The sequence below is a fragment of the Oncorhynchus mykiss genome, chromosome 13 (genome assembly GCF_057628025.1).
Source record: "Oncorhynchus mykiss isolate SJ-2025 chromosome 13, ASM5762802v1, whole genome shotgun sequence".
Lineage (NCBI taxonomy): Eukaryota > Metazoa > Chordata > Actinopteri > Salmoniformes > Salmonidae > Oncorhynchus > Oncorhynchus mykiss.
Window position 1 is genome coordinate 70,939,073 of NC_143034.1, and position 69,798 is coordinate 71,008,870.

General features: G+C 45.3%; 3 protein-coding genes across 3 annotated transcripts; 2 read left to right on the forward strand and 1 right to left on the reverse strand.

The window, feature by feature from the left end:
- Nucleotides 1–6,475: 6,475 nt before the first annotated feature.
- On the reverse strand, nt 6,476–36,300 carry fscn2a (fascin actin-bundling protein 2, retinal a). Its single transcript, XM_021559074.3, has 5 exons — nt 35,247–36,300; nt 17,220–17,376; nt 16,424–16,545; nt 7,372–7,539; nt 6,476–7,132 (listed from the first exon to the last, which is right to left on the reverse strand). The coding sequence occupies exons 1-5, from the start codon at nt 36,088–36,090 to the stop codon at nt 6,930–6,932; spliced, it is 1,494 nt and encodes a 497-aa protein (XP_021414749.3). The 5' UTR covers nt 36,091–36,300; the 3' UTR covers nt 6,476–6,929.
- Nucleotides 36,301–42,657: 6,357 nt separating this feature from the next.
- LOC110486095 (actin, non-muscle 6.2) lies at nt 42,658–47,008 on the forward strand. The gene is made up of 6 exons (XM_036939196.2): nt 42,658–42,812; nt 43,288–43,414; nt 44,720–44,959; nt 45,187–45,625; nt 46,123–46,304; nt 46,511–47,008. The coding sequence occupies exons 2-6, from the start codon at nt 43,289–43,291 to the stop codon at nt 46,652–46,654; spliced, it is 1,131 nt and encodes a 376-aa protein (XP_036795091.1). The 5' UTR covers nt 42,658–42,812; nt 43,288; the 3' UTR covers nt 46,655–47,008.
- A 7,263-nt stretch (nt 47,009–54,271) lies between these two features.
- LOC110486091 (actin, non-muscle 6.2) lies at nt 54,272–58,554 on the forward strand. The gene is made up of 6 exons (XM_090194480.1): nt 54,272–54,422; nt 54,901–55,027; nt 56,341–56,580; nt 56,837–57,275; nt 57,701–57,882; nt 58,086–58,554. Exons 2-6 carry the CDS (start codon nt 54,902–54,904, stop codon nt 58,227–58,229), a joined length of 1,131 nt encoding a protein of 376 aa, XP_090050606.1. The 5' UTR covers nt 54,272–54,422; nt 54,901; the 3' UTR covers nt 58,230–58,554.
- Nucleotides 58,555–69,798: the final 11,244 nt, after the last annotated feature.

Genomic DNA, 69,798 nt, shown 5'->3' on the forward strand with positions numbered 1-69,798 from the left:
CTGTTTCTGTAGGTTGTAAGCCTTCTCTGAGCCAGAATGGCCCTAGTGCAGCCTGTTACCTGTTTCTGTGGGTTGTAAGCCTTCTCTGAGCCAGAATGGCCCTAGTGCAGCCTGTTACCTGTTTCTGTAGGTTGTAAGCCTTCTCTGAGCCAGAATGGCCCTAGTGCAGCCTGTTACCTGTTTCTGTAGGTTGTAAGCCTTCTCTGAGCCAGAATGGCCCTAGTGCAGCAGCCTGTTACCTGTTTCTGTAGGTTGTAAGCCTTCTCTGAGCCAGAATGGCCCTAGTGCAGCAGCCTGTTACCTGTTTCTGTAGGTTGTAAGCCTTCTCTGAGCCAGAATGGCCCTAGTGCAGCAGCCTGTTACCTGTTTCTGTAGGTTGTAAGCCTTCTCTGAGCCAGAATGGCCCTAGTGCAGCAGCCTGTTACCTGTTTCTGTAGGTTGTAAGCCTTCTCTGAGCCAGAATGTCCCTAGTGCAGCAGCCTGATGCCTGTTTCTGTAGGTTGATGCAGCTTGATGTACAACCCCCAGGATGCTCGTCTGTCTCAGGGCCTTATCCGCAATTCATCACCTTAATGCTGAGTATCAAATCAAACCCCCAACCTTCCAATCTCAGGGCGGACAGTAACCACAAAGCCTCTGAGTTGTTAAATCTGTCTAAATATATTGGAAATCCACTCTCCTTAAAAACACAATCAACTGGACTCATTAGTGTGAGCTTCTAGAAAGTGCTGGACAGATGTGCCTCCGCTGACACTTTAAACCAAGCCTGCAGATCAGTGGTGTAAAGTACTTCAGTAAAAATACTTTAAAGTACTACTTAAGGAGTTTTTTTGGGTTATTTGTACTTTACTATTGACATTTTTGACAACTTTTACTTTTACTTCACTACATTCCTAAATAAAATAATGTACTTTTGACATTTTCCCTGACACCGAAAAGTACTCGTTACATTTTGAATGCTCAGCAGGACAGGAACATGGTCAAATTCACACTTATCAAGAGAACGTCCCTGGTCATCTCTACTGCCTCTGATCTGGAGGACTCACTAAACACATGCTTCGTTTGTAAATTATATTTGATTGTTGGTGGAAGGGGAACTGAAATAACTGTGTTTCCAACGGCGCAGTTTACTAACAAAACCCACCGGGAAACAGAATAATATAATAAATGGGTCCATAACCCAACACACACCAGGACAGACGAGCACAAACACTACAATAAACAATCACCCACAAGGACATGAGGGGGAACAGAGGGGTAAATACACACCAGGACAGATGAGCACAAACACTACAATAAACAATCACCCACAAGGACATGAGGGGGAACAGAGGGGTAAACACACACCAGGACAGATGAGCACAAACACTACAATAAACAATCACCCACAAGGACATGAGGGGGAACAGAGGGGTAAATACACACCAGGACAGACGAGCACAAACACTACAATAAACAATCACCAACCAGGACATGATGGGGAACAGAGGGGTAAATACACACCAGGACAGACGAGCACAAACACTACAATAAACAATCACCAACCAGGACATGAGGGGGAACAGAGGGGTAAATACACACCAGGACAGATGAGCACAAACACTACAATAAACAATCACCCACAAGGACATGAGGGGGAACAGAGGGGTAAATACACACCAGGACAGACGAGCACAAACACTACAATAAACAATCACCCACAAGGACATGAGGGGGAACCGAGGGGTAAATACACACCAGGACAGATGAGCACAAACACTACAATAAACAATCACCCACAAGGACATGAGGGGGAACAGAGGGGTAAATACACACCAGGACAGATGAGCACAAACACTACAATAAACAATCACCCACAAGGACATGAGGGGGAACAGAGGGGTAAATACACACCAGGACAGACGAGCACAAACACTACAATAAACAATCACCCACAAGGACATGAGGGGGAACAGAGGGGTAAATACACACCAGGACAGACGTACACAAACACTACAATAAACAATCACCTACAAGGACATGATGGGGAACAGAGGGGTAAATACACAACATGTAATGAATGGGATTGGAACCAGGTGTGATGGAAGACAAGACAAAACCAAAGGAAAATGAATAGAGGATCAGCGATGGCTAGAAGGTCGGTGACTTCGACCGCCGAACGCCGCCCGAACAAGGAGAGGGACCAACTTCGGCGGAAGTCGTGACAGTTGGACTGTGACCCTGGCTATTTCTTGAAAAACAAAACTGGAAAATTGTGCTGTCTGGTCTGGTTTGCTAAATAAAAGAATGTTAAATAATTGACTGTTACTTTTGACACTTAAGTATATTTCAGCAATGAAGTTTCATTTTGAGAACCTATTTCCTTTGATCTGGTGGACTCACTGAATACACATGACGTCTGAGTGTTGGAGTGGGCCCCTGGCTATCCATAAATACACATGACGTCTGAGTGTTGGAGTGGGCCCCTGGCTATCCATAAATACACATGACGTCTGAGTGTTGGAGTGGGCCCCTGGCTATCCATAAATACACATGACGTCTGAGTGTTGGATTGGTCCCCTGGCTATCCATAAATACACATGACGTCTGAGTGTTGGAGTGGGCCCCTGGCTATCCATAAATACACATGACGTCTGAGTGTTGGAGTGGGCCCCTGGCTATCCATAAATACACATGCTTAGTTTGTAAATGACGTCTGAGTGTTGGAGTGGGCCCCTGGCTATCCATAAATACACATGACGTCTGAGTGTTGGAGTGGGCCCCTGGCTATCCATAAATACAAGTCTGTTATTTAGGTTGCCTTCTTGATTGCTTAATATCAGGAATAGAAAATGATTCATACTTTTACTGTTGATACTTAAATATATTTTTGAAATTACATTTACATTTGATACTTAAGTATATTTAAAACCAAATACTTTTAGACTTTTACTCAAGTACGATTTTCCTGGTTGACTTTTACTTTTACTTGAGTGAATTTCTATGAAGGTATCTTTACTTTTATGACAATTGTCTACTTTTTCCACCACTGCTGCAGATCTAACGTTTTATAGCTTGTTATAAGCATGTTTTAGCCTTTATAATGTCTTATAATAAGGGTTAGATATCGCTCTTCAGGATACCTCCAGAGTGGGATAGAGATATGGAGAGACAAACACCTGTAGAAGAGTCCTAAGAGCCATTTCTACACCACAATATCAACACTAAATCAATGCATTGCCCTACTACCTACTGGATGGACTGTGCTGCTAGAGTGTGACACTACTATTACTACCTACTGGATGGACTGTGCTGCTAGAGTGTGACACTACTACTACTACCTACTGGATGGACTGTGCTGCTAGAGTGTGACACTACTATTACTACCTACTGGATGGACTGTGCTGCTAGAGTGTGACACTACTACTACCTACTGGATGGACTGTGCTGCTAGAGTGTGACACTACTACTACTACCTACTGGATGGACTGTGCTGCTAGAGTGTGACACTACTACTACTACCTACTGGATGGACTGTGCTGCTAGAGTGTGACACTACTACCTACTGGATGGACTGTGCTGCTAGAGTGTGACACTACTACTACTACTGCCTACTGGATGGACTGTGCTGCTAGAGTGTGACACTACTACCTACTGGATGGACTGTGCTGCTAGTGTGACACTACTACTACTACCTACTGGATGGACTGTGCTGCTAGAGTGTGAAACTACTACTACTACTACCTACTGGATGGACTGTGCTGCTAGAGTGTGACACTACTACTACTACTGCCTACTGGATGGACTGTGCTGCTAGAGTGTGACACTACTACTACTACCTACTGGATGGACTGTGCTGCTAGAGTGTGACACTACTACTACTACCTACTGGGTGGACTGTGTTACTAGAGTGTGACACTACTACTACTACTGGATGGACTGTGCTGCTAGAGTGTGACACTACTACTACTACCTACTGGATGGACTGTGCTGCTAGAGTGTGACACTACTACTACTACTGCCTACTGGATGGACTGTGCTGCTAGAGTGTGACACTACTACCTACTGGATGGACTGTGCTGCTAGAGTGTGACACTACTACCTACTGGATGGACTGTGCTGCTAGAGTGTGACACTACTACTACTACCTACTGGATGGACTGTGCTGCTAGTGTGTGACACTACTACCTACTGGATGGACTGTGCTGCTAGAGTGTGACACTACTACTACTACCTACTGGATGGACTGTGCTGCTAGAGTGTGACACTACTACTACTACCTACTGGATGGACTGTGTTACTAGAGTGTGAATTAGTTAGTCCTAGTTGTAAATCCTACCCTAATTACCTGCAGTCGTTGGCTTATAACAAGTGCTGCATCACTCTTCAGGTGATCCACACTAACTGATAGACTGGATTTGAGAGCATGAGTCATAGTTCAATAGACACTATGGTCCGACAACACTAAGAAGGTGACTGTTGGTTACGTTGACAACATCATGTGGTCTGTCAGTCACTAGACTGGAGTTGAACAGTTAGTTGACGTGAAGCAGCTAAACAAACAACATATATGGGCATTGTTTATTTTTATTATCGTCAACACTTTTATAGACAAAAATAAAAATCTATTTGACCGACATTACATCACTGTTGTAGTGTTTAAAGCTGGATCCGCGGCTCCTCTACCAGCTGATAGGGCTGTATGCTTTGGAGACAGTTGATCACAAACTCACACGTCACAGAACCTTTGGTCTTAATTGGTTCAGACTGTAAACTGTTGCAGATGTGGTACCTCCATGGTAGAATTGGAAGTCTTTCGGGCGAGTTGATTGCAGGACAGAGGCTAAAGGAGAGGGTATAGGATGGGAGAGGGCACACTAGAGGGCATCCATGCCAGAAATGTACCACTTTAAAATGGAGATAGCCCTCAATGGCGCTAGCCATGCTGTCCCAGTTGGTAAAACAGCAAATGGGGGTGGGCCCTCTTTGCAACTCAATGGGTGCACCGTGGAGGATTTTTTGAAAGCCCCAAGGCAGGAAATCAGAGCAGCACTTGATAATGTTGTGCATGTTTGAGTTTCACAACATTGCAGTCAGTCTGCCAGAATCACTGATCTAAATAGCATCCTAAATAATTCTGATTCTGTGCTTTGCCTTGGTCAAACGGATTCCCTGAAACACAGTTTTTCTCGCTGGTTTTATCGTCTTGTGACTGCAGACTTGTAGACTGACATGATAGAGTACAGCCCATACAGTCACCAATATAATTTGTTCTTAACTGACTTGCCTAGTAAAATAAAGGTAAAAAAAATAAATAAAAAAATAAAATAAAATACATAGAGTCAGAGGGTTAGAACAGGTGTAGTCAACTCTGACCCTACGAGGACCTGATGCTTTTCTGTTCCACCTGATAATTCATTGCACAAACCTGGTGTCCCAGGTCTAAATCAGTCCCTGATAAGAGGCGAACAATGAAGAAAATGCAGTGGAACTGGCTTCGAGGTCCAGAGTTGAATTTGACGGGATTGGAACATTTCAAATGGCCCGTGTAGTATGCTCCCCTCGCAAACAATGTTGATCTCTTGCTTTTCCCTCATGTTGATGTCTTACAACTATCTAGTACTGTGATACTACTGAATGATCCCACATAGTGGACAACTGATGTTTTCCTGTCTTTGTTATATTTAAATCAAATTAGCTATATCATCTGTAGCGGGACCAGACATTGGCCCTGCTAGACTACTCTTTAAATACATCCTCCAGGTAATCACTGATCTGACACGCATGGTTGCTTACATCAGTCATGTCAAATCAGGGATTACTTCAAGGAAGGGAAGAAGGATCGTATTGCATTGTAAGATGATTACAACAGGGCCATTTGGGCTACTCTGGGCTACTCAAACAGGGCCATTTGGGTTACTCTGGGCTACTCAAACAGGGCCATTTGGGCTACTCTGGGCTACTCAAACAGGGCCATTTGGGCTACTCTGGGCTACTCAAACAGGGCCATTTGGGCTACTCTGGGCTACTCAAACAGGGCCATTTGGGCTACTCTGGGCTACTCAAACAGGGCCATTTGGGCTACTCTGGGCTACTCAAACAGGGCCATTTGGGCTACTCTGGGCTACTCAAACAGGGCCATTTGGGCTACTCTGGGCTACTCAAACAGGGCCGTTTGGGCTACTCAAACAGGGCCATTTGGGCTACTCAAACAGGGCCATTTGGGCTACTCTTGGCTACTCAAACAGGGCCATTTGGGCTACTCAAACAGGGTCATTTGGGCTACTCTGGCTACTCAAACAGGGCCATTTGGGCAACTCAAACAGGGCCATTTGGGCTACTCTGGTCTGGTATTCTACACCATTCATTTGGGCATTTTGGAAGCTGATTCGTGTCCTCTTTGGAAGCAGTGAATATGTTTGGGAGCAGTGTTGGATAATCATTGTACTGATACACTGTTGTTAAAGACAACATTAAACATCACAACAAAGACATATTGATGTGAAAAGCTGCCTTTATTCAGGCATCCAGATAATAATTTAAGGACCGCTATACAGAATCTGATGTTTTTTTATAGGCTGTGTGAGTGACCAAAATTAGCAGATTTTATTAAGTATTCGCTGTTGTTGATGTTGGCAATGTCACTTGGAAAATAAACTATATTTAGGTAACCAATGTTTTTTTTGGAAAACAAATAAAATATAATAAAATAAACACAAAGAAACTTTCTACACATTTTCACTCTTTGCCAAAACAAAACAAAGAAGTGGGAACGGCCTCTCCTTTGCCGCTAAAGTAGAAAAGAGAGTAGTGAAAATGTTCCCCAGTCAGTCTGTGTAATGTATCGTTGTTGGTTGAGCTGTGAACCCAGGTGGGAACCAGGTCCTCCCTCTCTCCTTCTCCCTCCACCCCTCCACGGGCTTCAGGGGTCGTCAGGAGGTCGCGCCAGGTTAGTACTCCCAGAGACAGGAGGGGTCCACGGTAGCAGCGTCGCCCTTCAGCGTGCCGCTGTCCCCACGCAGGTACTTGCCGTTCTTGCCCTTGATGCCCACCCGCCCGTGCTCCAGGAACTCCAGGAAGAAGTCCTCAGGCTTGTCTCCGTCTGAGCACACCAGGCCGCTGCTGGAGACATACCAGAACTTTCCACCTACGCCTGAGTGGAGATGGACAACGTTATTGATAGTTAGAGATAAAGAGTGACATACTTGGTTTGGTGTACTTTGTAGTAATACTGATAGAACTATGCCACATTTTACTCTAAGACAGTAGAACACATGCAGATAGAATATTTACACATACATGGTACATAAAGACATGCACACAAATGCAAACATGCATCCATGCAAGCACACACACACACGCACACACACACACACACCCACAAACACTGACTTTTTATGTGGTAGGCGCCATCGCTGAAAAGCAGTAAGAAGATGTCATAGACGGATCGGTTGGCATCCAGCGTGTTGGAGCTCTTGTGATGACACACAAAACCGTTCTCCCCTCGCAGGATCAACATGGGCCGATTAATGAGCTTCATCAGGAAGAGCTCATCATCACCTGCAACACAACGACAGGAAGGTAGAATAACAATAATGACAATAATAATAATGACAACAACAATAATAATAATAACAATAATAAAATAATGACAATAATAAAAATGACAACAACAATAATAACAATTATAATAATAAAATAATAACAACAATAATAATGACAATAATAATAATAAAATAATGACAATAATAATCATGACAATAAAATAATAACAATAATAATAATGACAATAAAATAACAATAATAATAATAAAATAATTACAATAATAAAAACAACAATAATAACAATAATAATAATAAAATAATGACAATAATAATCATGACAATAAAATAATAACAATAATGATAATGACAATAAAATAATAACAATAATAATAATGACAATAAAATAATAACAATAATAATAATAAAATAATAACAATAATAAAAAACAACAATAATAACAATAATAATAATAATGACAACAAGAATAATAACAATAAATAATAATGACAAAATTAATAATAATTTGGTGGGTGCTTATATTTGTCCTATTTCTGACATCTAAGAGTGTGTTAATACGCATATGTGAATTGGAACCCACTGGGCACAGACGTCAGTTCAACATCTATTTTTGACTTACATTAGGTTGACTAACGTGAATTCAACTTGAAATCAACAAAACATGTCACCATGACATTGAATTTAGTTTAAAAGTTGAAATAAAATGACAAAATACATTTACGTTGACGACTTTTTGCAAATCCAATCAGTTTCCCATGCTGATTCCCATGCTGATTCCCATGCTGATTCCCATGCTGATTCCCATGCTGATTCCCATGCTGATTCCCATGCTGATTCCCATGCTGATCCCCATGCTGATTCCCATGCTGATTCCCATGCTGATTCCCATGCTGATTCCCATGCTGATCCCCATGCTGATTCCCATGCTGATTCCCATGCTGATTCCCATGCTGATTCCCATGCTGATTCCCATGCTGATCTCCATGCTGATTCCCATGCTGATCCCCATGCTGATTCCCATGCTGATTCCCATGCTGATTCCCATGCTGATTCCCATGCTGATCCCCATGCTGATTCCCATGCTGATTCCCATGCTGATTCCCATGCTGATTCAACGTCATCACCTTGATTTGTTGTTGTTGAAATGACGTGGAAACAACGTTGATTCAGCCGTGTTTTGCCCAGTGGGAAACTAGGTTTTTGCATATCCCAACTCCCCCTGACAGTGGGGTCATGGCCAGGTGAGGCTTTAATAGCACATGTCCTTTTGACAGAAACGGACTGTCCATAGTACGGTAGGGACATAGGGCGGTGGGGACATAGGGCAGTAGGGACATGGTAGGGACATAGGGCGGTAGGGACATGGTAGGGACATAGGGCGGGTGGAAAATAGGGCTATAGGGCGGACATAGGGGGGTAGTGACATAAAGGGGTAGGGCAGGTGGGACATAGGGGGTAGAGACGTAGGGCGGTAGAGACATGGGGCGGGTGGGACATGGGGCTGTAGAGACATGGAAGGGATGGGACATAGAGCCGGTGGGACATAAAGCGGGTGGGATATAGGGGGTAGAGACATGGGACAGTAGAGACATAGGGCGGTAGAGACATGGGGCGGTAGAGACATGGGGCGGTAGGGACATGGGGCGGTAGAGACATAGGGCGGTAGGGACATGGGGCGGTAGGGACATGGGGCGGTAGGGATATGGGGCGTGTCGTAGCTGAATCAGAATTAGTTAGGTAACATTGATAAATAAGATTTTATTTACTTTCATAATATGCTTATGTGAGATACTTGTCATTAGGATGTCTTCTTTTGGACTATACTGTTGGCAGTTGCATTTTCCTCTCTCTTCTCTAGGGAAAATCACTTGGGGCCCAGCGAGGGGAGAGGTCAGGCTTGTCTTTTACATGTCTGGTAATAGGCAGAATATCAGAAAGGGAGAAGTCAGGTTTGAACATTGTTTTCATAATGAATATATCTGTGAAACCATGTGAAGGGCTCCACTATGTCTGTACTCCAGTCACTCCCTCCTTTTCCCATTGAGTGTCTGGAACCATTTTATCTGATGTTGCCCTTCTCTTGACCTAGTATATGACCTAGAGGCTCACTCTCCTCTGTGAGCTTGTCCAGGAGGGATTGTATGTGAGATGGGAGTATCTATAATTGACAAGTGATATATGCCATTGGATGAGGTAATGTTTTGGTAATATGAAGTACCAAGAACAAGAAGTAGAACCTCGTCTAAGAGACCAAACTGAACAATAATTTATAGCTAATGCTATCTGGCTATGGAATACTCCTCTTTCAAGTAAATTACCCTTTGTGAAGTTCCTAAGATCGGTAGAGGCGGTAGAGACATAGGGCGGGTGGGACATAGGGCGGTAGAGACATAGGGCGGACATGGGGCGGTAGAGACATAGGGCGGGTGGGACATAGGGCGGTAGAGACATAGGGCGGTAGGGACATAGGGCGGTAGGGACATAGGACGGGTGGGACATAGGGCGGTAGAGACATAGGGCGGTAGGGACATAGGGCGGTAGGGACATAGGACGGGTGGGACATAGGACGGTAGAGACATGGGGTGGACATAGGGCGGTAGGGACATGGGGCGGTAGGGACATAGGACGGGTGGGACATAGGGCGGTAGGGACATGGGGTGGACATAGGGCGGCTGAGACATGGGGCGGGAGAGACATGGGGCGGGAGAGACATGGGGCGGTAATGCCAAATGCCCGATGGGACTCTGGATTTTAGCCCTGTGGACCTGTCAGAATTATATTTTTTGAGCTAGTATTTTCTATTTGTATTATCTATTTGTATTATGGATCCCCATTAGCTGTTGCCAAAGCAGCAGCTCCTCTTCCTGGGGTCCAGCAAAATGAAGGCAGTTTATACCATTTTAAAACATTATAATACATTCACAGATTTCACAACACACTGTGTGCCCTCAGGCCCCTACTCCACCACTACCACATATCTTGTTACGGTGAGTGAATGAGGACCCAAAAGCGAATTAACTTAAACAGAGCTTCTTTAATTACCAAACATAGGTAGGCTCAGACGGACCGGCAGATTCCGACAGGACAAGACAAGGTTACAGCAAACATGACGACAGTCTGGTTCAGGCATGAAACACAACAAACAAGAATCCGACAAGGACAGGAACAAAAACAGAGAGAGATATAGGGACCTAATCAGAGGGAAAAAGGGAACAGGTGGGAAACGGGGTGACGAGGTGGTTAGGAGGAGACAAGGCACAGCTGGGGGAAAGAGGGGGAGAAAAGGTAACCTAACAACGACCAGCAGAGGGAGACAGGGTGAAGGGAAAGGACAGAGACAAGACACAACATGACAGTACATGACAGTACCCCCCCACTCACCGAGTGCCTCCTGGCGCACTCGAGGAAGAAACCTGGCGGCAACGGAGGAAATCCTCGATCAGCGCACGGTCCAGCACGTCCCGAGAGGGAACCCAACTCCTCTCCTCAGGACCGTACCCCTCCCAATCTACGAGGTACTGGTGACCACGGCCCCGAGGACGCATGTCCAAAATTCTACGGACCCTGTAGATGGGTGCGCCCTCGTCAAGGATGGGGGGGGGGGGGGAAGACGAGCGGGGGCGCGAAGGACGGGCTTGATGCAGGAGACATGGAAGACCGGGTGGACGCGACGAAGGTATCGCGGAAGAAGAAGTCGAACTGCGACAGGATTAATGACCCGAGAAATACGGAACGGACCAATGAACCGCGGGGTCAACTTGCGAGAAGCCGTCTTAAGGGGAAGGTTCTGAGTGGAGAGCCAAACTCTCTGACCGCGACAATATCTAGGACTCTTAGTTCTACGCTTATTAGCAGCCCTCACAGTCTGCGTCCTATAACGGCAAAGTGCAGACCTGACCCTCTTCCAGGTGCGCTCGCAACGTTGGACAAAAGCCTGAGCGGAGGGGACGCTGGACTCGGCGAACTGAGATGAGAACAGCGGAGGCTGGTACCCGAGGCTACTCTGAAAAGGAGATAGCCCGGTCGCAGACGAAGGAAGCGAGTTGTGGGTGTATTCTGCCCAGGGGAGCTGTTCTGACCAAGACGCAGGGTTGCGAAAAGAAAGACTGCGTAAGATGCGACCAATAGTCTGATTGGCCCGTTCTGCTTGACCGTTAGACTGGGGGTGAAAGCCGGAAGAGAGACTGACGGAAGCCCCAATCAAACGGCAAAACTCCCTCCAAAATTGAGACGTGAACTGCGGACCTCTGTCCGAAACGACGTCTGACGGAAGGCCATGAATTCTGAAAACATTCTCGATGATGATTTGTGCCGTCTCTTTAGCAGAAGGAAGCTTAGCAAGGGGAATGAAATGAGCCGCCTTAGAGAACCTATCGACAACCGTAAGAATAACAGTCTTCCCCGCTGACGAAGGCAGTCCGGTGACAAAATCTAAGGCGATGTGAGACCACGGTCGAGAGGGAATAGGAAGCGGCCTGAGACGGCCGGCAGGAGGAGAGTTACCGGACTTAGTCTGCGCGCAGACCGAACAAGCAGCCACGAAACGACGCGTGTCATGCTCCCGGGTGGGCCACCAAAAACGCTGGCGAATGGAAGCAAGCGTACCCCGAACGCCAGGGTGGCCGGCTAACTTGGCAGAGTGAGCCCACTGAAGAACGGCCAGACGAGTAGGAACGGGAACGAAAAGAAGGTTCCTAGGACAAGCGCGCGGCGACGGAGTGTGAGTGAGCGCTTGTTTTACCTGCCTCTCAATTCCCCAGACAGTCAACCCGACAACACGCCCCTCAGGGAGAATCCCCTCGGGGTCAGTGGAGGCTACTGAAGAACTGAAGAGACGAGACAAAGCATCAGGCTTGGTGTTCTTAGAGCCCGGACGATAAGAAATCACGAACTCGAAACGAGCGAAAAACAGCGCCCAACGCGCCTGACGCGCATTAAGTCGTTTGGCAGAACGGATGTACTCAAGGTTCCTATGGTCAGTCCAAACGACAAAAGGAACGGTCGCCCCCTCCAACCACTGTCGCCATTCGCCTAGGGCTAACCGGATGGCGAGCAGTTCGCGGTTACCCACATCATAGTTACGTTCCGACGGCGACAGGCGATGAGAAAAATACGCGCATGGGTGGACCTTGTCGTCAGAGAGGGAGCGCTGAGAAAGAATGGCTCCCACGCCCACCTCTGACGCGTCAACCTCGACAACGAACTGTCTAGAGACGTCAGGTGTAACAAGGATAGGAGCGGATGTAAAACGATTCTTGAGGAGATCAAAAGCTCCCTGGGCGGAAACGGACCACTTAAAGCACGTCTTGACAGAAGTAAGGGCTGTGAGAGGAGCTGCCACCTGACCGAAATTACGGATGAAACGACGATAGAAGTTCGCGAAGCCGAGAAAGCGCTGCAGCTCGACGCGTGACTTAGGGACGGGCCAATCAATGACAGCTTGGACTTTAGCGGGATCCATCTTAATGCCTTCAGCGGAAATAACAGAACCGAGAAATGTGACGGAGGAGGCATGAAAAGTGCACTTCTCAGCCTTCACAAAAAGACAATTCTCTAAAAGGCGCTGGAGGACACGTCGAACGTGCTGAACATGAATCTGGAGTGACGGTGAAAAAATCAGGATATCGTCAAGGTAAACGAAAACAAAGATGTTCAGCATGTCTCTCAGGACATCATTGACTAATGCCTGAAAGACAGCTGGAGCGTTAGCGAGGCCGAAAGGAAGAACCCGGTATTCAAAGTGCCCTAACGGAGTGTTAAACGCCGTCTTCCACTCGTCCCCCTCCCTGATGCGCACGAGATGGTAAGCGTTACGAAGGTCCAACTTAGTGAAAAACCTGGCTCCCTGCAGGATCTCGAAGGCTGAAGACATAAGAGGAAGCGGATAACGATTCTTCACTGTTATGTCATTCAGCCCTCGATAATCTATGCAGGGACGCAGAGACCCGTCCTTCTTCTTGACAAAAAAAAAACCCCGCTCCGGCGGGAGAGGAGGAGGGGACTATGGTACCGGCGTCAAGAGCTACAGACAAATAATCTTCGAGAGCCTTACGTTCGGGAGCCGACAGAGAGTATAGTCTACCCCGGGGGGGGGTGGTTCCCGGAAGGAGATCAATACTACAATCATACGACCGGTGTGGAGGAAGAGAGGTGGCCCTGGACCGACTGAACACCGTGCGCAGATCGTGATATTCCTCCGGCACCCCTGTCAAATCACCAGGCTCCTCCTGTGAAGAAGAGACAGAGGAAACAGGAGGGATAGCAGACATTAAACATTTCACATGACAAGAGACGTTCCAGGAGAGGATAGAATTACTAGACCAATTAATGGAAGGATTATGACAAACTAGCCAGGGATGGCCCAAAACAACAGGTGTAAAAGGTGAACGAAAAATTAAAAAATAAATGGTTTCACTATGATTACCAGAAACAGTGAGGGTTAAAGGTAGCGTCTCACGCTGAATCCTGGGGAGAGGACTACCATCCAGGGCGAACAAGGCCGTGGGCTCCTTTAACTGTCTGAGAGGAATGTCATGTTCCCGAGCCCAGGTCTCGTCCATAAAACAGCCCTCCGCCCCAGAGTCTATTAAGGCACTGCAGGCAGCTGACGAACCGGTCCAGCGTAGATGGACCGACAAGGTAGTGCAGGATCTTGAAGGAGAGACAGGAGTAGTAGCGCTCACCAGTAGCCCTCCGCTTACTGACGAGCTCTGGCCTTTTACTGGACATGAAGTGACAAAATGACCAGCGGAACCGCAATAGAGACAGAGGCGGTTGGTGATTCTCCGTTCCCTCTCCTTAGTCGAGATGCGGATACCTCCCAGCTGCATGGGCTCAGCACCCGAGCCGGCAGAGGAAGATGGTAGTGATGCGGAGAGGGGGGCGACGGAGAGCGCGAGCTCCTTTCCACGAGCTCGGTGACGAAGATCAACCCGTCGCTCAATGCGAATAGCGAGTTCAATCAAGGAATCCACGCTGGAAGGAACCTCCCGGGAGAGAATCTCATCCTTTACCTCTGCGCGGAGACCCTCCAGAAGACGAGCGAGCAAGGCCGGCTCGTTCCAGCCACTGGAGACAGCAAGAGTGCGAAACTCAATAGAGTAGTCTGTTATGGATCGATTGCCTTGACATAGGGAAGACAGGGCCCTGGAAGCCTCCTCCCCAAAAACAGATCGATCAAAAACCCGTATCATCTCCTCCTTAAAGTCCTGATACTGGTTAGTACACTCAGCCCTTGCCTCCCAGATTGCCGTGCCCCACTCACGAGCCCGTCCAATAAGGAGAGATATGACGTAGGCGACACGAGCAGTGCTCCTGGAGTAAGTGTTGGGCTGGAGAGAAAACACAATATCACACTGGGTGAGGAACGAGCGGCATTCAGTGGGCTCCCCAGAGTAACACGGCGGGTTATTGATTCTGGGCTCCGGAGATTCGAAAGCCCTGGAAGTGGCCGGTGGATCGAGGCGGAGATGGTGAACCTGTTCTGTGAGGTTGGAGACTTGGGTGGCCAGGGTCTCAACGGCATGTCGAGCAGCAGACACTTCCTGCTCGTGTCTGCCTAGCATCGCTCCCTGGATCCCGACGGCTGAGTGGAGAGGATCCGAAGTCGCTGGGTCCATTCTTGGTCGGATTCTTCTGTTACGGTGAGTGAATGAGGACCCAAAAGCGAATTAACTTAAACAGAGCTTCTTTAATTACCAAACATAGGTAGGCTCAGACGGACCGGCAGATTCCGACAGGACAAGACAAGGTTACAGCAAACATGACGACAGTCTGGTTCAGGCATGAAACACAACAAACAAGAATCCGACAAGGACAGGAACAAAAACAGAGAGAGATATAGGGACCTAATCAGAGGGAAAAAGGGAACAGGTGGGAAACGGGGTGACGAGGTGGTTAGGAGGAGACAAGGCACAGCTGGGGGAAAGAGGGGGAGAAAAGGTAACCTAACAACGACCAGCAGAGGGAGACAGGGTGAAGGGAAAGGACAGAGACAAGACACAACATGACAGTACATGACATATCTACAGTACTAAATCCATGTGTATGTGTAGTGCGTATGTTATTGTGTGTGTGTGTGTAGTGTGTAGTGTGTGTGTGTGTGTGTAGTGTGTAGTGTGTGTGTGTGTGTGTGTGTGTGTCTGTGCCAATGTTTGTGTTGCTTCACGGTCCTCGCTGTTCCATAAGGTGTTTTTTCATCAGTTTTTTAAATCTAATTTTACTGCTTGTGTCAGTTACTTTATGTGGAATAGAGTTCCATGTAGTCATGGCTCTATGTAGTACTGTGGAATAGAGTTCCATGTAGTCATGGCTCTATGTAGTACTGTGTGCCTCCCATAGTCTGTTCTGGACTTGGGGACTGTGAAGAGACCTCTTGTGGCATGTCTTGTAGGGTATGCATGGGTGTCCGAGCTGTGTGCCAGTAGTTTAGACAGACAGCTCAGTGCATTCAACATGTCAATACCTCTCATAAATACATTTAGTGATGAAGTCAATCTCTCCTCCACTTTCAGCGAGGGGAGAGTTTGACATGCATATTATTAATATTAGCTCTCTGTGTACATCCAAGGGCCAGCCATGCCGCCCTGTTCTAAGCCAATTGCAATTTTCCTAAGTCCTTTTTTGTAATGGGGCCCTAAAGGAAATAAATGGGCCAGTGAGAGAAATTCCCAGGCTAATGTCTGGTCCTTCCCTGTCCTTTGATCACCATTGATCTTCTATTCTTCTTCTCTTTCGTCCTCTGATCACATGCCAATTCTCTTTACACATGACACGTGCTCATTCGTCCCTCAGTCGTGTTGAGCACATTCCATGTGACACATTCAACGTGATCTCTATGCTACCTGAATCACATCAGAGATGTGGATCTCGAAGCACTTACCTACGGAATCGCTGACGGCTGAAAGCTGCCCATTCTTTTTGGTGCACACGTACTTCCCATTGCTTGCCTTCAGTGCTACACTGCGACCGAGCCATTCAATGTCAAACATTGTGTTGGCCTCCCTGTGGTTGTCCGGATAAGGGGATAAAAGAGAAGAAGGAAAAGAGGGGGGGGGGGGGGGTTAAGTTGAAAATAATTTCATGGAAGGTTGTTTAAATCTAGTATAATTGTTTAAACCTAAGTGTTTTGATGTATGCCCTCAGAAGCGACATTACATAGAACTGTTCATATCCTCTGGTTGCAGATCTGTTTAGTAGAGGTGTTTCCCTGTCCATTCTTCATGCACCCTAAACTCTGGCACATATTTGTTCTATTCCAGAACAAGAACACTAAGATTAAATTCATTTGGTTTATTCGTTGACAAGTTCAATCAGGTGTGCTTGTTCTGACAAAACAACATCTGAATGTCCAACAGATAATGTTAGCATGTTAGCAAGAATGTCCAACAGATCATGTTAGCATGTTAGCAAGAATGTCCAACAGATAATGTTAGCATGTTAGCAAGAATGTTCAACAGATCATGTTAGCATGTTAGCAAGAATGTCCAACAGATAATGTTAGCATGTTAGCAAGAATGTCCAACAGATAATGTTAGCATGTTAGCAAGAATGTCCAACAGATGATGTTAGCATGTTAGCAAGAATGTCCAAAAGACTGAATTGGGAATCCGTCTGTAGCCAACTCTATGGTGTGCATTCTCATGACAAACTAGTGAGTGTAAAATAGATCTACTTACACCTCCGTGGCTGTGGACTGGATCCCTCCGTGGGAGACCAGTGTCCAGTAGTTACCGCCGTTGGTCCTAAACATGCACTTCTTGCTCTCCTTATCAATCTCCATCTGGAAGGTCTCCATGTCTGTCTCCACATCCTGGTTGGCTGAGATGCTCACACCTATAATGATACAACACAACAAACTTCATTGCTCCATTATACAGAGACAACAAAACTTTATTGATCCATTATACAGAGACAACAACAAAAGGGAAATAAAAGAGAAAAAGACAGTTGAGATAAGAATGCCATGGCTCGGAGTCGAAGGGCATTACAATGACGATGATTACAAGCTCTTCTCACAAGCCATTTACACTCAAAGGTGATTTGCAGGAGAACCATGGACACAGCAGTGATGTGACATCTCATTAAAGAACTGTATGTCTCTCGTCTCTTCTTCTCTAGTGTTACACAGCTCAGGGACTCACAGCACAAAACCTGGTCAGAAGACAGTGCTATTCTTATATCCCGGGCCTTGTCTAAATGGGCTGTGTGGTTAAGGTTAGGTACGCTAGATCATGTCTCGTAGGCCAAAGCTTTAGACATCCTATTCATTTAGGATGATGAGTTCTTCCTTATAGAGCTTCTCTGAAAGCTGACTATTCTGGAGTATATCTCTCTCTTTTTAAAGGAGTAGGGCACCGAGCTCCACCGACCTAGACTGGATATAAAGTATCAGAGAAAAACAGGGTAGGTTCACACACAAAGTCAACAGATTTATGATCCTTTTCATTTAGTGATTTTAATGTATTTGTTTTTTAAATCTCTTAATCTTCTGTATCATCCAACCCCAAATATGAGCTCCTTCCAATCATCCACATTTCTTCCCTTGATTCAAGCCCACCTCTTTTAATCACTTCCACTCACAAATGCACTCTGCTCCTTTATAGTGCAGGACTGTCAGGACAGAACATTGCCAACGTGTCATGTTAAACAGTATAATAGTCCTGGTCTTCTCGGTGTGTAACTCTGCAAGTATACCCTCATGTTGTGAGCAGGGGGGATATTACAGTATGCAACCACTGCTACTGCAGGACTGTGAGCTCATAAAACACACACAGTACCTAAATAAAAAATGATGAGGACATAAACACATTGCACCAACAATCTGAATGTGAATTACCGAGGCAACGCCGCTGCAACCTTGTCTCAGAGGAAAACGTGTTAAATTTGACCAAAATCCGTGCCTCTATTTAGAATGATAGGTTACTTTACATTGGCCTACAATGTAACAGCAGCCATACAATATAACATAATACGAATTGTAGGACGTATAGTATCCTACGTCTTGATCGCTTTAACCAGTTTAGCACAGTATGATATATTATCTTCAACTGCTGTACTGTAGTACGTTAGGGGTCAGGGTTAGGAGTTGGGTCATAGGGTTAAGGTCAGGGTTAGGAGTTGGGTCATAGGGTTAAGGTTAGGAGATGAGTTATAGGGTTAAGGTTAGGAGTTGGGTTATAGGGTTAAGGTTAGGAGTTGGGTCATAGGGTTAAGGTCAGGGTTAAGGAGTTGGGTTATAGGGTTAAGGTTAGGAGTTGGGTCATAGGGTTAAGGTTAGGAGTTGGGTTATATGGTTAAGGTCAGGGTTGGGAGTTGGGTTATAGGGTTAAGGTCAGGGTTAGAAGTTGGGTTATAGGGTTAAGGTCAGGGTTGGGAGTTGGGTTATAGGGTTAAGGTCAGGGTTAGGAGTTGGGTCATAGGGTTAAGGTCAGGGTTAGGAGTTGGGTCATAGGGTTAAGGTTAGGGTTAGGAGTTGGGTCATAGGGTTAAGGTTAAGGTTAGGAGTTGGGTCATAGGGTTAAGGTCAGGGTTAGGAGTTGGGTCATAGGGTTAAGGTTAGGAGTTGGGTTATAGGGTTAAGGTCAGGGTTAGGAGTTAGGTTATAGGGTTAGGAGTTGGGTTATAGGGTTAAGGTCAGGGTTGGGAGTTGGGTCATAGGGTTAAGGTTAGGAGTTGGGTTATAGGGTTAAGGTCAGGGTTAGGAGTTGGGTTATAGGGTTAGGAGTTGGGTTATAGGGTTAAGGTCAGGGTTGGGAGTTGGGTTATAGGGTTATGGTTAGGGTTAGGAGTTGGGTTATAGGGTTAAGGTCAGGGTTAGGAGTTGGGTCATAGGGTTAAGGTTAGGAGTTGGGTTATATGGTTAAGGTCAGGGTTAGGAGTTGGGTTATAGGGTTAGGAGTTGGGTTATAGGGTTAAGGTCAGGGTTGGGAGTTGGGTTATAGGGTTAAGGTCAGGGTTAGGAGTTGGTTCATAGGGTTAAGGTTAAGGTTAGGAGTTGGTTCATAGGGTTAAGGTCAGGGTTGGGAGTTGGGTCATAGGGTTAAGGTTAGGATTAGGAGTTGAGTTATAGGGTTAAGGTCAGGGTTAGGAGTTGAGTTATAGGGTTAAGGTCAGGGTTAGGAGTTGGGTCATAGGGTTAAGGTTAGGGTTAGGAGTTGGGTCATAGGGTTAAGGTTAGGAGTTGGGTCATAGGGTTAAGGTTAGGGTTAGGAGTTGGGTCATAGGGTTAAGGTTAGGGTTAGGAGTTGGGTCATAGGGTTAAGGTTAGGGTTAGGAGTTGGGTCATAGGGTTAAGGTCAGGGTTAGCTAACATGCGAAGTAGTTTCAAAGTAGCTAAAATGGTGTAAGTAGTTGCAAAGTTGCTAATTAGCTAAAATACTAAAGTTGTCTGTGATGAGATTCAAACACAACATTTGGGTTGCTACAGTGCCTTGCGAAAGTATTCGGCCCCCTTGAACTTTGCAACCTTTTGCCACATTTCAGGCTTTGGGAAGCCCCACTGGTTGTAATAAGGTTGTAACGTAATAAAATGTGGAAAAAGTAAAGGGTTATCAATACTTTCGAATGCACTGTATAATACGTTTTGCTCTGAGACCAGGCTGGATCACTATAGAGTTCAGCTGTATAATATTTTATAGGTTTTGGGTTCAGCTGTTTAATATTTTATAGGTTTTGGGTTCAGCTGTATAATATTCTATAGGTTTTGGGTTCAGCTGTATAGTGTGTTATTTGTTTTGGGTTCAGCTGTATAATTTGTTATTGGTCTGGTGCATGAAAGGGGCAGGAGTTTTTCCTGACTACGTGACCTGGTCAGGAAAAACTCTGGTTTCTATGTATAGCCTAAAACTCTGGGCCATAGATATAGCCTAAAACTATGGCCATAGATATAGCCTAAAACTCTGGGCCATAGATATAGCCTAAAACTCTGGCCATAAGATATAGCCTAAAACTCTGGGCCATAGATATAGCCTATAACTCTGGGCCATAGATATAGCCTAAAACTCTGGGCCATAAATATAGTCTAAAACTCTGGGCCATAGATAAAGCCTAAAACTCTGGGCCATAGATAAAGCCTAAAACTCTGGGCCATAGATATAGCCTAAAACTCTGGGCCATAGATAAAGCCTAAAACTCTGGGCCATAGATAAAGCCTAAAACCCTGGGCCATAGATAAAGTCTAAAACTAGGACCAGGAGTTATCTTCTAATTAGGTAATGTGGACAGGAAAAACTCCTGGCCTCTATACAAAGCATGCATTTCCTCCTGATTTGGGATCTCCCTGAGGTTTGAACGTCCAAAGAGGAAGTCCCTGGACGTGAGAGGACCAGGGTGGTGTTCATTAGGCACTAAATGGGATAAAACTGAATGAAACATTGCATTGCATGCCCTAATGAACACGACCATAGGAGAGGTGGTGTGAGAGTTGACCTTGGCACCGCCTTGCCCCGAGGTATCCCGCTGCTCGGATGAGCCTGTCATTTGCACGTCCTGTCTTATCCTGCCAGTTTATCTCACACAGCAGATTACACGTGTCCCGAGGTGACCGCAAGTTGTGACACTTACATTGTGATAAAAAAAAATTATTAAACTAACATGTCTGGTTGTGTTGTGACAGACGAAGCAGTGCACATGCGGGATTAGGTTCTGGGTGCCACGATGACATGTTGGGTAACACAGGTACTGTAGGCCTATGTACAGCACCTTCAGAAATGATCCCCACCCCTCAACATATTCCACAATTTGTTATGTTACAGCCTGAATTTGAAATGCATCAAACATTTTCTCACCCATCTACACACAATACACCATATTGACTAAGTGAAAACATGTTTTTGACATTTTTCAAATGTATTGAAAATGAAATACAGAATATCTAATTTACATAAGTATTCACATCCCTGAGTCAATTCTTTGTAGAAGCATGTTTGGCAGCGATTACAGCTGTGAGGCTTTCTGGTTAAGTCTCTAAGTGCTTTCCACACATGCATTGTGCACCATTTTGTATTTATTTATTTGATTTAACCAGGTAGGCCAGTTGAGAACAAGTTCTCATTTACAACTGTAACCTGGCCAAGATAAAGCATAGCAGTACGACGAAAACAACAGCACAGAGTTACACATAAACAAATGTACAGTCAATAACACAAAACAAAAGAAAATTGAAAGATCTATGTACAGTGTGTGCAAATGTAGAAGAGTAGGGAGGTAGGTAATAAATAGTGTTACGGTGCGTGAATGAGGACCCAAAAGCGAATTAACGTAAACAGAGCTTCTTTAATAACAAAACAAAACGTAGGCTCAGATGGACCGGCAGGTTCCGACAGGACAGGACAAGGTTGCAGCAAACATGACGATAGTCTGGTTCAGGCATGAACAACACAAACAAGAATCCGACAAAGACAGGAGCAGAAACAGAGAGAGATATAGAGGACTAATCAGAGGGAAAAAGGGAACAGGTGGGAAAAGGGGTGACGAGGTAGTTAGGAGGAGACAAGGCACAGCTGGGGAAAAGAGGGGAGAAAAGGTAACCTAACAACGACCAGCAGAGGGAGACAGGGTGAAGGGAAAGGACAGAAACAAGACACAACATGACAGTACATGACAGTACCCCCCCACTCACCGAGCGCCTCCTGGCGCACTCGAGGAGGAAACCTGGCGGCAACGGAGGAAATCATCGATCAGCGCACGGTCCAGCACGTCCCGAGAGGGAACCCAACTCCTCTCCTCAGGACCGTACCCCTCCCAATCTACTAGGTACTGATGACCACGGCCCCGAGGACGCATGTCCAAAATCCTACGGACCCTGTAGATGGGTGCGCCCTCGACAAGGATGGGGGGGGGGGGGGGGAGACGAGCGGGGGCGCGAAGAACGGGCTTGATACAGGAGACATGGAAGACCGGGTGGACGCGACGAAGGTATCGCGGAAGAAGAAGTCGAACTGCGACAGGATTAATGACCTGAGAAATACGGAACGGACCAATGAACCGCGGGGTCAACTTGCGAGAAGTGGTCTTAAGGGGAAGGTTCTGAGTGGAGAGCCAAACTCTCTGACCGCGACAATATCTAGGACTCTTAGTTCTACGCTTATTAGCAGCCCTCACAGTCTGCGCCCTATAACGGCAAAGTGCAGACCTGACCCTCTTCCAGGTGCGCTCGCAACGTTGGACAAAAGCCTGAGCGGAGGGGACGCTGGACTCGGCGAACTGAGATGAGAACAGCGGAGGCTGGTACCCGAGGCTACTCTGAAAAGGAGATAGCCCGGTCGCAGACGAAGGAAGCGAGTTGTGGGCGTATTCTGCCCAGGGGAGCTGTTCTGACCAAGACGCAGGGTTGCGAAAAGAAAGACTGCGTAAGATGCGACCAATAGTCTGATTGGCCCGTTCTGCTTGACCGTTAGACTGGGGGTGAAAGCCGGAAGAGAGACTGACGGAAGCCCCAATCAAACGGCAAAACTCCCTCCAAAATTGAGACGTGAATTGCGGACCTCTGTCCGAAACGACGTCTGACGGAAGGCCATGAATTCTGAAAACATTCTCGATGATGATTTGTGCCGTCTCTTTAGCAGAAGGAAGCTTAGCAAGGGGAATAAAATGAGCCGCCTTAGAGAACCTGTCGACAACCGTAAGAATAACAGTCTTCCCCGCTGACGAAGGCAGTCCGGTGACAAAATCTAAGGCGATGTGAGACCACGGTCGAGAGGGAATGGGAAGCGGCCTGAGACGGCCGGCAGGAGGAGAGTTACCGGACTTAGTCTGCGCGCAGACCGAACAAGCAGCCACGAAGCGACGCGTGTCATGCTCCCGGGTGGGCCACCAAAAGCGCTGGCGAATGGAAGCAAGCGTACCCCGAACGCCAGGGTGGCCGGCTAACTTGGCAGAGTGAGCCCACTGAAGAACGGCCAGACGAGTAGGAACGGGAACGAAAAGAAGGTTCCTGGGACAAGCGCGCGGCGACGGAGTTTGAGTGAGTGCTTGCTTTACCTGCCTCTCAATTCCCCAGACAGTCAACCCGACAACACGCCCCTCAGGGAGAATCCCCTCGGGGTCAGTGGAGGCTACTGAAGAACTGAAGAGACGAGATAAAGCATCAGGCTTGGTGTTCTTAGAGCCCGGACGATAAGAAATCACGAACTCGAAACGAGCGAAAAACAGCGCCCAGCGCGCCTGACGCGCATTAAGTCGTTTGGCAGAACGGATGTACTCAAGGTTCCTATGGTCAGTCCAAACGACAAAAGGAACGGTCGCCCCCTCCAACCACTGTCGCCATTCGCCTAGGGCTAAGCGGATGGCGAGCAGTTCGCGGTTTCCCACATCATAGTTACGTTCCGACGGCGACAGGCGATGAGAAAAATACGCGCAAGGGTGGACCTTGTCGTCAGAGAAGGAGCGCTGAGAAAGAATGGCTCCCACGCCCACCTCTGACGCGTCAACCTCGACAATGAACTGTCTAGAGACGTCAGGTGTAACAAGGATAGGTGCGGATGTAAAACGATTCTTGAGGAGATCAAAAGCTCCCTGGGCGGAAACGGACCACTTAAAGCACGTCTTGACAGAAGTAAGGGCTGTGAGAGGGGCTGCCACCTGACCGAAATTACGGATGAAACGACGATAGAAGTTCGCGAAGCCGAGAAAGCGCTGCAACTCGACGCGTGACTTAGGGACGGGCCAATCAATGACAGCTTGGACCTTAGCGGGATCCATCTTAATGCCTTCAGCGGAAATAACAGAACCGAGAAACGTGACGGAGGAGGCATGAAAAGAGCACTTCTCAGCCTTCACAAAAAGACAATTCTCTAAAAGGCGCTGGAGGACACGTCGAACGTGCTGAACATGAATCTGGAGTGACGGTGAAAAAATCAGGATATCGTCAAGGTAAACGAAAACAAAGATGTTCAGCATGTCTCTCAGGACATCATTGACTAATGCCTGAAAGACAGCTGGAGCGTTGGCGAGGCCGAAAGGAAGAACCCGGTATTCAAAGTGCCCTAACGGAGTGTTAAACGCCGTCTTCCACTCGTCCCCCTCCCTGATGCGCACGAGATGGTAAGCGTTACGAAGGTCCAACTTAGTGAAAAACCTGGCTCCCTGCAGGATCTCGAAGGCTGAAGACATAAGAGGAAGCGGATAACGATTCTTCACTGTTATGTCATTCAGCCCTCGATAATCTATGCAGGGGCGCAGGGACCCGTCCTTCTTCTTAACAAAAAAAAACCCCGCTCCGGCGGGAGAGGAGGAGGGGACTATGGTACCGGCGTCAAGAGCTACAGACAAATAATCTTCGAGAGCCTTACGTTCGGGAGCCGACAGAGAGTATAGTCTACCCCGGGGGGGAGTGGTTCCCGGAAGGAGATCAATACTACAATCATACGACCGGTGTGGAGGAAGAGAGGTGGCCCTGGACCGACTGAACACCGTGCGCAGATCGTGATATTCCTCCGGCACCCCTGTCAAATCACCAGGCTCCTCCTGTGAAGAAGAGACAGAGGAAACAGGAGGGATAGCAGACATTAAACATTTCACATTACAAGAGACGTTCCAGGAGAGGATAGAATTACTAGACCAATTAATGGAAGGATTATGACAAACTAGCCAGGGATGGCCCAAAACAACAGGTGTAAAAGGTGAACGAAAAATTAAAAAAGAAATGGTTTCGCTATGATTACCAGAAACAGTGAGGGTTAAAGGTAGCGTCTCACGCTGAATCCTGGGGAGAGGACTACCATCCAGGGCGAACAAGGCCGTGGACTCCCTTAACTGTCTGAGAGGAATGTCATGTTCCCGAGCCCAGGTCTCGTCCATAAAACAGCCCTCCGCCCCAGAGTCTATTAAGGCACTGCAGGAAGCTGACGAACCGGTCCAGCGTAGATGGACCGACAAGGTAGTGCAGGATCTTGAAGGAGAGACAGGAGTAGTAGCGCTCACCAGTAGCCCTCCGCTTACTGATGAGCTCTGGCTTTTACTGGACATGAAGTGACAAAATGACCAGCAGAACCGCAATAGAGACAGAGGCGGTTGGTGATTCTCCGTTCCCTCTCCTTAGTCGAGATGCGGATACCTCCCAGCTGCATAGGCTCAGCACCCGAGCCGGCAGAGGAAGATGGTAGTGATGCGGAGAGGGGGGCAACGGAGAACGCGAGCTCCTTTCCACGAGCTCGGTGACGAAGATCAACCCGTCGCTCAATGCGAATAGCGAGTTCAATCAAGGAATCCACGCTGGAAGGAACCTCCCGGGAGAGAATCTCATCCTTTACCTCTGCGCGGAGACCCTCCAGAAAACGAGCGAGCAAAGCCGGCTCGTTCCAGCCACTGGAGGCAGCAAGAGTGCGAAACTCAATAGAGTAGTCTGTTATGGATCGATTACCCTGACATAGGGAAGACAGGGCCCTGGAAGCCTCCTCCCCAAAAACAGATCGATCAAAAACCCGTATCATCTCCTCCTTAAAGTCCTGATACTGGTTAGTACACTCAGCCCTTGCCTCCCAGATTGCCGTGCCCCACTCACGAGCCCGTCCAGTAAGGAGAGATATGACGTAGGCGACACGAGCAGTGCTCCTGGAGTAAGTGTTGGGCTGGAGAGAAAACACAATATCACACTGGGTGAGGAACGAGCGGCATTCAGTGGGCTCCCCAGAGTAACACGGCGGGTTATTGATTCTGGGCTCCGGAGATTCGAAAGCCCTGGAAGTGGCCGGTGGATCGAGGCGGAGATGGTGAACCTGTTCTGTGAGGTTGGAGACTTGGGTGGCCAGGGTCTCAACGGCATGCCGAGCAGCAGACAATTCCTGCTTGTGTCTGCCTAGCATCGCTCCCTGGATCTCGACGGCTGAGTGGAGAGGATCCGAAGTCGCTGGGTCCATTCTTGGTCGGATTCTTCTGTTACGGTGCGTGAATGAGGACCCAAAAGCGAATTAACGTAAACAGAGCTTCTTTAATAACAAAACAAAACGTAGGCTCAGATGGACCGGCAGGTTCCGACAGGACAGGACAAGGTTGCAGCAAACATGACGATAGTCTGGTTCAGGCATGAACAACACAAACAAGAATCCGACAAAGACAGGAGCAGAAACAGAGAGAGATATAGAGGACTAATCAGAGGGAAAAAGGGAACAGGTGGGAAAAGGGGTGACGAGGTAGTTAGGAGGAGACAAGGCACAGCTGGGGAAAAGAGGGGGAGAAAAGGTAACCTAACAACGACCAGCAGAGGGAGACAGGGTGAAGGGAAAGGACAGAAACAAGACACAACATGACAGTACATGACAAATAGGCCATAGAGGCGAAAATATTACAATTTAATATTAATACTGGAATGATTTACTGTATGTGCAGATGATGATGTGCAAGTAGAGATACTGAGGTGCAAAAGAGGGTAAGTAATAATATGGGGATGAGGTAGTCGGTTGTGCTACTTACAGACTGGCTGTGTACAGGTATAGTGATCGGTAAGCTGATCTGACAGCTGATGCTTAAAGTTAGAGAGGGAGATGTAAGACTCCAGCTTCAGAGATTCTTGCAATTCGCTCCAGTCATTGGCAGCAGAGAACTGGAAGGAGAGGCGGCCAAAGGAAGTGTTGGCTTTGGGGATGACCAGTGCAATATACCTGCTGGGGCGCGTGCTACAGGTGGGTGTTGCTATGGTGACCAGTGAGCTGAGATAAGGCAGGGCTTTACCTAGCAAAGACTTATAGATGACCTGGAGCCAGTGGGTTTGGCAGTGGATATGTAGTGAGGGCCAGCCAACGAGAGCATAGAGGTCGCAGTGGTGGGTAGTGTATAGGGCTTTGGTGATAAAAATGGATGGCACTGTGATAGACTACATCCAGTTTGCTGAGTAGAGTGTTGGGATTGGTAGGATAGTCAGTTTTACGAGGGTATGTTTGGCGGAATGAGTGAAGGAGGCTTTGTTTGCGAAATAGGAAGCCGATTCTAGATTTAATTTGGGATTGGAGATGCGAGTCTGGAAGGACAGTTTACAATCTAACCAGACACCTAGGTATTTGTAGTTGTCCACATATTCTAAGTCAGAACCGTCCAGAGTAGTGATGCTAGTCAGCGGGAGGGTGCGGGCAGCGATTGGTTGAAGAGTGTGCACTTAGTTTTACTAGCATTTAAAAGCAGTTGGAGGCCACGGAAGGAGTGTTGTATGACGTTGAAGCTTGTTTGAAGATTTGTTCACCAGTAGCATTCATCTTTTCAAAATTCTTCAAGCTCTATCAAATTGGTTGTTGGTCATTGCTAGACAGGTCTTGTCATAGATTTTTTTGTAGATTTATGTCAAAACTGTAACTCGGCCACTCAGGAACATTCACTGTCTTCTTGATAAGCATCTCCAGTGTAGATTTGGCCTTGTGTTTTGTGGTATTGTCCTGCTGAAAGGTAAATTAATCTTCTAGTGTCTGGTAGAAAGCACTCTAAGGCAAGTTTTCCTCTAGGATTTTGCCTGTGCTTACCTCCATTCCGTTTCGTTTTATCATGAAAAACTCCCCAGTTCTTAACGATTACAAGCATACCCATAACATGATGCAGCCACCACTATGCTTCAAAATATGGAGAGTGATACTCCGTAATGTGTTGTATTGGATTTGCCCCAAATAAAACACTTTTGTACTCAGGCAAAAAATGTATTGCCATATTTTCTTGGAAGTATAACTTTAATGCTTTAGTGCCTTGTTGCTTTAGTGCCTTGTTGCTTTAGTGCCTTGTTGCTTTAGTGCCTTGTTGCTTTAGTGCCTTGCCAGGATGTCAAAAAGGTTAGTATTGTGGAGAAACAATGTTGTTGATCCATCTGCACTTTTCTCTAATCACAGCCATTAAACTCTGTGACTGTTTTAACGTCACCACCTCATGGTGAAATTCCTGAGCGGTTTCCTTCCTCTCTGGCAACTGAGTTAGGAAGGACGCCTGTATCTTTGTAGTGACTGGGTGTATTGATACACCATCCAAAGTGTAATTAATAATGTCACTTTGCTCAAAGGGATATTCAATGTCTACTTTTTATATTTTTACTAATCTACCAATAGGTGCCCTTCTTTGTGAGGCATTGGAAAACCTCCCTGGTCTTTGTGGTTTAATCTATGTTTGAAATGCAATGCTCGACTGAGGGACCTGACAGATGTATGTATGGGGTACAGAAATGACATAGTCATTCAAAAATCATGTTAAACATTATTATTGCACACAGAGTGATTCCATGCTCATGTGACTTGTTTAGCACATTTTTACTCCTGAACTTATTTAGGCATGCATAACAAAGGGGTTGAATAGTTATTGACTCAACACATTTCAGCGTTTAATTTTAAATGAATTTGTAAACATTTCAAAAAACATAATTCCACTTTGACATTATGGGGTGTTGTGTGTAGGCCACTGACAAAATAATCTCAATATAATCCATCTTAAATTCCGCCGGTAACACAACAACATGTGGAAAAAGTCAAGGGGAGTGAATACTTTCTGAAGGCTCTGTGTGTGTGTGTTTGTGTCCCCGCAGTTCCTTCAGATGTTTCCAGGTGTTTGCCAGTGTCCCCGCAGTTCCTTCAGATGTTTCCAGGTGTTTGCCAGTGTCCCCGCAGTTCCTTCAGATGTTTCCAGGTGTTTGCCAGTGTCTCCGCAGTTCCTTCAGATGTTTCCAGGTGTTTGCCAGTGTCCCTGCAGTTCCTTCAGATGTTTCCAGGTGTTTGCCAGTGTCCCCGCAGTTCCTTCAGATGTTTCCAGGTGTTTGCCAGTGTCCCCGCAGTTCCTTCAGATGTTTCCAGGTGTTTGCCAGTGTCCCCGCAGTTCCTTCAGATGTTTCCAGGTGTTTGCCAGTGTCCCCGCAGTTCCTTCAGATGTTTCCAGGTGTTTGCCAGTGTCCTCGCAGTTCCTTCAGATGTTTCCAGGTGTTTGCCAGTGTCCCCGCAGTTCCTTCAGATGTTTCCAGGTGTTTGCCAGTGTCTCCGCAGTTCCTTCAGATGTTTCCAGGTGTTTGCCAGTGTCTCCGCAGTTCCTTCAGATGTTTCCAGGTGTTTGCCAGTGTCCCCGCAGTTCCTTCAGATGTTTCCAGGTGTTTGCCAGTGTCCCCGCAGTTCCTTCAGATGTTTCCAGACCTGGGTTCTAATCATTTCTGTTTGAAAGCTTTTAAATGCTTTGAGTGTTTGATTGAGTCTGCCTTGAGTACCAGATGGGCAGGGTTTGTACTTTTGCTTAAGCTTAATCAAGCGCAGCCCAAAGTATTTGATAGAAAATAAATACTGAATCCAGCTCTTGCTTTTCACCACTGACCCCTCACTCCACCCATAGTGGTGCAATATCACTGTGTAATAGAAATATCTCCCGATGTGGTACTGTAGGGAAGCACAGCTACTGCAACAGTTCTAGAAATATTCAAATGAAGGACTGGAAATGTATTTGGAGAAACCTGATGCGACCAAATAACTGTTGGGAATGGCCCATCATCCAAAAGGCATAGATATTGACTGAGGATACAAATATGTTTGAAAAGCACAGCATTCACAATAGATAACAAGTAAGCACCAATGACATCATTAAAGATGCACTCCAGGATCGTAAGCACAATAAAATCGTAACATACGATTTTCACAATGTATATATATATAAATTGTTTGCAGGATGTAACATATTATACGAAATGGATGACGTAGTACACAATTTGATGACGTAGTACACAAAATCGGGGCCCACTTTTGGCTCGTGAGCACCACTTAAAACTACTGGCTGAAATGATACAGAAGTTTGAGAGTGCATCTTTAATGAAGGCTATATATAGCTGAGCTTTCAAAGTCTAAAATATAGTCATTTTCTAAATGTTGCAACATTACAAACTGAACCCTTCACTTTAGAGCATTATTCAATCAAGTCTACTGTTAAATTACATCATCAAATCTAGGAGTGGGGGAGACTATTTGCCGTAAAATGAGATGCATGAGATACCCTACACACTGACATTAAGGGTTGTCCTACACACATCCCGTAGGGACTGACATTAAAGATTGTCCTACACACATCCCGTAGGGACTGACATTAAAGATTGTCCTACACACATCCCGTAGGGACTGACAATAAGGGTTGTCCTACAGACATCCCGTAGGGACTGACATTAAAGATTGTCCTACACACATCCCATAAGGACTGACATTAAGGGTTGTCCTACACACATCCCGTAGGGACTGACATTAAAGATTGTCCTAGGGACTGACATTAGGGGTTGTCCTAGGGACTGACATTAAGGGTTGTCCTAGGGACTGACATTAAGTTTAAAAATATATATTTTTACAAATTAAACTTTAAGGGTTGTCCTATGCACATCCCATAGGGACTGACATTAAGGGTTGTCCTAGGGACTGACATTAAGTTTAAATATATATATTTTTACTAATTAAACTTTAAGGGTTGTCCTATGCACATCCCGTAGGGACTGACATTAAGGGTTGTCCTAGGGACTGACATTAAGGGTTGTCCTAGGGACTGACATTAAGGGTTGTCCTAGGGACTGACATTAAGGGTTGTCCTATGCAAATCCCATAGGGACTGACATTAAGGGTTGTCCTAGGGACTGACATTAAGTTTAAAAATATATATTTTTACAAATTAAACATTAAGGGTTGTCCTATGCACATCCCGTAGGGACTGACATTAAGGGTTGTCCTAGGGACTGACATTAAGGGTTGTCCTAGGGACTGACATTAAGGGTTGTCCTAGGGACTGACATTAAGGGTTGTCCTAGGGACTGACATTAAGGGTTGTCCTAGGGACTGACATTAAGGGTTGTCCTAGGGACTGACATTAAGTTTAAAAATATATATTTTTACTAATTAAACATTAAGGGTTGTCCTATGCACATCCCGTAGGGACTGACATTAAGGGTTGTCCTAGGGACTGACATTAAGGGTTGTCCTAGGGACTGACATTAAGGGTTGTCCTAGGGACTGACATTAAGGGTTGTCCTAGGGACTGACATTAAGGGTTGTCCTAGGGACTGACATTAAGGGTTGTCCTAGGGACTGACATTAAGGGTTGTCCTAGGGACTGACATTAAGGGTTGTCCTAGGGACTGACATTAAGTTTAAAAATATATATTTTTACTAATTAAACATTAAGGGTTGTCCTATGCACATCCCGTAGGGACTGACATTAAGGGTTGTCCTAGGGACTGACATTAAGTTTAAATATATACATTTTTACTAATTAAACTTTAAGGGTTGTCCTATGCACATCCCGTAGGGACTGACATTAAGGGTTGTCCTAGGGACTGACATTAAGGGTTGTCCTATGCACATCCCATAGGGACTGACATTAAGGGTTTTCCCATACACATCCCATAGGGAATGTCCTTGAATGGCCCAGCCTGAGCCGGGACTTGAACCCGATCGAACATCTCTGAAGAGACCTGAAAATAGCTGTGCAGCGACGATCCCCATCCAACGTGACTGAGCTTAAGAGGATCTGGAGAGAAGAATGGGACAAACTCGCCAAATACAGTGTGCCAAGCTTGTACCCAAGAAGAATTGAGGCTGTAATCGCTGCTAAAGGTGCTACAACAAAGTACTGAGTAAAGGGTCTGAAGACTTATGTAAATGTATTTTTATTTTTATAAATGTATTTTTATAAATTTGCTAACATTTCAACAAATCTGTTTTTGCTTTGTCTTGATGGGGTATTGTGTGTAGATTGATGAGTAAAAAAAAATATTTTAGAATAAGGTTGTAACGTAACAAAATGTGGAAAAAGTCAAGGGGGCTGAATACTTTCCGAATGCACTGTAAATAGCAGATTGTGTCTGCTGGAGTTCAAATTAGATACCACAGAAATATCCCTCAACCTTTCTCTTAAGCCTGTTACCACCCTAATCCCATACACACACCCCTCCACCCATCCTGCTCATTCGCCTGCAGTAATTCCCTCGGTGCAAATCTGCACCACAGGGCCCACTAAGCAGCTTGCTGGTGCCTGCCTCGTTCCTAAAACAAATGTCGGGGGAGAGGAGACACCAGTGGTGTATTCATTAGTGCACATTGTAGCAAAACGAAAATGAGAGTTTCTTAGTGGATAAATTCAGATTAGTCTCTCCCAGTTTCGTCCCGTTTGCTTCAGTCTGTTTCCTAGTGAATACACCCCATGCAAAAACACTCCTCTTCAGAGAGACCAAGCACAAGATTATGGGCTGAGTTGCCATATTGGACATTTTGAAAAGCCACTTGTTGAACATTTTAACCAAAGGAAGAGTAGAATGAACTGGGGATAATATTGAGTGCTATTTTTTTGGTGATCAAATATACTATTTCATGCCTGATCAATATTTGAGCCAGTAGTCTACATACATTATTTTATAAATCTATTTTTATTTTTTAATTTAACCTTAATTTAACTAGACAAGTCAGTTAAGAACAAATGATTATTTACAATGACGGCCTACCACAGCCAAACCTGGATGACGCTGGGCCAATGCCTTAGACTACTGTACTATTTCATATTTATTTTGTTGATCTGTAAAATCATCCTGAACTCGTACAATTTAAAATCACATTTACCTCTATATTTTTACCAAATCGTAAGAAATAGCATACCAGGGGAGGCCTGTGCAGGGTAGGGAGGGAGAATGCATCTCCCTAGTAAATTTGGGAGAAATTGTAATGAATAAAACCTATATAAAAATCATTTTGGTACTTGTAGGTTATGTCATTGTGAATGTAGCTGTGGCAGGGTGACACCCTCACTGAATGACACCCTACAAGTCTTTGTTTGGAACTTCATCCAAACCTGTGACCAGAAACAGCCAAAGTCCCTTCAGTCTCTTTCTATCCTGTCCTCCTTGCCTGCTGGCCTGTCTCTAGGTATGTCACTGTCAGCAGAGGAGATCTCTCCACCTTCATTCCTCTCTCAGCGAAAGCCTCTGCAGAGAACTAATGATGGGTGTAGGTAACTGATCAGTCTGACTAGTTCTCCTATTTTAACTGCTCTCTCACTGCCTGTCCAGACTAATAGATGACTTCCTCGACCTGCCACAATCAAACAACCTCAGCCCACATTACAATTACAACCACTCACTCTCCTCACTCTCACTCCACAGATAAAGCATCAGGTAGTTTCAGTTTGATAATAGAATGGTTGTGGTCCTGAAATGCCCATTGATAGGAATTAGTTGATAGCACCAGCAGGACCCCTCTGCCTCCCTGGAGTCATCAGCCTGCGCTCTGCCTAATCTCTTCTATGGAACACACAGTGGAAATGACAAAGCCCATTACCATGACGACCCGGATGACACGCGTAATGGCGTCCAATGGCTGACTGACCATATGCACCGTGCAGAGCGAGGAGACAAGCATGGCTGCCCTTCAGTTGTACCGTACTTGACACTTGTCACATGCTTTCACAATGTTCTTTCTGAACATTTCCAGGAGAGGGTCTCTGACAATCTTTTTGGATCCCCTAATTGATTACTTTATTTCTGATTCTCGTTGAGTAGAGAACCTTCCCCTATGTGGGCTAACATTCCTAGTGGGCTGCTACACTGCATGCTTAATGTATTTTGAGATATGTCTCAATGCTCACTTGAGTGAATGGTTTCTGAAATTGACAAATATGACTGAACTGACAGAGACAGACCCACGGGCTTCACTAAGGGTGTAGAGCAGAGGAGGCTGATGAGGGGAGGACAGCTCATAATAATGTCTGGAATGGTATCAAACACATGGTTTCTATATGGTTGACACCATTCCATTGACTCAATTCCAGCCATTACTATGAGCCGTCCTCTCCTCAGCCGTCTCACTGGAGCAGAGCAGCACCCAAGACCATGCCATCATCCTGTCGCGCCGAGACACATTTTCTGATTCTAATTGTTGAGATGTAAGGAGTCTTTCAACAGCATGAACTTTTCATCTAATTGCTAAGGAGTGTAACTAAAGACAAAGTGAGCTTCAGCACTGAGCTAACTAATGGTGATTCTATTGGACTGCCATTTGCTTGTGATAGAACCAACCAACCTCTACAGGGAAATTATGCAAACGTGAACATTTTCCTACTTTGAATTTCTTGACGTCAACCATAACGCATGAAGTGTGGATTTGCAGGTCAATTACACTGGAGGTTGATCGTGCCGAGCACAGTACAATAAGACTTATTATTTTCTGAACCAAATGGATTTGTACTCTACTCTTCTCTGTGTGTTTAATGTCATGTCAGGTTTGTAGCAATTAAAAGCGTTGAACAAAAAATATTAAATACTTTCAAAAGTTCAGCAATTCTAAAGCTCCCTGAGAATGTCACTTGTTTTTTTCCCCAATGGGTTCACAGCTGGCCTACCTACTCTATTTTCTCCATCCCGTTCCTTTCTCAAAATAGAGCAGGCAGAACCTCCCCGGTTAGTCCGTTTGCCGTCCAAATGGAAAATAGAAAGCCGTTTAGAACATTAGTTTCCTCCGTTCTGGGTGGATTCCAAGGAAAGTATAGCAGGTCAATTTGATAGCAATCTCCTGGGAACCCTACTGTGAGCCTAATGGGGTTCTGCTGACATTATTCTTTTCAATTCTTCTGCAGCTAGATGTGCACCTTCAGAGAGGATATTGAATGTATCACCCAAGACATTTCCAACCCCAAATATTGTCCAAACATCAAATTAGTTCAAAGTTTTCATCTCAGTAGAGACTATACAAAAACACTTAAATAATGTGCATTACAGCAATAAATATATACATTGGCTGGATAATTACCTTGTTTGACAGAGACAAATCTTTTGTTGGCTGCCTGGAAAATGACTTGTGGGTGGCTCTCCTCTAGATCAAACAGCTCATCCTTGCCAGGCTTGGAGCACCTGCCTGAGCGCAGCGTGCCGGTCGGGCCCATGGGTGTCAGGTACTTCCCATCGCAGTCCTTGAAGGCCAGCTTGCCTGACTTGAGCTCCAGGGTGAAGCTGGTGGTGGAGGTGTTCTCTTTGACCAGCTTCCCGTCGTTGCTGAGGAAGCGGCTGTCACACGTCTTCAGGAAGTACTTTCCTTCCAGGTATACCAGGGTGACCAGGGAGTCCGAGCCCCAGGGGATGTTGCTGTCCACCGAGATCTCTCCTTCCCGGGCAAACAGGTGGGCGTAGCGTTTGCGCGCCACGCTGAGCAGGCTAGATTGCGGATGTAGGGCCAGGTGGACGGCCCACAGCTCGGGCTCCCCGATGGCCTGGGCGAAGCAGGACAGGTAGTCAGCCGAGCCTCCGAAGAAGCGCAGGTATGTCTCCGACTGCAGCGCCCAGCGGCCGTCCGACTGGGCCACGATCAGGAAGCGGCAGCCGGGCGAGTCGGGCTGCTCTGCCCCGCAGCTCACCTTACCATCCTTGTCGGAGGCCAGGTAGCGGCCCAGATGGCTGCGAAGGAACACTACCTGGGTGTCCTGGTCCTCTTGCTCCAGAGTCCAGATCTGCTTCTTCTTCATGCTGGAGGCCGAGGCGTTCACCTTGAAGCCGAAGGCCTCTGCCGTTAGGTAACGGCTCTCGTGGTTGATGAGGCCAAACTGCAGCTTCAAGGCTTTGTTAATTCCGTTCGTGGGCATCGTCGATCCGTTGTCCATAGACACACACACACACACGCAGAGGTCTGGAGTGGAAAGCTAGGATGAACGAGGGGGAGGGTAGAGGGGGAAGTGTTCCCCTTTCTCTTCTCTCCAGGCGCAAAATTTCCCTGCTTTAACAACCTCCTTCTGTCTAAATGCTTGACTTCCTCTCTCTCTTCCCCCAGAGGGTTTGCACAGGCGCTTGCTCTCTGTTACCTAATCAGCCAGGATTAAAATCAGCAGGACACAGGACCTCAATCCAACGAGCCGCTGACGTCACATACCAGTGTACTAAACCCACCTCTCCCTCTCCACTTGCCTTCATTCTCTTCCTACAAATACACTTTATCTCACGCCTTTTTTTATTTCACACTCTCTCTATCACTCACAATGACACTCTCATTTCTCAGCCTTAAGTCTCTTCAGGCTGGCTCTCCATCACATAGTTAGGCCTGTGTATACTGGAAACACATCCAGCATGGGGATTACCCCAGCACTGATCTCCTGGTGAGCCACAGCCTAATTGGAAAACGTCCAGTCGAGTAAAGGTGCTCTTCGTCTCCCTCTCGCTCTCTCCAGATTCTCATCTCTTTCCTTTCCCCTGCTCAAACAGGTTTTTATCTGATAGATTGGGTTTTACAGGGACAATGTATTGTACAATAGTCACCATTTGAATCGCCAGATTTCCCTAATTCAAATAAGCTTTCTCTTGTGTACACACAATGTTAACAGGAGGGGATTTGAATATGTCCACAAAGCCCTCTTTCACTTCTTTCCTTTCTTCCTTTTGTTTAGATTAACTGGGAGAGTGTGCCTTGAGTCATACTATGCCTTGAGTTGACTTGATTGATTAACTTGAATGTACAGTACAGTTCGGGAATTTATCAGGTTCAAGAGTGTGAGTCATTTATTGACCAAAACAGAACAGTGTTTGTTCTAACACCCATCAACTACTGCTAACCCCAGACCACTCTCCCCTGACAGTCTACTGCTAACCCCAGACCACTCTCCCCTGACAGTCTACTACTAACCCCAGACCACTCTCCCCTGACAGTCTACTGCTAACCCCAGACCACTCTCCCCTGACAGTCTACTGCTAAACCCAGACCACTCTCCCCTGACAGTCTACTGCTAAACCCAGACCACTCTCCCCTGACAGTCTACTGCTAACCTCAGACCACTCTGCCCTGACAGTCTACTGCTAACCCCAGACCACTCTCCCCTACAGTCTACTGCTAATCCCAGACCACTCTCCCCTGACAGTCTACTACTAACCCCAGACCACTCTCCCCTGACAGTCTACTGCTAAACCCAGACCACTCTCCCCTGACAGTCTACTACTAACCCCAGACCATTCTCCCCTGACAGTCTACTACTAACCCAATACCACTCTGCCCTGACAGTCTACTGCTAACCCCAGACCACTCTCCCCTGACAGTCTACTGCTAACCCCAAACCACTCTCCCCTGACAGTCTACTACTAACCCCAGACCACTCTCCCCTGACAGCCCCAAAACATCACTGCTCTAGAGGAGATCTGCATGGAGGAATGGGCCAAAATACCAGCAAAAGTGTGTGAAAACCTTGTGAAGACTTACAGAAAACGTTTGACCTCTGTCATTGCCAACAAAGGGTATATAACAAAGTATTGAGATAAACTTTTGTTATTGACCAAATACTTATTTTCCACCATAATTTGCAAATAAATTCATTAAAAATCCTACAATGTGATTTTCTGGATTTCTTTTTTTTCTCTTTTTGTCTGTCATAGTTGAAGTGTACCTATGATGAAAATTACAGGCCTCTCATCTTTTTAAGTGGGAGAACTTGCACAATTGGTGGCTGACTAAATACTTTTCACTGTACCTTGCGAATCTGTTTGGACAATTTGCACATTTGGATCAAAGTGACTGTTAATTATCATCCCTTTTGAATTTCTTTGCCCATGGGAGAAATATATTTTGCCCCCCCCAGTCCATTTTCCACAAACCAAAACTTCATCTAAAATTGTTGAATATGTTTCCTGTAAACAATAGATATTATATTCCTTCTCTTTCAGCCAGGTAAATACTGGTTGTCTTTTCTTATTATCTGCTTATTATTATTTTTACAATTAAAACTGGCTGTACTTATTTCACCAATTACCATAATGAGACACAAGTTTCAATTATATTTATCATAATATATGTTTGTAAAGGTACCATTAAAAAGTAACCCCTGAATGTCTCATAATGATTAGTGACCCATGTAGGACTGAATGTCTCATAATGATGAGAGACCCATGTAGGACTGAATGTCTCATAATGATGAGAGACCCCTGGAGGACTGAATGTCTCATAATGATGAGAGACCCCTGTAGGACTGAATGTCTCATAATGATGAGAGACCCCTGTAGGACTGAATGTCTCATAATGATTAGTGACCCATGTAGGACTGAATGTCTCATAATGATGAGAGACCCCTGTAGGACTGAATGTCTCATAATGATGAGAGACCCCTGGAGGACTGAATGTCTCATAATGATGAGAGACCCCTGTAGGACTGAATGTCTCATAATGATGAGAGACCCCTGTAGGACTGAATGTCTCATAATGATGAGAGACTCCTGGAGGACTGAATGTCTCATAATGATGAGAGACCCCTGGAGGACTGAATGTCTCATAATGATGAGAGACCCCTGGAGGACTGAATGTCTCATAATGATGAGAGACCCCTGTAGGACAATGTCTCATAATGATGAGAGACCCCTGTAGGACTGAATGTCTCATAATGATGAGAGACCCCTGGAGGACTGAATGTCTCATAATGATGAGAGACCCCTGGAGGACTGAATGTCTCATAATGATGAGAGACCCCTGGAGGACTGAATGTCTCATAATGATGAGAGACCCCTGTAGGACTGAATGTCTCATAATGATGAGAGACCCCTGTAGGACTGAATGTCTCATAATGATTAGTGACCCCTGGAGGACTGAATGTCTCAAAATGATTAGTGACTGAATGTCTCATAATGATGAGAGACACCTGTAGGACTGAATGTCTCATAATGATGAGAGACCCCTGGAGGACTGAATGTCTCATAATGATGAGAGACCCCTGTAGGACTGAATGTCTCATAATGATGAGAGACCCATGTAGGACTGAATGTCTCATAATGATGAGAGACCCCTGGAGGACTGAATGTCTCATAATGATGAGAGACCCCTGGAGGACTGAATGTCTCATAATGATGAGAGACCCCTGTAGGACTGAATGTCTCATAATGATGAGAGACCCCTGTAGGACTGAATGTCTCATAATGATGAGAGACCCCTGTAGGACTGAATGTCTCATAATGAGAGACATTGCAGATATTGAGGTCGAAGGAATTGTCCGTAGAGCTCCGAGACAGGATTGTGTCAAGGCACAGATCTGGAGAAGGGTACCAAAAAATGTCTGCAGCATTGAAGGTCCCCAAGAACACAGTGACCTCTATCATTCTTAAATGGAAGAAGTTAAGAACCACCAAGACTCTTCCTAGAGCTGGCCGCCTGGCCAAACTGACCAATCGGGGGAGAAGGGCCTTGGTCAGGGAGGTGACCAAGAACTCGATGGTCACTCTGAGAGAGCTCCAGAGTTCCTCTGTGGAGATGGGACAATCAGGCCATAATGATAGTCGCCAGACAGAAGGCACTCCTCAGTAAAAGGTACATGACAGCCCTCTTGGAGTTTGTCAAAAGGCACCTAAAGGACTCTCAGACCATGAGAAAGAACATTCTCTGGTCTGATGAAACCAAGATTGAACTCTTTGGCCTGAATGCCAAACGTCACGTCTGGAGCAAACCTGGCACCATCCGTACGGTGAAGCATGGTGCTTGCAGCATCATGCTGTGGGGATGTTTTTCAGTGGCAGGGACTGGGAGACTAGGCAGGATCGAGGGAAAGATTAATGGAGCTAAATACAGAGAGATCCTTGATGAAAACCTACTCCAGAGCGCTCAGGACCTCAGACTTAGTAGGAGATATGTTAGTAGGAGGAGATATGCTAGTAGGAGATATGTTAGGAGGAGATATTTTAGTAGGAGATATGTTAGTAGGATATATGTTAGTAGGAGGAGATATGTTAGTAGGAGATATGTTAGGAGGAGATATGTTAGTAGGAGATATGTTAGTAGGAGGAGATATGTTAGTAGGAGATATGTTAGGAGGAGATATTTTAGTAGGAGATATGTTAGTAGGAGATATGTATCTTTAAAATGACTTATTTAAAGCGCCCAGCACGTCATCCTCGTTAACAGTTTAAAAAATGTCAGAGAGTGAGATTGGGAAGCGACAGCAGAGAAGTCCTGTAAGGCAATACAAACCAGACTAGATGCCAAAACCGTGACGGCCGGGATGGAGAAATTGTACAATGATTGTTCTGCAAGTAGGCCTACAAAGCACCAGCTCTCAAACACCATACGTGGAGCAACAGATTGTTGGATGTCTATGAACAAGCTGTAATACATCACTGCAGAAACACATTTCATTGATGAGCTCTTGGGAAATGAAGTCCCATGTAGAGACTGACCACAGAACATGGAGGAGAGGCACACAGCAGAAAACCTAAAACGGCATTAACTACCATTGTTGCTGAGTGGGTGGGGGACAGCGGTAAGATGAGCGCTGTGTGGTAGGGGTTTCCACTAGATAGCACAGCCACAAAGTCAAAATTGTCTAATTGTCTGTAAAAAATGATAGAAATAGACAGGGTTTATGACTTTGTGGCTATGGTAACTACAGTGACGACCATCTGGTAGGTAGCCAGGTCTGTGGTAGATTGAACTGCATTGCCCCTTAGTGGTCATACACAGGAAAATATATATCAGCATTTTAGAAAAGGAAGTTAAAATGGGTAACCTCAATTATTGCATGGATATGACACAGATATATAGATCCATTTTTTTCTGAAGACAGACTGACTATAACTGTGAAAGTGTCTCCAGCAAGACCAGTAGAGTACGTACACAGACATTAATCCTCTTTACTACTAAACAGATTCTTCTGTCACAAAAACTTCCCATTTATGTGACAAATAACCCCTTGGATAAAGAGTTTCCCATTCTTCCCCTTAGGTTAAAGGTTATATGTTAATGGTACCAGAATAAATATCTCCTGTTTCTACTACACAGCTCCTGTGGGCTATGTAGACCTATGTTTTATATGTTCTAATTAAGCAATAAGGCCTGAGGAGGTGTGTTATATGGCCAGTATACTGTACAACGGCTAACTATGCAGAGTGCCTGGACACAGCCCTTAGCCGCGGTATATTGGCCATACAGTATATCACTAACCTCTGAGGTGCCTTACTGCTATTATAACTATACCAACATTATTAGAGGAGTAAAAATACATGTGTTGTCATACCCGTGGTATACGGTCTGATATACCATGGCTGTCAGCCAATCAGCATTCAGGGCTCGAACCACCCAGTAAATAATTAATATAAGGAAATGGTTTCAGATATCAGTGATCCATCCGTTTGCTCATTAGTAATGAACCATAAAGCATTCTTTCGTCAGAATATAGCATGAAATGTGCTTTGTGGACTCCACCAGACAGAGGTTGCTCTCCGGTTTTGTGATGAAACAAAGGTGTTGTTGAATTTATTCAGCCACTGTGTCTTCTTATTGTCTCGACCTTAGGCCCATATATCACGGTCGCAAGGCATATGAGCTAACATGTTATAGAGCAAACAACGCAATTATCACAACACATAGGTTTGGCTAACGCCAGTGATTTTACCTACACACCACTACTGCCTGTTAGCCAATTATAGCCCCACAGACAAGTACAGGCCTCTCACACATTGCGTTTTTATTTTACAAGAATTGCCTTCTGCGAGCCTGTATTTCGGGAGCAATTATACCTGCCCAATTCTGATATTTTGCCCAATTATTGGTATTTTGACCAATCAGATCAGAATTAGGCTGCCTGTGTATACTAGGTGCTTTGAGGTTGCATTGTAAAGTACTGAATAACTAAACACAGGTCACGTATTTGACATGGTCTAATATGTATTTGATTAATGTCTACAGACCAACGAAGGGCAGCATAGCCCACCTATGCCTGTCTCTCGTCAAACTTTCGATGCAAAACTCTGGTCCAGGGTGCGCAGATCTGATGCATGACACGCAGCTGATCTTTCAAAATAATAGTTTGGGAAATATTTATTTAACAAAACAAAACAATCAAGCCATGATCATAAATTACGAAGGGATCGAGCACATAGAGGTATTACATTTGATCGCGCACTATCGGCTACTTTTGTCTCACTACAATATGAGCGCCCCAGACCTCTTTTCCCCAGACCTCTTCTTTGTTGTCTTTTCCACAATGTGGGTTGACTTGGTATTGGGTTAGCCTGCTAACACATTCAACGACGTTGCTTACATTTCCAAATTATACAGAATTTAAATGACCCAAAACCTTTCGGCTAACCCAACATGCACCTGTTACCTTCCAATCTCTTTAATGTCTTCTACCATGTGAATGACAACGGTCGGTCACTTCCACCGTAAAACACCTCCCAATCCAATCCAGTGTCTTTTTTTGAAAACAATGCCCATATTTGGTGTGAGCAGGTGAACCCGAAGGCGGAGGATGAGGCACGGTTGGGGAGAAAAGGAGGTATATAGTCTCCTGCTGAAATGTGGATGCTACACTTCATTGAAGACATAATCATTCCCGGATTCTTGAAGAGAAAGCATCCTAACTGACAGGTAAGTAAACGCCACTATCCCGACGTTTGAGAAAGCCAATCTGAAATGTCGAGTTGTATCGCTAAATGTGTTCTAGCAATGGTTAAAATCACTTGATTTGAAATACAGCTTTGCTTGGATTTGTCTGTGAATACGTGTTTGAGCTGTTGGGATCGGAGCCATATATTGAGAAATTAATGACTGATTGGAATTCTTTGCTTTGTTCCAAATGATTGTATTTGGTTCAATTCCACTGTTTTTACAAGGTCTGCTAGTAGACTAGTGCTCTTTAGGTCACTGGTTAAACATTTTAACTAATTGTTACGAATTACAGCTGACTATGTCTACACTTACTAATGAGGACCTCTAATTTGTGTCATTTATACTGTAGTAATTGGTGGTCTGTATTGACGATATACCCTGCACCAGAAAATGGTATGGCTTTGTTCTTGGTTTTTAGGCCTTGCTTCATTAATCCTCCTTTGTTTTTTTCCAGAATGGCTGAAGATGATATTGCTGCACTGGTGGTTGACAATGGTTCAGGCATGTGCAAGGCTGGCTTTGCAGGAGATGATGCTCCTCGTGCTGTCTTCCCCTCCATTGTTGGAAGACCCAGACATCAGGTTGGAACCATACTGGCCTCTTGGATATCGGATTCACTTAATATAGGCTATACTTTTATACACAAACTATATGTGGACACTCCTTCAAATGAGTGGATTTGGCTGTTTCATCCACATGTTGTCAGTAGAAGGGCCTTACTGAAAAGCTCTGACTTTCAATGTGGCACTGTCCTAGAATGCCACATTTCCAACAAGTCAGTTTGTCAAATTCCTGCCCTGCTAGAGCTGTCCTGGTCAACTGTAAGTGCTGTTATTGAAGTGGGAACATCTAGGAGCAACAATAGCTCAGCTGTGAAGTGGTAGGCCACACAAGCTCACAGAATGGGACTGCTGAAGCATATCAAATGTTCTGACCTTGGTGTCAACACTCCCTACCGAGTTTCAAACTGCCCCTGGAAGCAGTTTGACGGAGGCCAGGAGAACGATACCTGCCCGACTGTAGTGTCAACTAAAGTTTGGTGGAGGAATAATGGTCTGGGGCTGTATTTCATGTTTCAGGCTAGGCCACTTAATTCCATTAATGGGAAATCTTAACGCTACAGCATACAATGACATTCTGGATGATTCTGTGCTCTTGTCTTTGTGGCAACAGTTTGGGTGAAGACCATTTCCTGTTTCAGCATGACAATACTCCTGTGCACAAAGCGAGGTCCATACAGAAATGGTCTGTGGATCGTATGGAAGAACTTGACTGGCCTGCACAGAGCCCGGACCTCAACCCCATCGAACACTTTTGTGATGAAGTGAAACACTGACTGCGAGTCAGGCCTATTTGCTCCACATCAGTGCCTGACTTCACTAATGCTCTTGTGGCTGAATGGAAGCAATTCCCCACAGCGTTGTTCAAACATCTAGTGGAACGCCTTCTCAGATGAGTGGAGGCTATTATAGCAGCAAAGGAGGGGACGAACTCTATATTAATACCCCTGATTTTGGAATTTAGATGTTTGAGAGAACATTACTGTAAGTAGACACATGCTATCTCTATATTTGACTTTGGGATAGTTTGAAGAGGCTATACAGAACTCTTCCTTCTGGGGGTGCTCTTGAGCCAAGAGGTCCACTAAATGGACAAATATTGGCCAGAAATGGCCTCATTAAAAAGGGACACCCCTCCCCAAACCCACTAACAAAAGAATAATGTATTGGTAGCCTAAAACTAAAGATTGGGATTTCATGAGTTAAGAAATTGATTGCGCTGTGTATGTGAAACATTCAGGCAACATTTGAAAACAACTTCTGTAGTGTAACTTGAGTTTATGCATAGTGCAGGGATAAAGTGTAACGTAATGTCTCTTTCCCCAGGGTGTGATGGTGGGCATGGGACAGAAGGACAGCTACGTGGGAGATGAGGCCCAGAGCAAGAGGGGCATCCTGACTCTGAAGTACCCCATCGAGCACGGCATTGTTACCAACTGGGACGACATGGAGAAGATCTGGCATCACACCTTCTACAATGAGCTGCGTGTGGCCCCCGAAGAGCATCCCGTCCTGCTCACAGAGGCCCCACTCAACCCCAAAGCCAACAGGGAGAAGATGACCCAGGTAAGTGGGGGCATTAGTGTGTTTTACAAATAAACACTGTGGCAGTAGTAAATAAACCCAGAAATTGGTTGTACATAGACTCCTCATCCACTAGCAGAATGTAGAGCAGTTTCACATCAGGGTTACACTGTTCACCTTGCCTGAGGGTAGTGGTGGGCCTCACATTCTTAGCAGTATTATAAAGAGTCTCACACAGTCCTAATTCCCACCTTCTATTCTTCCACCAGATCATGTTTGAGACCTTCAACAGCCCAGCCATGTATGTAGGTATCCAGGCCGTGCTTTCTTTGTATGCATCTGGTCGCACCACAGGAATCGTGATGGATTCCGGGGATGGCGTTAGCCACACGGTGCCCATCTACGAGGGCTACGCTCTTCCCCACGCCATCCTGCGTCTGGACCTGGCCGGACGCGACCTCACGGACTACCTGATGAAGATCCTGACTGAGCGTGGCTACAGCTTCACCACCACGGCCGAGAGGGAGATTGTGCGCGACATCAAGGAGAAGCTGGCCTACGTGGCGCTGGACTTTGAGCAGGAGATGAAGACCTCTGCCTCCAGTTCCTCTCTGGAGAAGAGCTACGAGCTGCCTGATGGACAGGTCATCACTATCGGCAACGAGCGCTTCCGGTGCCCTGAGACCATGTTCCAGCCGTCCTTCATTGGTGAGATGGTTTTTCAGTATCTTTTTTAAAGAGGAACTTCAGCTAAAAATGTCTTTTGTTAAAAGCCATTTGTCTATGGTTGGCGACTATAGTAATTCTAGTCCTGAAATCGTCATTTCTATCCACTACTAAAATGGAGGCTCTGAAAATGATGTTTCCTCTTGGGAGAGGTCACACAAGATGCACCCTCAGTTATGTATTGATATGATTATTCATAAGCACTAAACACCCAACTTTCTGGCTTTTTTAAAATGTATTTATAATAAATCAGTGGACAAAGATTCCATTTGGCCACTGGAGTCGCTCTTTAATACATGTACAAATGTTTTTGTCTAGACGATGTTCCTCAGCTTAGTGACAGTCATTCGCCACTATACAATGCTCTGAGGTTCTTGCCAGTTGTGTGTTCACTGACCTCATTAAAAGAGCTGTACTTGTAGGCCTGTTAATTTCTGTTCCTAGGGCTGCCATTGAGATGTACATGCTTGCTTTTGTAGGCATGGAAAGCACTGGAGTGCACGAGACCACCTACAACTCTATCATGAAGTGTGATGTGGACATCAGGAAAGACCTGTATGCCAACACTGTTCTCTCAGGTGGCACCACTATGTTCCCTGGCATCGCTGATAGAATGCAGAAGGAGATCAGTGGCTTGGCACCTCCTACTATGAAGATTAAGGTGGGCATTCACGTGTGATTCTGACATTTAGCCCATGGGCATTCAGTGTGGCATCTCTCGACTAGCCCTATTTTATTTTCTCATGTTACCTTTTTGGCTTCCTGAATACTTTCATCAGAAATCTAATTTATGACTGTATTCTGCACTAAGACAACTTTAGATCTCCCTGTTTTACTAATGAATATGTTCAAATCTCTTGTTGCCAGATCATCGCCCCTCCCGAGCGTAAATACTCTGTGTGGATTGGTGGTTCCATCCTGGCCTCTCTCTCCACCTTCCAACAGATGTGGATTTCCAAGCAGGAATACGAGGAATCCGGCCCGTCTATCGTCCACCGCAAATGTTTCTAAAGCCTTGACTCTTAACCTCCGTGTTACTCCTTTCAGGGAGTCTGTTATTTCAGATGGCTCTCCTGTCCAGCAGCCAACACTTGCCCCTGTCCCCTAAGCATTTGTGTGGCTCTAAAATGATCAGATGAGTAGAAGTGACTTCCACCTATCCTAACTGGTAGAGAAAGCCATATCGTTTCAGTTCTACATGGTGTCCTGGGGGGGAGTGACAGGGTGGTTTCTGGGTAGGCTCAGTGTTAGGGTTGTGACATTCTGCCTTGTGTTGTTTGTTACTATTAGTCTTGCTGTACCATGTAACATCTGCTACTGGGCCATTGAATAAACGTTCACTGTAATGTGATACTCTGTAGTCTATTTGCAACATTAAGTCTTGTCATATGTTCAGAATGCGTTTGTCACTTTTAATTTACTGATCATTTCAGGGAATGATGTGATTTGTAAACACACTTAATGTATAATGGCTGGAACCCACTGCAGTTTAAATCATTAAATCAGATGGGTGACAAATGGTTCTCATTGTTAAATTCTCTTGGTGAACCTCATGTTTATGGCTTCATCTCTCAGATCTTTGGGATGTGCTGGCCAGATGACATCCTTTCGTCTCAGTATAGCTGAAGGCAAGGTGAAGAAGCCACTTCTATAATGTACACTGAAAGCCCACTGTCTTTGACAGGAGTACATGCTAAAGAACGGAAGTAGCTGTTCTCATCACATCAGTGAACATAAGAGGACAACTCATTTTATATCAGGGGGGTCTTGTCATGAAAAGCTTTGCAGGTGTATGTTCTACACCAGTGCTAAAACACCTGATGACAGAATTTAAATCCCAGACTGAAGCAGGTGAGTTTACCAAAGAGCTCACTAGACCCGACGCTGGTTTTGGCATTGGTAACGCTGGTCAACTGGGTGGGACTTCATATGGCAGGCACATTTCAATCAAACTCAGGTCCACTTTCAGTATTTATCTAGACCTGGGGCACCAGATGGGTGTAATTTAATGATCCTATCAAGCAGCGCTAGGGTTAGTCCTGGAAGTAACACCTGCAGACTCCAGGCCTGCAGCTGGAGATCCCTGATTTACATGCTATGTCCACTAGATGGCAGTGCCGTCTTCACATTGTCACATGACCTACACTGGTAGTGAAGATGGTGCTGACTGAGCATGGGACAACCTCAGTGGTTTAATCTAAACCCTTAGGGATCTTAGTTTTTTTGGTGGCTGCATGTACCTAGAACTGATACTGTATAGCCCTCATATTCATATCTGGACTGGAAGCCAGTTCCACTGCTTTATTTTTCATTGTTCCCCTCTAATTAGGTAATGATTCAGACCTGGGATACCAGGTGGGTGCCATTAATGATTAGGTAGAACAGAAAACCAGCAGTAGTCCAGACCTCCAGTGTATGAGCAGTTCTCCAGTGTATGAGCTGTACTCCAGACCTCCAGAGTATGAGCTGTACTCCAGATCTCCAGTGTATGAGCAGTACTCCAGACCTCCAGTGTATGAGCAGTACTCCAGACCTCCAGTGTATGAGCAGTACTCCAGATCTCCAGTGTATGAGCAGTACTCCAGATCTCCAGTGTATTTCTCCTTCTCCCAAATCCAGTCAGCTGATGTTCTGAAAGAGCTGCAAAATCTGGACCTACAAATCAGCCGGGCTAGACAATCTGGACCCTTTCTTTCTAAAAGTATCTGCCGAAATTGTTGCCACCCCTATTACTAGCCTGTTCAACCTCTTTCGTGTCGTCTGCGAATCCCAAAGATTGGAAAGCAGCTGCGGTCATCTCCCTCTTCAAAGGGGGGACACTCTTGACCCAAACTGCTACAGACATATCTATCTATCCTACACTGCCTTTCTAAGATCTTCAAAAGCCAAGTCAACAAACAGATTACCGACCATTTCGAATCTCACCATACCCTCTCTGCTATGCAATCTGGTTTCAGAGCTGGTCATGGGTGCACCTCAGCCACGCTCAAGGTCCTAAACGATATCTTAACCGCCATCGATAAGAAACATTACTGTGCAGCCATGTTCAATGATCTGGCCAAGGCTTTCGACTCTGTCAATCACCACATCCTCATCGGCAGACTCGACAGCCTTGGTTTCTCAAATGATTGCCTCGCCTGGTTCACCAACTACTTCTCTGATAGAGTTCAGTGTGTCAAATCGGAGAGTCTGCTGTCCGGACCTCTGGCAGTCTCCATAGGGGTGCCACAGGGTTCAATTCTTGGACCGACTCTCTTCTCTGTATACATCAATTATGTCGCTCTTGCTGCTGGTGAGTCTATGATCCACCTCTACGCAGATGACACCATTCTGTATACTTCTGGCCCTTCTTTGGACACTGTGTTAACAACCCTCCAGGGTAGCTTCAATGACATACACTCTCCTTCTGTGGCCTCCAATTGCTCTTAAATACAAGTAAAACTAAATGCATGCTCTTCAACCGATCACTGCCTGCACCTGCCCGCCTGTCCAACATCACTACTCTGGACGGCTCTGACTTAGAATACGTGGACAACTACAAATACCTAGGTGTCTGGTTAGACTGTAAACTCTCCTTCCAGACCCACATCAAACATCTCCAATCCAGAGTTAAATCTAGAATTGGCTTCCTATCTCGCAACAAAGCATCCTTCACTCATGCTGCCCAACATACCCTTGTAAAACTGACCATCCTACCAATCCTCGACTTCGGCAATGACCTCCAGTGTATGAGCAGTACTCCAGACCTCCAGTGTATGAGCAGTACTCCAGACCTCCAGATCTCCAGTGTATGAGCAGTACTCCAGACCTCCAGTGTATGAGCAGTACTCCAGACCTCCAGTATATGAGCAGTACTCCAGACCTCCAGTGTATGAGCAGTACTCCAGACCTCCAGTATATGAGCAGTACTCCAGACCTCCAGTATATGAGCAGTACTCCAGACCTCCAGATCTCCAGTGTATGAGCAGTTCTCCAGAGTATGCCCCTGCTGTATAGAATCATAGGTTAAATCGGGTGTCAAACTCATTCCACGGAGGGTCGAGTGTCTGTGGGTTTTTGTTTTTTCCATTAAGACCTAGACAACCAGGTGAGGGGAGTTCCTTACTAATTAGTGACCTTAATTAATCAATCAAGTACAAGGGAGGAGCAAAAACCCACAGACATTCAGCATTCTATGGAATGAGTTTGACACGTGTGTGAAATCAATTTGGTCCACTGTAGTCTTTTGAAAGGGGCGGGAATTGAATGAACAACCAATCCATAGACAGTTTCACACCCAACTAGCTGTTTACTGTTTTCCATCCTTTTGAGGAAAATCCATGAGGCTTTGGCCCCTTTGTGGGGTATGAGATCGTTGAGACAATAACAACATTTTCTCTGAAAAGGAGGTAAAGGATGAGTGAATTATCTATTGGATTTTACATTTGGATAACAGCTCCAATTATGTTCTGATGTCATTGAATATTTAATTTAAACTTATTTATTCCCCAAACAATGATAGAATCATCCATAAATATCACCTGTGAATTAATAAAACAAAGCAATGGACAAATGTCATATCTGCTCTCAAATGCATTACTCCTCCTGGATCTATGTAGGAATATTATTGATGACCAGTACCTCATTCATAGTTTCATGTACACTATACCTGCTGTCTAAAATGCCTTTATGTTAGTAGGAGGAGATATGTTAGTATGTTAGTAGGAGATATGTTAGTAGGAGATATGTTAGGAGGATATATGTTAGTAGGAGATATGTTAGTAGGAGATATGTTAGTAGGAGATATGTTAGTAGGAGGAGATATGTTAGTAGGAGATATGTTAGTAGGAGATATGTTAGTAGTAGGAGATATGTTAGGAGGAGATATGTTAGTAGGAGATATGTTAGTAGGAGGAGATATGTTAGTAGGAGATATGTTAGTAGGAGGAGATATGTTAGTAGGAGATATGTTAGTAGGAGATATGTTAGTAGTAGGAGATATGTTAGTAGGAGATATGTTAGTAGGAGATATGTTAGTAGGAGGAGATATGTTAGTAGGAGATATGTTAGTAGGAGATATGTTAGTAGGGGATATGTTAGTAGGAGATATGTTAGTAGGAGGAGATATGTTAGTAGTAGGAGATATGTTAGTAGGAGGAGATATGTTAGTAGGAGATATGTTAGTAGGAGATATGTTAGTAGGAGGAGATATGTTAGTAGGAGATATGTTAGTAGGATATATGTTAGGAGGAGATATGTTAGTAGGAGGAGATATGTTAGTAGGAGATATGTTAGGAGGAGATATGTTAGTAGTAGGAGATATGTTAGGAGGAGATATGTTAGTAGGAGGAGATATGTTAGTAGGAGATATGTTAGTAGGAGATATGTTAGTAGGAGGAGATATGTTAGTAGGAGATATGTTAGGAGGAGATATGTTAGTAGTAGGAGATATGTTAGTAGGAGATATGTTAGGAGGAGATATGTTAGTAGTAGGAGATATGTTAGGAGGAGATATGTTAGTAGGAGATATGTTAGTAGGAGATATGTTAGTAGGAGGAGATATGTTAGTAGGAGATATGTTAGTAGGAGATATGTTAGTAGGAGATATGTTAGTAGGAGGAGATATGTTAGTAGGAGATATGTTAGTAGGAGGAGATATGTTAGTAGGAGATATGTTAGTAGGAGATATGTTAGTAGTAGGAGATATGTTAGGAGGAGATATGTTAGTAGGAGATATGTTAGTAGGAGATATGTTAGTAGGAGGAGATATGTTAGTAGGAGATATGTTAGTAGGATATATGTTAGTAAGAGATATGTTAGTAGGGGATATGTTAGTAGGAGATATGTTAGTAGGAGGAGATATGTTAGTAGGAGATATGTTAGTAGGAGATATGTATCTTTAAAATTACTTATTTAAAGCGCCCAGCACGTCATCCTCGTTAACAGTTTAAAAAATGTCAGAGAGTGAGATAGGGAAGCGACAGCAGAGAAGTCCTGTAAGGCAATACAAACCAGACTAGATGCCAAAACTGTGACGGCCGGGATGGATAAATTGTACAATGATTGCTCTGCAGGTAGGCCTACAAAGCGGCAGCTCTCAAACACCATACGTGGAGCAACAGATTGTTGGATGTCTATGAACATGCTGTAATACATCACTGTAGAGACCCATCACATTGATGAGCTCTTTGGAAATGAAGTCCCATGTAGGGACTGACCACAGAACATGGAGGAGAGGCACACAGCAGAAAACCTAAAACGGCATCAACTACCATTGTTGCTGAGTGGGTGGGGGACAGTGGTAAGATGAGCGCTGTGTGGTAGGGTTTCCACTAGATAGCACAGCCACAAAGTCAAAATTGTCTATCATAAAAATTATAGAAATAGGCGGGGTTTATGACTTTGTGGCTGTGGTAACTACGGTGACGACCATCTGGTAGGTAGCCAGGTCTGTGGTAGATTGAACAGCATTGCCCCTTAGTTGAGCAGTTTACTACCGCTGTTAGCAGTGGCGTGTATTCATAGATGGCAAGGGAAGTCAGGCTTTCCCAAAACATTGACCAATAAAACAATACATAAACGTCCTTCAGTTCGCAAGAGGCTGAACGAATCTCACCGGAGAAAACATCCGATCGAGCGAAACAGCGGCCATCTATCTGATGCTGTCTGGTCAACATTATTGCCGCCCGTAGCATTGAATGCAAGGGAAGCCAGCAAGCATTTGGCCTCCCTTGATCATTTAAAAAAATAATAATAATAGCCAATCGGCGTTGAGCTAAACTGAGCGAGCTCAACTGTGAATGGTCCTGGCACACCCCAAAAAAAGTGTAAATGGAATCCAGTATGGATTTCACATCAAAAGCCAAACATAATTGACAGAGACATGAATTGTATCTTGTTGTGCTGTTTTCCTCCGTTTGCTAGCTAGCTAGCTAGCTAAAATTGGCCCTTTCCTAAATTACCCATGGATGGAGATAGGGATTTGGACTTGTGGTTTTACTTAATTCTCTGTACTGGCCAATGATTATAATGGCGATTTTGATCCAACCATTAATTCATACATTGTGCCCCTGGCCTGAGAGGATGGAAGTTCAATATGTAGCTAATGTACTGTAGTAGGCTAATGTTAACTAGCGGCACATTGTTGCCCATGAAAGGAAGTTAGGCTTGCGAGCAATAATTTTAGCCAGGTAGCCTAGGACAACAAAAACAAAGTGTGTACTGTATGACAGAGTCATAGACTGTTTCGTCAACATGAAAGAGAGGAGGATGGCATTGGCATTTCTCTACAAGTAGAGTCAACATGTTTTTTTCTATGTGCACAAATGCGCACACACACACACACACACAGAGAGAAATCAGAACCATGGACAGCCACATCACATTTAGCTTACATTGATTGGACTAAATTGTTTTTGGTATCTTTTAGTTGTCACTGTATTAGACTAAGCAGAGGTGATTTGATGATGTTGAAATGGTGCTGGAATAGTGAAGGCAACTTCTGTTTTCTTTGCAACTTGTGGCAACTCTGTGATTCTAAATCAACAGTTGTTTAGTAGTCTGAAGATGTCACAAACATTAACTTGACCATGCTGTAGATCATGTAACTGTTTGTTACATTCAATGTGCTTTGAGGACTCCACCAGACAGAGGTTGCTCTCTGGTTTTCTGATGAAACAAAGGTGTTGTTGAATTTATTCAGCCACTGTGTCTTCTTATTGTCTCGACCATATATCACGGTCGCAAGGCATATGAGCTAACATGTTATAGAGCAAACAACGCAATTATCACAACACATAGGTTTGGCTAACGCCAGTGATTTTACCTACACACCACTACTGCCTGTTAGCCAATTATAGCCCCACAGACAAGTACAGGCCTCTCACACATTGCGTTTTTATTTTACAAGAATTGCCTTCTGCTAGCCTGTATTTCGGGAGCAATTATACCAGCCCAATTCTGATATTTTGCCCAATTATTGGTATTTTGACCAATCAGATCAGAATTAGGCTGCCTGTGTATACTAGGTGCTTTGAGGTTGCATTGTAAAGTACTGAATAACTAAACACAGGTCACGTATTTGACATGGTCTAATATGTATTTGATTCATGTCTACAGACCATGAAGGGCAGCATAGCCCACCTATGCCTGTCTCTCGTCAAACTTTCGATGCAAAACTCTGGTCCAGGGTGCGCAGATCTGATGCATGACACGCAGCTGATCTTTCAAAATAATAGTTTGGGAAATATTTATTTAACAAAACAAAACAATCAAGCCAAGTTCATAAATTACGAAGGGATCGAGCACATAGAGGTATTACATTTGATCACGCACTATCGGCTACTTTTGTCTCACTACAATATGAGCGCCCCAGACCTCTTTTCCCCAGACCTCTTCTTTGTTGTCTTTTCCACAATGTGGATTGACTTGATATTGGGTTAGACTGCTAACACATTCAACGACGTTGCTTACATTTCCCAATTATACTGATTTAAATTACCCAAAACCTTTCGGCTAACCCAACATGTACCTGTTACCTTCCAATCTCTTTAATGTCTTCTACCATGTGAATGACAACTGTCGGTCACTTCCACCGTAAAACACCTCCCAATCCAATCCGGTGTCTTTTTTTGAAAACAATGCCCATATTTGGTGTGAGCAGGTGAACGCGAAGGCGGAGGATGAGGCACGGTTGGGGAGAAAAGGAGGTATATAGTCTCCTGCTGAAATGTGGATGCTACACTTCATTGAAGACATAATCATTCCCGGATTCTTGAAGAGAAAGCATCCTAACTGACAGGTAAGCAAACGCCACTATCCCGACGTTTGAGAAAGCCAATCTGAAATGTCGAGTTGTATCGCTAAATGTGTTCTAGCAATGGTAAAAATCACTTGATTTGAAATACAGCTTTGCTTGGATTTGTCTGTGAATACGTGTTTGAGCTGTTGGGATCGGAGCCATGTATTGAGAAAGAATAAATGACTGATTGGAAATCTTTGCTTTGTTCCAAATGATTGTATTTGGTTAAATCCCACTGTTTTTACAAGGTCTGCTAGTAGACTGGTTCTCTTTAAATCGGTGGTTAAACATTTTAACTCATTGTTATGAATTACAGCTGACTATGTCTACTCTTACTAATGAGGACCTCTAATTTGTCTCATTTATACTGTAGTAATTGGTGGTCTGTATTGACGATATACCCTGCACCAGAAAATGGTATGGCTTTGTTCTTGCTTTTTAGGCCTTGCTTCATTAATCCTCCTTTGTTTTTTTCCAGAATGGCTGAAGATGATATTGCTGCACTGGTGGTTGACAATGGTTCAGGCATGTGCAAGGCTGGCTTTGCAGGAGATGATGCTCCCCGTGCTGTCTTCCCCTCCATTGTTGGAAGACCCAGACATCAGGTTGGAACCATACTGGGCTCTTGGATATCGGATTCACTTAATATAGGCTATACCTTTTATACACAAACTATATGTGGACACTCCTTCAAATGAGTGGATTTGGCTGTTTCATCCACATGTTGTCAGTAGAAGGGCCTTACTGAAAAGGTCTGCCTTTCAATGTGGCACTGTCCTAGAATGCCACATTTCCTACAAGTCAGTTTGTCAAATTCCTGCCCTGCTAGAGCTGTCCTGGTCAACTGTAAGTGCTGTTATTGAAGTGGGAACATCTAGGAGCAACAATAGCTCAGCTGTGAAGTGGTAGGCCACACAAGCTCACAGAATGGGACTGCTGAAGCATATCAAATGTTCTGACCTTGGTGTCAACACTCCCTACCGAGTTTCAAACTGCCCCTGGAAGCAGTTTGACGGAGGCCAGGAGAACGATACCTGCCCGACTGTAGTGTCAACTAAAGTTTGGTGGAGGAATAATGGTCTGGGGCTGTATTTCATGTTTCAGGCTAGGCCACTTAATTCCATTAATGGGAAATCTTAACGCTACAGCATACAATGACATTCTGGATGATTCTGTGCTCTTGTCTTTGTGGCAACAGTTTGGGTGAAGACCATTTCCTGTTTCAGCATGACAATACTCCTGTGCACAAAGCAAGGTCCATACAGAAATGGTCTGTGGATCGTATGGAAGAACTTGACTGGCCTGCACAGAGCCCGGACCTCAACCCCATCGAACACTTTTGTGATGAAGTGGAACACTGACTGCGAGTCAGGCCTATTTGCTCCACATCAGTGCCTGACTTCACTAATGCTCTTGTGGCTGAATGGAAGCAATTCCCCACAGCGTTGTTCAAACATCTAGTGGAACGTCTTCTCAGATGAGTGGAGGCTATTATAGCAGCAAAGGAGGGGACGAACTCTATATTAATACCCCTGATTTTGGAATTTAGATGTTTGAGAGAACATTACTGTAAGTAGACACATGCTATCTCTATATTTGACTTTGGGATAGTTTGAAGAGGCTATACAGAACTCTTCCTTCTGGGGGTGCTCTTGAGCCAAGAGGTCCACTAAATGGACAAACGTTGGCCAGAAATGGCCTCATTAAAAAGACACCCCTCCCCAAACACACTAACAAAAGCATAATGTATTGGTAGCCTAAAACTAAAGATTGGGATTTCATGAGTTAAGAAATTGATTGCGCTGTGTCTGTGAAACATACAGGCAACTCAAGCCAACATTTGAAAACAACTTCTGTAGTGTAACTTGAGTTTGTGTAGTGCAGGGACAAAGTGTAACGGTAGTGTCTCTTTCCCCAGGGTGTGATGGTGGGCATGGGACAGAAGGACAGCTACGTGGGAGATGAGGCCCAGAGCAAGAGGGGCATCCTGACTCTGAAGTACCCCATCGAGCACGGCATTGTTACCAACTGGGACGACATGGAGAAGATCTGGCATCACACCTTCTACAATGAGCTGCGTGTGGCCCCCGAAGAGCATCCCGTCCTGCTCACAGAGGCTCCACTCAACCCCAAAGCCAACAGGGAGAAGATGACCCAGGTAAGTGGGGGCATTAGTGTGTTTTACAAATAAACACTGGCAGTGGTAAATAAACCCAGAAATTGGTTTTACATAGACTCCTCATCCACTAGCAGAATGTAGCACAGTTTCACATTAGGGTTACTCTGTTCACCTTGCTTGAGGGTAGGTATTGATTAGTGGTGGGCCTCACAAATACTGCTAAGAATATGTGTTTAAACCCCCTTTTTATAAAGAGTCTCACAGTCCTAATTCCCACCTTCTATTCTTCTCCCAGATCATGTTTGAGACCTTCAACAGCCCAGCCATGTATGTAGGTATCCAGGCTGTTCTTTCTTTGTACGCATCTGGTCGCACCACAGGAATCGTGATGGATTCCGGGGATGGCGTTAGCCACACGGTGCCCATCTACGAGGGCTACGCTCTTCCCCACGCCATCCTGCGTCTGGACCTGGCCGGACGCGACCTCACGGACTACCTGATGAAGATCCTGACTGAGCGAGGCTACAGCTTCACCACCACGGCCGAGAGGGAGATTGTGCGCGACATCAAGGAGAAGCTGGCCTACGTGGCGCTGGACTTTGAGCAGGAGATGAAGACCTCTGCCTCCAGTTCCTCTCTGGAGAAGAGCTACGAGCTGCCTGATGGACAGGTCATCACTATCGGCAACGAGCGCTTCCGGTGCCCTGAGACCATGTTCCAGCCGTCCTTCATTGGTGAGATGTTTTTCAGTATCTTTTAAAGAGGAACTTCAGCTAAAAATGTCTTTGTTAAAAGCCATTTGTCTATTGTTGGCGACTATAGTAATTCTTGTCCTGATGCACCCTCAGTTATGTATTGATATGATTATTCATAAGCACTAAACGCCTAACTTTCTGGCTTGTTTTAAATGTATTTATTATAAATCAGCGGACAAAGGTTCCATTTGGCCACTGGAGTTGCTCTTTAATACATGTACAAATGTTCTTGTCTAGACGATGTTACTCAGCTTAGTGACAGTCATTCACCACTATACAATCCTCTGGAGCTCTGAGGTTCTTGCCAGTTGGGTGTTCACTGACCTCATTAAAAGAGCTGTACTTGTAGGCCTGTTAATTTCTGTTCCTAGGGCTGCCATTGATGTACATGCTTGCTTTTGTAGGCATGGAAAGCACTGGAGTGCACGAGACCACCTACAACTCTATCATGAAGTGTGATGTGGACATCAGGAAAGACCTGTATGCCAACACTGTTCTCTCAGGTGGCACCACTATGTTCCCTGGCATCGCTGATAGAATGCAGAAGGAGATCAGTGGCTTGGCACCTCCTACTATGAAGATTAAGGTGGGCATTCATGTGTGATTCTGACTTTTAGCCCATGGGCATTCAGTGTGGCATCTCTCGACTAGCCTTTTATTTTCTCATGTTACCTTTTTGGCTTCTCGAATACTTTCATCAGAAATCTAATTTATGAATGTGTTCTGCAATAAAACAACTTTAGATATCCCTGTTTTACTAATGAATACGTTCAAATCTCTTGTTGCCAGATCATCGCCCCTCCCGAGCGTAAATACTCTGTGTGGATTGGCGGTTCCATCCTGGCCTCTCTCTCCACCTTCCAACAGATGTGGATTTCCAAGCAGGAATACGAGGAATCCGGCCCGTCTATCGTCCACCGCAAATGTTTCTAAAGCCTCGACTCTTAACCTCCGTGTTACTCCTTTCAGGGAGTCTGTTATTTCAGATGGCTCTCCTGTCCAGAAGCCAACACCTTGCCCCTGTCTCCTAAGCATTTGTGTGGCTCTAAAATGATCAGATGAGTAGAAGTGACTTCCACCTATCCTAACTGGTAGAGAACTGGTAGAGAAAGCTATATTTTCAGTTCTACATGGTGTCCTGGGGGGGAGTGACAGGGTGGTTTCTGGGTAGGCTCAGTGTTAGGGTTGTGACATTCTGCCTTGTGTTGTATGTAACATCTGCTACTGGGCCATTGAATAAACATTCACCGTAATGTGATACTTTGTGTACTCTATTTGCAACAGTAAGTCTTGTAATGCGTTTGACACTACTTTTTTTTTCTAATTTACTGATAATTTCAGGGAATAATGTGATTTGTAAACACACTTAATGTATTTGTCATTGGCTGGAACCCACTGCAGGTTAAATCAAATTAAATTCTCTTGGTGAACCTCACGTTTATGGCTTCATCTCTCAGATCTTTGGGATGTGCTGATGTGCTGGCCAGATGACATCCTTTCATCTCAGTATAGATGAAGGCAAGGTGAAGAAGCCACTTCTATAATGTACACTGAAAGCCCACTGTCTTTGACAGGAGTACATGCTAATGAACGGAAGTAGCTGTTCTAATCGCATCAGTGATGACGAGGACAGCTAATTTTATCAGGGTGGTCTTGTCATGAAAAGCTTTGCAGGTGTGTGTTCTATACCAGTGCTAAAACACCTGATGACAGTATTTAAATCCCAGACTGAAGCAGGTGAGTTAACCAAAGAGCTCGCTAGACCAGACGCCTGTTTTGTCATTGGTAACGCTGGTCAACTGGGTGGGACTTCATACGGCAGGCACATTTCAATCGAAGCCAGGTTCACTGATTATTTTCAGTATTTATCTAGACCTGGGGCACCAGATGAGTGCCATTTAATGATCCTATTGACCAGCGCTAGGGTTAGTCCTGGAAGTTGCACCAGACTCCTGGCCTGCAGTTGGAGATCCCTGATTTACATGATATGTCCACTAGATGGCAGTGCCGTCTTGACATTGTCACATGCCCTTCACTAGTAGGCGAGCAGGTGCTGCTTTCACATTCTGTCACATGACCTATGCTGGTAGTGAAGACGGTGCTGACTGAGCATGGGACAACCTCAGTGGTTTAATCTAAACCCTTAGGGATCTTAGTTTTTTTGGTGGCTGCATGTACCTAGAACTGATACTGTATAGCCCTCATATTCATATCTGGACTGGAAGCCAGTTCCACTGCTTTATTCTTCATTGTTCCCCTCTAATTAGGTAATGATTTAGACCTGGGATACCAGGTGGGTGCCATTAATGATTAGGTAGAACAGAACCAGCAGTAGTCCAGACCTCCAGTGTATGAGCAGTTCTCCAGAGTATGAGCTGTACTCCAGACCTCCAGACCTCCAGAGTATGAGCTGTACTCCAGACCTCCAGATCTCCAGTGTATGAGCAGTACTCCAGACCTCCAGTGTATGAGCAGTACTCCAGACCTCCAGACCTCCAGTGTATGAGCAGTACTCCAGACCTCCAGTGTATGAGCAGTACTCCAGACCTCCAGTGTATGAGCAGTACTCCAGATCTCCAGTGTATGAGCTGTACTCCAGATCTCCAGTGTATGAGCAGTACTCCAGACCTCCAGTGTATGAGCAGTACTCCAGACCTCCAGTGTATGAGCAGTACTCCTGATCTCCAGTGTATGAGCTGTACTCCAGATCTCCAGTGTATGAGCAGTACTCCAGATCTCCAGTGTATGAGCAGTACTCCAGATCTCCATAGTATGAGCAGTACTCCAGATCTCCAGTGTATGAGCAGTACTCCAGATCTCCATAGTATGAGCAGTACTACAGATCTCCAGTGTATGAGCAGTACTCCAGATCTCCAGTGTATGAGCAGTACTCCAGATCTCCATAGTATGAGCAGTACTACAGATCTCCAGTGTATGAGCAGTACTCCAGATCTCCATAGTATGAGCAGTACTACAGATCTCCAGTGTATGAGCAGTACTCCAGATCTCCAGTGTATGAGCAGTACTCCAGATCTCCATAGTATGAGCAGTACTACAGATCTCCAGTGTATGAGCAGTACTCCAGATCTCCAGTGTATGAGCAGTACTCCAGATCTCCATAGTATGAGCAGTACTACAGATCTCCAGTGTATGAGCAGTACTCCAGACCTCCAGTGTATGAGCAGTTCTCCAGAGTATGCCCCTGCTGTATAGAGTCATAGCTTAAATCGGGTGTCCAACTCATTCCACGGAGGGTCGAGTGTCTGTGGGTTTTTGTTTTTTCCTTTCAATTAAGACCTAGACAACCAGGTGAGGGGAGTTCCTTACTAATTAGTGACCTTAATTAATCAATCAAGTACAAGGGAGGAGCAAAAACCCACAGACATTCAGCATTCTATGGAATGAGTTTGACACGTGTGTGAAATCAATTTGGTCCACTGTAGTCTTTTGAAAGGGGCGGGAATTGAATGAACAACCAATCCATAGACAGTTTCACACCCAACTAGCTGTTTACTGTTTTCCATCTTTTTGAGGAAAATCCATGAGGCTTTGGCCCCTTTGTGGGGTATGAGATCGTTGATCAATAACAACATTTTCTCTGAAAAGGAGGTAAAGGATGAGTGAATTATCTATTGGATTTTACATTTGGATAACAGCTCCAATTATGTTCTGATGTCATTGAATATTTAATTTAAACTTATTTATTCCCTAAACAATGATAGAATCATCCATAAATATCACCTGTGAATTAATAAAACAAAGCAATGAACAAATGGCATATCTGCTCTCAAATGCATTACTCCTCCTGGATCTATGTAGGAATATTATTGATGACCAGTACCTCATTCATAGTTCCATGTACACTATACCTGCTGTCTAAAATGCTTTTAAAGGGAATTCCGTGTAACAATATCCCTTGGTTTGTCAATCAACACAGAGATCAACTCAAGTGAAGAGTGTGTCATTTGGGGCAGACCACAGGCATGTTACATTCCTACAGTAATACATATCATAACTGCTGATCAATTATGATTCATAGTAACTTTGCTGTCTGTCGAGTTTGCAGGTATAAAAAGTACTTGTTACTGCTGTCTGATCCTGGATCAGTGTCTGAAAGCAGAATTAAAATGGAGTTTGGGAATTACATGTTTGATTTATTTGCTGCCCTGAGTACCCCACTGTGTGAGTGCATCCGTGTGTGTGTTTGAGCATGTATACGTGTGAGTGTGTGTGCGTGCATGTGTATATGTGTGTAAGTGTGTGTGTGTGGTACTATAACGTTGTATGGTTGACTTCTGGAATGCTCTAATGCACTGTGAGGTGTGTGACCAGAGTGCTGGCAGATGAAGGTCTCAATGAGCTAATGAGGACAGTGGCTTTCTTCTCTCCTTAACCCCCCTCTCTTCATCACGCTCTCCTGCTGAGTTACCCAACCACTGTGTTTGGAAGCCTGTGTGCATTACCAATTTAATCTTATATTCATTATTTGTCTTGATCTCTCTCTCTCTCTCTCTTTATCTGTCTCACTCTCAATTCAATTCACTTCAATTCTCTCTCTCTCTCTCTCAGGTAAATTACACCTTGAATGTGAGACAGAGAATATTCATAGGGAGAATCTCAATTGCATTTCCTCATGCCCCACCCACCCACCTATTCAAAACCCATTGGATGAGAAGGTCAGAAGGGAGGGACCTCTGAACTTATCATCCAATGTTCTGACCTTCTCATCCAATGGGTTTTCAGAAGGAGGCGAGGAGGTAGGAAGCCAGGAATAAAGGAAATACAATAGAGGTTCTATGCCTCCTCTCTTCTTCCATCTGTAAGCTTGTAGCCCCTCCAACTGCCACCCCTGTAGACCAGGCAGGACCAGAGGAGGCATTGAGATGTGCTGTTACTTAGGCCATGATTCAATCTGGACCATGGAAGATCCACGTTGTAGCGCGGTTGACATTTAAAGGTCATTTTAGATTGAGACGCCATCTGCAGTGTTTACCTTGCATGTGATCTCCGCGACTGCACTAACATTGGGAGATGGGATTAAAAGGGCGTCTTTGTCTGGGATTCTCCCTCCTTAGCATGTCTGTGGTCTGTGACCCTATTAACCAAGGTATTCATTCATTTACAGGACAGCCCTCCCACAAGCCTGTTAAAGGCTCACCCAGCCCAGCCTAGACCCGCGCACAAATTCACTCACTCACTCACTCACTCACTCACTCACTCACTCACTCACTCACTCAGCCACCCACTCATGCTCTCTACCTGTTTAAATGACAGTCATTTAAATTAGCCTCCATAAATGTCGGCTCTTTTAATGCCAAGTTGTAACAGCAAATTGTTTTGCGAGCTGTCATTTGTTTTTATCGTACGGCAACTTGTTAAAACCTTTTTTTTCCTGTCTAGCGTGTAAAAGCACAGACGTGCTCATAGTAATGTCTGGAATAGAATCAATGGAACGGTATGGAACACATCCAACACATGGGTTCCATGTGTCTGATACCATTCCATTCACTCCATTCCAGACATTATTATGAGCCGTCCTCCCCTCAGCAGCCCCCTGTGATGTAAAGACAAAAGCGGTCATGCAAACAGAGCAAGTTATTTCACTTACTTTCAGGGTCAAACGATTAACTCTGACATATGGCACAATACAACATACTCCTAGTTTGTTGTTGTAAAAACCTCTGGGATCTAAATACCTGGTTGTGAATGATTGTGGGAGCCCTGTGTAGATAGAGACAAACCTGGGTTCAAATAGTATTTGTTTTCTTCCAAATACTTTAGCTGCACTTGAATGAGCTTTCCTGACAACTCTGGGTCATTGGAATAGTGTCTGCAAACTGGCACTCCAGACAGGCTCAATTGAACGTTCACAGTATTTGAAAGTACCCCAATACTATATGAACCCAGGTCTGGATAGAGTGGTGGTCTTTTAGGGCCCAGACAGGCCTTCGGGGGACAGCAGCAGCAGCACTCCTGTTATTGCCCTCCTCTCTGTTCACCGGCTCCGACAGACAGGAAAGGTCATCTGTGGCCTCAGCGGCTCCCTCCGCTCTGACAGAAGCCTGTCTCTTTCATGTAAGAAAAATGACCACATGAATTACACTGGCAGGTGTGTTGGCAGGTGTGTGTGTCATGTGTGTGTCTTGCTCCCCTGCATTCACAGAGGTTTATGTAGGACAGCTGCCATGTTACAGGGGCTGGACATAGCTGGCTCCCACTGCATTTCTCCTCCATGGCTTTAACTGTATTTCCACAACCAGACACTGTCAAATTAAATAAATACTCTGTGGTCCAGTGATACAGCGTATTACTCCTCCCATGCTGATTCCAGGGCTGGTGCTACTGTAGGGAGGTCACAGAGACGTGATGCTGGTTCTCCTGTAGGGTCACAGAGACATGGTGCTGTTTCCCCTGTAGAGAGGTCACAGAGACATGGTGCTGTTTCTCCTGTAGGGAGGTCACAGAGACATGGTGCTGTTTCTCCTGTAGGGTCACAGAGACATGGTGCTGTTTCTCCTGTAGGGTCACAGAGACATGGTGCTGTTTCCCCTGTAGGGAGGTCACAGAGACATGGTGCTGTTTCTCCTGTAGGGAGGTCACAGAGACATGATGCTGGTTCTCCTGTAGGGAGGTCACAGAGACGTGATGCTGGTTCTCCTGTAGGGAGGTCACAGAAACGTGATGCTGGTTCTCCTGTAGGGTCACAGAGACATGGTGCTGTTTCTCCTGTAGGGAGATCACAGAGAAATGGTGCTGTTTCTCCTGTAGGGAGGTCACAGAGACATGGTGCTGTTTCTCCTGTAGGGAGGTCATAGAGACATGGTGCTGTTTCTCCTGTAGGGAGGTCACAGAGACATGGTGCTGTTTCTCCTGTAGGGAGGTCACAGAGACATGGTGCTGTTTCTCCTGTAGGGAGGTCACAGAGACGTGATGCTGGTTCTCCTGTAGGGAGGTCACAGAGACATGGTGCTGTTTCTCCTGTAGGGAGGTCACAGAGACATGGTGCTGTTTCTCCTGTAGGGAGGTCACAGAGACATGGTGCTGGTTCTCCTGTAGGGAGGTCACAGAGACATGGTGCTGGTTCTCCTGTAGGGAGGTCACAGAGACATGGTGCTGGTTCTCCTATATGCAATTCACAGATACATGTTGCTGGTTCTCCTGTAGGGTCACAGAGACATGTTGCTGGTTCTCCTATATGGAGTTCACATAGACATGGTGCTGGTTCTCCTATATGCAGTTCACAGAGACATGTTGCTGGTTCTCCTGTAGGGAGGTCATAGAGACATGGTGCTGGTTCTCCTATATGGAGTTCACAGAGACATGTTGCTGGTTCTCCTGTAGGGAAGTCACAGAGAAATGGTGCTGGTTCTCCTGTAGGGTCACAGTGAAATGCTGGCTCTCCTTTAGGGAGGTCACAGAGACATGGTGCTGGATATCCTGTAGGAAGGTTACAGAGAAATGGTGCTGGTTCTCCTGTAGGGAGGTCACAGAGACACGGTGCTGGATATCCTGTAGGGAGGTTACAGAGAAATGGTGCTGGATATCCTGTAGGGAGGTCACAGAGACATGGTGCTGGTTCTCCTGTAGGGAGGTCACAGAGACATGGTGCCGGTTCTCCTGTAGGGAGGTTACAGAGAAATGGTGCTGGTTCTCTGGTAGGGAGGTTACAGAGAAATGGTGCTGGTTCTCCTGTAGGGAGGTCACAGAGACATGGTGCTGGTTCTCCTGCTTTTAAAATGTTCCGTTTTGGTGGTCAAAGACCTGTAGCACCTACCAGAGGGTAGGGTCTGAATGAGGTAATTGGCTGGATGGGAGGGGTTGTTGAGGTGTGCTTGGTGTACAGAGAGCTCCTAGAGGGAAGGTCCCAGCCAGTGATTTTTGAGGCTTTCGACACAACCCTCTCTAGTCTGATCTTTGAGGCTTTCGACACAACCCTCTTTAGTCTGATATTTAAGGCTTTCGACACAACCCTCTCTAGAATTGTTAAGAATCTGTCAGGGTTATTGGTTGGTCAGTGATTATGACGGGCTCAGAGGGGGTCTTTCTTATTCTGTAGTTTGTCTGTCTCTGTGGTTTATGAGACGTGGAGCATGAGGTCGTTGTCCTTGCACCACATCACCGCCCGAGCCACTTCACGGCGGTACTGTGTTAGCAGGCCTCTAGCAGGCCTCTGGTCAGAACAGTAGCATGCAGCGGGACAGCAGGGGAAAACATCCCAAACATGAGGATCGTACCTGTCCTTTATAGTTTGTAGAGCCTTGATCTACTGTGAATGGGAATGTTACTACTGCCATCTGAATGATGCTTCTACTGCCATCTGAATGATGATTCTACTGCCATCTGAATATTGTTACTACTGCCATCTGAATGATGTTACTACTGCCATCTGAATGATGCTTCTACTGCCATCTGAATGATGCTTCTACTGCCATCTGAATGATGCTTCTACTGCCATCTGAATGATGCTTCTACTGCTGTCTGAATGATGTTACTACTGCCATCTGAATGATGTTAATACTGCCGTCTGAATGATGTTACTACTGCCATCTGAATGATGTTACTACTGCCATCTGAATGATGTTACTACTGCCATCTGAATGATACTTCTACTGCCATCTGAATGATGCTACTACTGCCATCTGAATGATACTTCTACTGCCATCTGAATATTGTTACTACTGCCATCTGAATGATGTTACTACTGCCATCTGAATGATGTTACTACTGCCATCTGAATGATGTTACTACTGCCATCTGAATGATGTTACTACTGCCATCTGAATGATGTTACTACTGCCATCTGAATGATACTTCTACTGCCATCTGAATGATGCTTCTACTGCTGTCTGAATGATGTTACTACTGCCATCTGAATGATGTTAATACTGCCGTCTGAATGATGTTACTACTGCCATCTGAATGATGTTACTACTGCCATCTGAATGATGTTACTACTGCCATCTGAATGATACTTCTACTGCCATCTGAATGATGCTACTACTGCCATCTGAATGATGTTACTACTGCCATCTGAATGATGTTACTACTGCCATCTGAATGATACTTCTACTGCCATCTGAATGATGCTACTACTGCCATCTGAATGATACTTCTACTGCCATCTGAATGATGTTACTACTGCCACCCAAACCAAGTCTTTAATATGGGGGCTGTGTATCACATCCCAGGTCCCCTAGACAACCCCTATCGTGAGCTCTAGCCCCTGTCTGGCTGTCTGTCTGTGTAGAAGTAGATACAAGTGTTCCTTGTTTCCCACACACCCATTGAGCCTAACTTCTCTGACAAACTGATGTCAATGTGTTTACAGAAGAGAAGTAGATGTACCAATCAGGCCCTTCTGTAGGTCTCTTCTAGTCATTTTCCCACTCTTGTCTTTTAGATTGTTTACAGAAGGAAGTGCTTGGCATTCTCTAATCTGGCATTGAGAGACCGTGACTTGGCTTGGGTTTGTTAGCAGAGCATCATTCACGGTCCCAGTGCCTGTTTCACTATAATTCATGCACTACTGAGATCCATTCTTCCCCCAATAAAAGACATTTAGTTGATTGTTCAGTCTGTTTTTGATTACATCCTAGTTGGTGAGCAGAACAGGACAACAGTCCAGCAGCCATCGCCTGAGGATTGGACAATGGGGCCGATGCTACATTGTCCAGATTTCAAGCCAGTACAGTAACTGTTGTGGTTTTCACTCAGTTGAACAATTATCATTGCGTTCTTCTGTTGTTTGCCCAGCTGTAATGCAGGGTGCAGAGAGAAAGAGGATATTGATGTCTTTGAAGTGCAAACAGAAGGTGACACTTGACCTCAGAGAGGGAGGTGGCATGGTGTGAATAGTGCAGAATCTCCTGCGTAACTATTCCAATTGGTCGGTGCTGAAGTGCTAAGCCTATCGGGAGCCTTTGTGCCGTATAAGGCTTGTGTTCCCCTGAGCATCCCCCACCTGTCAACTTGTTTTAAGAAATGCAAGTGTTGTGTGTGTGTGTGTGTGTGTGTGTGTGTGTGTGTGTGTGTGTGTGTGTGTGTGTGTGTGTGTGTGTGTGTGTGTGTGTGTGTGTGTGTGTGTGTGTGTGTGTGTGTGTGTGTGTGTGTGTGTGTGTGTGTGTGTGTGAGTGCTTACAGAGATAGTGTGATGGTAGTCTTGGATGTTAGCAGGAGCTGAAAGTGCAGTATGTCTGAGAGTATTGTTCTAGGAAGGGGGGGGGGGCAGGTGGGCAGTATGTCTGAGAGTATTGTTCGAGGAAGGGGGAGGGGCAGTATGTCTGAGAGTATTGTTCTAGGAAGGGGGAGGGGGCAGTATGTCTGAGAGTATTGTTCTAGGAAGGGGGAGGGGCAGTATGGCTGAGAGTATTGTTCTAGGAAGGGGGAGGGGCAGTATGTCTGAGAGTATTGTTCTAGGAAGGGGGAGGGGCAGTATGTCTGAGAGTATTGTTCTAGGAAGGGGGAGGGGGCAGTATGTCTGAGAGTATTGTTCTAGGAAGGGGGAGGGGCAGTATGTCTGAGAGTATTGTTCTAGGAAGGGGGAGGGGCAGTATGTCTGAGAGTATTGTTCTAGGAAGGGGGCGGGGCAGTATGTCTGAGAGTATTGTTCTAGGAAGGGGGAGGGGCAGTATGTCTGAGAGTATTGTTCTAGGAAGGGGGAGGGGCAGTATGTCTGAGAGTATTGTTCTAGGAAGGGGGAGGGGCAGTATGTCTGAGAGTATTGTTCTAGGAAGGGGGAGGGGCAGTATGTCTGAGAGTATTGTTCTAGGAAGGGGGAGGGGCAGTATGTCTGAGAGTATTGTTCTAGGAAGGGGGAGGGGCAGTATGTCTGAGAGTATTGTTCTAGGAAGGGGGAGGGGCAGTATGTCTGAGAGTATTGTTCTAGGAAGGGGGAGGGGCAGGTGGACAGATTCAGAACACCCAATAATACTTTCACTTCACCACTTACAGTAGTGATCCAAGAAAAGAATGTGTGTGTGCTTACGTGTGTGTGTGTTTTCCAAGGGGGCCACCTGATCATATAACATCAAAGGCTGAAGAGCCGTCTGCCTCCTGTAGTCATTAAGCCCCTACGAGAGGCACTAAATTAGCCCTGGGTCTGCAGCAGCTGCTCTGATCACCTATTAAAACTTCCAGAATGTGTGTGAGGACAGAGTGCTGTCTTGTAAGCCGATACCATTGGACAGACCACTGATAAAGGCCATCTTAAACCCAGTACTCCGGCTCTGTGGTTTGGATACCAAAGGAAGTGGGAATCCGGGGGGTAGCGAGGAGGGGGGAAGTGGAGATGGAGAGGCGCTATCATTATGGACAACTGCCCCAGGCAGTTTAAGACAGATATGAAGCTGTGGGTGTATTTATGAACGTTAAGCCACTAGACTCTCTGAGCCAAAGCCTTATCCCCCAGGTGTTTGGTGTGTTTACATTTCAATGCATTCAACGTCGTGGTAGTGGACTTCCTAGGCGAATGCCTGCAAGATCGTCAACCAGGAAGACTGAGATATACGTTTCTCTCACATATGACTGATGGTGTTACTCTGATAGGGAAAGAGAAGAGGACATATTGGCCATGTAAAAGAGGTATTCTGTGATTGTCCCGGTTGTCATAAGAACGGGACCACGGCGCAGCGGATGTTGAGTTCCACATATTTACTTCAGAGAGAAACTTCAGCAAAAACAATAAATGAACAACGAAACGTGACTACTTGATGCACAAACACAAAACAATATCACAGGTGGTAAAAATATCTACTTAAATATGATCCCCAATTAGAGACACCAGCTACCTCTTTATTACCAGCTGCCTCTAATTGGGAACCATACAAAACACCAACATAGAAAATATAAACTAGAACACAGAAATGTTACACCAGAATACCCCCTAGTCACGCCCTGACCTACTACACCACAGAGAAACAAGGGCTCTCTATGGTCAGGTCGTGACAGTGATAGGGAAATAAAAGAGGACATGTTAGCCAAAACACTGCAGATAATACTTGGACTCTCCCTGAATTGACATTAATTGATCCTGTATGTGAATGGACAAAAGGATCAATGACAAATCAAAGAGAACGTTAAGAAAACACTGGCCTCAACCGCTCTTCATTGCTTAGGGTTTTGTGTCCTAGGTGATCTTGACCACAGCCTTGTTTCTGCCGTTGATCTGATCAGACCAGAGGAACATAAACAGTATTAAAATGAATACCAGTCATGAGTTGACGGGAGCAGTCAGACCAGAGAAAATACTCCCCACTCAGGAGGGTCTCCATGGAGACCAAACAGGGCATGAAGTGAATTCTCTGTGTGGATCAGACAGCTGAATTAGACAATTGAAGTTACATTCTCTCTCTTTCTCTCTCTAAAACCCTTCTCACCTTCTCTATTTATCACCTCTGTCTCTCTGTTCCGCTCTACTCCTCTGAATTGGGTGTTAGGGCTAGAATAGAAATCCCTCCCATAACCTTTTTTTCTACACTCAAACTACAATCCCCTTGACTGTACA

Coding starts and splice junctions, on each gene's coding strand:
- fscn2a (XM_021559074.3), bottom strand. CDS start 36,090: ATGGACAACGGATCGACGATGCCCACGAACGGAATTAACAAAGCCTTG. Junction 17,377..35,246: donor ATTTGTCTCTGTCAAACAAG/GTAATTATCCAG, acceptor GTATCATTATAG/GTGTGAGCATCTCAGCCAAC. Junction 16,546..17,219: donor CAGTCCACAGCCACGGAGGT/GTAAGTAGATCT, acceptor GGACAACCACAG/GGAGGCCAACACAATGTTTG.
- LOC110486095 (XM_036939196.2), top strand. CDS start 43,289: ATGGCTGAAGATGATATTGCTGCACTGGTGGTTGACAATGGTTCAGGC. Junction 44,960..45,186: donor ACAGGGAGAAGATGACCCAG/GTAAGTGGGGGC, acceptor TTCTTCCACCAG/ATCATGTTTGAGACCTTCAA. Junction 46,305..46,510: donor CTCCTACTATGAAGATTAAG/GTGGGCATTCAC, acceptor TCTTGTTGCCAG/ATCATCGCCCCTCCCGAGCG.
- LOC110486091 (XM_090194480.1), top strand. CDS start 54,902: ATGGCTGAAGATGATATTGCTGCACTGGTGGTTGACAATGGTTCAGGC. Junction 56,581..56,836: donor ACAGGGAGAAGATGACCCAG/GTAAGTGGGGGC, acceptor TTCTTCTCCCAG/ATCATGTTTGAGACCTTCAA. Junction 57,883..58,085: donor CTCCTACTATGAAGATTAAG/GTGGGCATTCAT, acceptor TCTTGTTGCCAG/ATCATCGCCCCTCCCGAGCG.